General features: G+C 39.8%; 1 protein-coding gene, 1 long non-coding RNA gene and 1 other non-coding gene across 3 annotated transcripts; 1 reads left to right on the top strand and 2 right to left on the bottom strand.

Annotated features, from left to right (window-relative positions):
• Window positions 1-29,668: 29,668 nt before the first annotated feature.
• LOC122030719 lies at window positions 29,669-29,775 on the bottom strand. The gene has a single exon (XR_006125570.1). It is a non-coding gene; the product is annotated as a small nucleolar RNA R71 (small nucleolar RNA).
• Window positions 29,776-31,094: 1,319 nt separating this feature from the next.
• Window positions 31,095-31,541, top strand: LOC122029098. Its single transcript, XM_042588052.1, has one exon. The coding sequence runs from the start codon at window positions 31,095-31,097 to the stop codon at window positions 31,539-31,541; it is 447 nt and encodes a 148-aa protein (XP_042443986.1).
• Window positions 31,542-65,955: 34,414 nt separating this feature from the next.
• Window positions 65,956-66,753, bottom strand: LOC122030316. The gene is made up of 3 exons (XR_006125391.1): window positions 66,656-66,753; window positions 66,483-66,573; window positions 65,956-66,017 (listed from the first exon to the last, which is right to left on the bottom strand). It is a non-coding gene; the product is annotated as an uncharacterized LOC122030316 (long non-coding RNA).
• Between the last annotated feature and the right edge of the window lie 5,336 nt (window positions 66,754-72,089).

Raw genomic sequence — 72,089 nt, 5'->3', positions numbered from 1 at the left:
TATAGACTTATGGTTTCTTCGAGTTTGCTACTGCACCAATATTATTACAATAAATTGTAATAATCTTTGGACAAACTAGAAATCATATCTAAGTCTATCTTGAGGTTATTGAGTCATTCAGCTTTTTTGGCTACCTCAGAGGCTTGCCATATACTAAGCTTCTATGGTGTAGGCCAGAAAAACACCTATGCTTATCACTCTTCCATAGTTATAAACCCCAAGGTTGACTTATTATTGTCCTTATCCGATTGGAAGTCAAAATCCATGCAACCCACAGGGACCAAAATAGCTGCCTTGTAAGCTAGCATATAATCTCTAGTGCCTCTAAGGTACTTCAATATATGCTTTACTGCAGACTAATGTCCTTGTCTAGGGTTACTTTGATATCTGCTAACCATGCCCACGGCAAAACAGATATCCTGTCTCATACACAGCATTGCATACATTAGGCTTCCCAGAGCCGAAGCATAAGGAACTGCCTTCATGTCCTTTATCTCCTTTAATGTCTTCGGAGACATCTCTTTAGATAAAGCTACTCTATGCCTAAAAGGTAAGAAACCTTTCTTAGAGTTCTGCATGCTTAAAATGAGCAAGGATTTTTCCGATATATGAAGCTTGGGATAAGTAAAATATTCTTTTCTTGTGATCCCTTATTACTTTGATCTCAAGAATATATACATTCTCCCAAGTCCTTTATATCGAATTGTTTGGACAACCATACCCTTACTTCTGACAACATTTTGATATTATTTCCAACTACCAAAAATGTTATCTACGTATAGTACAAGAAATACCACCACGTTTCCATCACACTTTTTGTATACACAAGACTTATCCGGTTACTTAATAAATCCATAGGTCTGGATTACTTTGATAAACCAGATGTTTCAAGACCTTGAAGCTTTGCCTCAGTCCATAAACTAATTGAGCTTGCATACAAGATGCTCTTTGCCCTTTGCAATGAACCCTTCTGGTTGCTTTATATGGATGCTTTCTTCAAGACTTCCATTTAAGGAATGCTGTCTTGACATCCACTAGATAAAAGAATCCGGATAGACTTAAGCATGGCTACCAGTGAAAAAGTTTCCTTTTTCATCAAGCCTTGCTTTGAAAGTTTCTACCTTTCTGTCTATCCATCTTTTCCTATTGTAGACTTATTTTCACTGAATGGCTTTTACACCATCTGGTGATTCTACAAGCTTCCAGATTTTATTATATTCTAATTCTGTATTCATTGCTCTTTGCCAAGATGCTGCATCTTTATCTTAGAGTGCTTCATCATATGTCCGAGATTAGGATCATGTTCATTTGGAATCAAGTCCAAAAGACTCTCCCAAAACATGAATTTGTTTGACAACCCTCCCACTACAATGATGCACTATCTATAATTGTGTATCAATTGTGATACGTGTTGCAGTTTCTTGTGATATTTCATCTTGTACAGTTGGTACTAGATTAGACGTGTCTTTTATTAAGAACAAATTACTTATGGGCTTATGGTTCATTATATAGTCCTCTAAAAATCAGTCATTGATGCTAACAATGACCTTCTGATTTTTAAGACTATAAACCTACTTTCGTTTCTCTAGGATAACCCATAAATAAGTGAATTCCTATCCAGCTTATCATTGTCTCTCTTCAGCATATGTGCTGGACTACCCGAATCCGAATATGCTTCAAAATAGGCTTATGCCTATTCAGCAATTCTATATGAGTAGAGAGTTCTGACTTTGGAAGGTACTTTGTTCACTTTCTTTTCCAGAGTATATCCTTAAAACGAACTTGGTAATTTTCTGAATAACTCATCATCAATCTAATTATTTCCATAAGAGTCCTATACCTTCTTTCTACTACACCATTCTGTTGGGGTGTACCAGGTGCAGTTAGTTGGGAGTGAATCTCTACTTCTGATAAGTAACTCCTAAATTGTCCTAAGAGGTACTTGCCACTACGATCTTACCATAGTGACTTGATACTTTTACTTTAACGTTCCTCTGCATCAGCCTTGTACTCTTTGAACTAATCAAAGCACTTAGTCTTGCGACACATTAAGTAAATGTATTTGTATCTTGAATAGTTTTCTATAAAATAGACGAATATTCGATACTACCTCTTGACTGGATAGTCATAGGATCACACAAATCAGAATGAACCAATTCAATATATCTTTGGCTCCATACCCCTTAGACTTAAAAGCTTCTTGGTTATTTTTCCTTCCAAGTAAGACTCGCAGGTTGGAAAGATTTTCACTACTAATGAACCCAAAAGTTTATCAGCTACCAATGAATCCTACTCAAGTTAATATAACCTAGCCTTAGATACCAAAGATATAATTGGTTCTTTTCCGAAGGTTGCTTTCTCTTAAAGTTAGAAGATGTGTTACTAATTTCCATTTGTTGCATCGTGGGAGTTATTGAATTATAATTTATCAACAAACATACCAGAATAGATAACTTCCCTATTTTTCTTGATAACAACTTTGTTATCAAAATAGACACAATATCTATTCTATAATAGTTTAGAAACTGAAATCAGGTTCTTTCTAAACTTAGTATGTAAAGACAATCTCTAATAATCCATATTTTATTCCCATTAGAGAATAAACCTCTCCCACTACAACAGCTGCTACTTTTGCAGTAGTGCCCATGTAGACGGTGTTTTAATTTTCATTTAGTTGTCGGGTTTCCTGGAACCCTACAATGAATTGCAGACATGATTAATGGCATTTGTATCTACACTCCAGGTTCTGGTAGATAACACCACTAGACATGTTTCAATTAATAAATTAAATATACCTATATTGTTCTTAGTTCTAAGAAAACAGTCTACCTTAATGTCCAAGTCCTATTTCCAATCATTACAATTGGAACTACTAAGTCTTTTCTATAGTATAACAACTAGGGGATTGACAAACATTTTAAATCACAAAAATATTTGGTCAAGATCAATTCTTTAAAAAATCCCTATGAATTTTGTATGCTACGATAGTGTGGGCGTATACAAAATCAAAGAGGAGATTTTATCCATTAATTTTATTATCTCGTCAACTTTACTTTATGACGAATAAAATTAATAGTTGATCTATCTTTGATCAAATATTTGGTCAAACTTTTTAAATTTAAAATAACATTGATTCCTCAAACAATATTATTTAAATTCCCCAACACCTCAAACACTGTGAATTTTGCATGCCACGATAGTGTGGACGTATACAAAATTTAAACATTTGTAAGAGAAGGGTTTTACCCATTAATTATCTTGTCAATAAATCTTTATGACAAAATAAAATTATCTCAAACACCGTGAGTTTTGTATGTCATGATAGTGTGGGCGTATACAAAATCAAACATTTGTAAGAGGAGTTTTTAATTTTATTATCTTGTCAACCTATTTATTTGACAAATTAATAGTTGGTTTTCTTTGGTCACACAAATAATAGCAGTGGCTCCGATAGGGAGGATGTAACACCCCAAATTTCATGATTTGGAGTCCTAAAAGTTCTTATAAAAATCTAGAAATGCTATAGAAATATTCTAGAGATTTTTAGAAATTTTTAGAGTATTTTTATGGAATTTTTGGAGGTCGTTTGGTATTTTTACTAAGCGAAGTAAGTTTCGACAAAAATATATATGTTGAAGCCGGGTTTTGAACCCAAGAGCTCGGACCCGAACAAGGTTGTAACCGGACACAGCCGACCAGACGAGCTACGCTCGTTTTGTTAAACTTATATGGAGCGAATTGTATATATGCAGTAGATGGAATGTTTAAAATAAATCGGAGAAAAAGGGGTATGGCCAAGAATCGAAGCCCAAACCTATGACTTCAAGCAAAGCCCAACGGACCAACTGGGATAGCGATCGTTGCTAATTAAATAGGCCGCGACAAATATTTAAGGTATAATTGATAACAGAAATAACCCTAGGTTATAAAAAGGGATAAGTTAAGAGAGAAATTAAGTTTTTTTCTCAAAATTCCTCTTCTCCCTCACGAACGGCGTCGGCGCCGATTCTGCCCGAGCGAAGGAAAACGAAGCTAGGGCTTCGTCTCCGGTGGCCGATGAGCACTTCTCTCCGTCGATTCTTCACAGATTCGAGGTCTCCTCGTCGAAGAGAGCTCGTGGGCACGAGGAAGGGTTGAAATTTGAAGTTTCTCCGCGAACCCTAGAGGTTTCCTCTTTCGGTTTGAATTCAAGAATCATTGTGAGTTGCTTCTCACCTGCAGTAGGAGTTGTTCCGAGCTTCGATTTGTTTTCATGGCTTTCGGATTTTACGTTGTAGAGTTTAGATCTTGTTTCTTTAGAAGATTGCTGCCATGTATGGAGATTTCGGATTCTTGATTTCTTCAAGATAACTTATAGTTTTGGGGACAGGTTCAGGTTTTCTTTGAAGATGTGTTCCCTTTCTGCTTTGTTGTTTCTTGTGAGCAAATTTTGGATCGGATTCGAGGTTGTTTATGTTCCTTAGTAGACTTATTCTTTTGTAGCTTAATTAAACATGCCAATTTGATTTCCTTTATAGCTTACTGGACCAGCATGTGTTTATTAGGCATTTTAGCTTCAGTTTCGAAGTATATACAAATATATGCACATTGTGTATTATGAGTTAGTTTAAATTGTTGGTTCCTTTAGTTTTCTGCCGTGAGTCTTAAAGGAAGAATATGCATGATTAAGTTTGGTTTTTGGATGCCCTAACTAATGTTTCGAGCATGAACAGTTTTAAGCTTAAGGTTGAGTTTTAGTTCCTTCCTTTGTATTCGGATTTTTCCTATGGCTTCCAGATCATGCTTTATAGAATAGGGTAGCTAGGGACCTATTTGCTTGATGCTTATGTTCTGTTATAGCATGCTTAAAGGTATTTATTTGCTTGATGCTTGTGTTCTGTTATAGCATGCATGTCCTGAATTTAGTCTTGTACATGTGCAGATTGATATTTCATTTATATCATTGAAACAAGCATTATAAAGGTTTTAATTCCAGCATGTATTAGTTTTGTTTTGTGCTATTTGCTGGATATGAATAAGCATGCTTTTATTAGCAAATGCAGAACTTAGTTGAGTTCCTTTCATTGCTGTTTAGTATTTCCTGATGAAGCATGATATACTGTTAATTCCATGCAGCAATGATTCCTTTATTTTCTAGATTCTATTACATGCCTAGTAGTTGAATTGGTTTTACTTTCACAGCATGCTTAAGTTGTTCTAGTTTCCTATTTGCTATTGGAATAACATGAGCAGTTCTATTTTTATAGCATGTAAATTTTTATAAATAAAGTATGCAGATTTTGATAGGCTTAATATGCAGATTTTTGTTAAGCTTTGCATGCAGATTTATGTTAAGCTTTGTATACAGATTTTCAGTACGTAGGGTGTGTTCTAGTGCACACCAGGTGCTTGATAAAATGCTTAGCTCAATATAATGCTACAGTAGGCATTTTAATAGCTCAGTTAATGCAATAGAAGCATTTAAAATAACTTATTTTGTCTTACTACAGCTTATATGGGACTACGGTCCAATGGGTGGGCTCCCACCATCGCCTCTAGGTTTAGATAACCTAGTTCTAGATTCAGATAACCTAGTAAAAGCAAGATAAGAAAATTAGCTATGAAATCAGTATTTTATTTTCAGCAGTGGCACTGTACTGGATTAGATATCCATTGGGTTGGGCTCCCACAGTCGTCCCTAGGTTTAGATAACCTAGTAAACCCTACTAGACTCGGAACTTGCAATCCCGGGTTTAGTTAGGGATGCGCGCACAGCAAGTACAGTTACCGGGCCCATCAGCAGCATGATTATTATTTTAATCTATTATGTAAATAGTTTTCAAAACTTCACAAATTAGTTATGTGAATACAAGTTAGACTCAGTTTAGCATTAATTAGTTTAGCTTAGGTATCAATTCAGTTTCTTATTGATACACATGATAGTTCTATGATTAGCTATACATGTTTAGTATTTCAGTTAGTATGATTCCTTTATTGGTTTATGAGCATGATTAGCTATACATGTTTAGTATTTCAGTTAGCATGATATGGTTTCTTTGCTATTCATGAGCATGAGTAGCTATACATGTTAGTTTTCCAGTTAGTTGATTTCTTGGCTATTTATGAGCATGAGGAGCTTTACATGTTAGCATTCAGTTTTAGCATGTTTTTATTTATATACATGCATATCGAGTTTTTGTGAGTAGGATAGCGCTCACTAAGCTTTTAGCTTATAGATACTATTTTCCTCCTACTGCAGATAAAGGAAAAAGCTAAAGTATAAGGAAGAAGGCGACAAGGAGGTGCTGTGACGGTGTGTGATGTGTGGACTATGGAGAGATCCAGAATTAGCTGGCAAAATTGTCAAGACTTTTCTTTTAGTTCTCTTCTAATGTTATATTGAAATATAGGTTATTTCCGTATTTGTACTTTGATACCTCCTATTGTTGGAGTGATATGGTTGTTTGCCATTGCTAGAGTAGTTTCATATTTTTATTGTGCTATTATACTGCGTGGTTGTGAAATTATATTTCCAGCCGCCTGTGGCTGAGTATACATGTTATGTATCCCAGTTTAGGGTCACCGGTACAGGGGAGACTCTGCCGAAATTTTTCGGTAGAGTTTCTATGTGATTTTTAATCATACCAGTTAAGTAGAGTTAGTAGTCAAGTAGCGGTCATCCTTAGAGTGTAGTAGTAGTAAGAAGGGTGGTCGTTACAGTTGGTATCAGAGCAGTTCCCATTCTCCAGCATCACACACATCAGCATCAGCCTTACCGTCTTCCAAGTAAAAATACCTCTTCTCTTATCTATGTTTTATGCTTTCATGTTTATAGATATCTAAAGCATGTTAATATTTGATAGCATTTGACATGATAATAGTAGTTACCTATAACATGATTAACATGATAGTATTAGTTATGCATGTTCTCTACCCATTTAGAAAATGGTACGAGGACGCCCAGCTAGAAGGGCACCAGCTACTGAGCCCCAGCATGAGGCAGGCAGTTCAGTGCCTCCCCCAGACCTTATGACATTAGTGGGTCAGTTACAGCAGCAACTAGTAGAACAGCAACAGGAGATATCCACCTTTAAGGCTAATCAGCAGAATACTCCCACCGTCACCCTGGAACCAAACATAGCAACCCTAGCATTTATAGAGGTTCCACCAGTCCATCCTACAGTACCAGTAGTACCAGCAACAGAGGCAAAGAGAGAAGCTTATCTGATCCTGTGGCAGAGAATTAAGCCAGAGAACTTCTCAGGCACCAGCGAACCCTGGGATGCTCAGGCTTGGTTCAAAACACTGGAAAGCACGATGGAGCTTCTGGACTGGCCAGAACAGGAGAAGGTGAAGTGAGTCTCCTTCTGCTTGACAGGAGATGCACGTATATGGTGGGAGAGAATCAGAACGAAGTGCCCAGTGAATTAGATGATATGGGCCGACTTCGAGAAGGAATTCTTCGAGGAGTTCTTTCACGTGCGGGTCACAAACCGCCACTACGACGAGTTCACGGAGTTTCGTCAGGGCAACCTTTCAGTTGAGGAAGCCGTGAAGAAATTCAACAGGTTGACTCGTCTATGTCCAGAATTAATCAGCACAGAGAAAGAACGAGTTCGGTTGATGCTTAAAATGCTCAGGCCGGAAATAGCAATGAACGTGGCTAGCGGTGTTCATAGGCCGCAAACCACAGAAGAACTAGTGAGTAGTGCTCTGATCACCGAGCACTACCAGAACAGTATCAAGCAGCAGAAGCAAGCCTCCTCAGAGTCCAGAGGTCACAGCTCAAATGGGAAAGGGAACTCCAGCAACAAACGCAAATCAGGGAGTTACCCGAAAGGAGGGCCAGCTAGCAAACAGCCTCGTTATCCCAAGTGTGCTACTTGTGAGAAATTCCACCCAGGAATTTATCGCAAGGGTACACGCGGATGCTTCAAATGTGGACAGGAAGGGCACATGGCTAAGCAGTGCCCGAACAAGACCAGCCTTCCTCCACCACAGCAGATTCAGTACGAGGTCAAGCCAGCACAGTTACACCAGATGCAGGCCGCTCTAGATAGTCCACACATCAGTCAGGGCAGACTAGAAGCCCCCTCAGCTATGACGAACGCGAGGATCTACTCACTCACTAGAGAGGACGTAGCAAATGTCTCGACAGTTGTCACGGGTCATATTAGTATTTTACAGTAAAGTACAACTGTCTTATTCGATACTGGAGCAACCCATTCTTATATAGCTAGGGCGTTCGTCGTAAAGTCAGCAATAGCTCCAGAGGTACTCAATGGTCAGTTTCTGATGACACTACCTTCGGGAGAAGTTATGGCATCCACGCACTGGTTCAGAACAGTGTCAGTCATGATAGCAGACAGAGAACTCTTTTGTGATCTGATGGTGCTAGACATGACTGACTACGATGTCATATTTGGAATGAACTTCCTGATCAGATACGGTGCCTCCATAGAATGCCGTAAACAGAAAGTCGTATTCCAACCTGAAGCAGAAGCACAGTTTGAGTATATCGGAGAACCCAAGAGAAAAAGAGCAGGTTAAATCCTCGATACGTAGGACCCTACCCCGATCACAGAGGGAATTGGGAAGGTAGCTTACAAGCTAGACTTACCTCAAGATATGTCAGTAATACACAATGTATTTCATGTCTCCATGCTAAAGAAGTGTATTCACGACCTTAGCCAAGTGATTCAGCCTCAGACAGTGCAGATCCAAGAGGATCTTAGCTATGAGAGCAGACACAGATAGTGGACAGAGCAGACAAGAGACTAGGAAACAGAGAAGTGTCATTAGTGAAAGTCATTTAGAACCAGAAGCACGGGGAAGTTACTCGGGAGCGTGGAGACAGCATGAGACAGAAATGTCCAGAATTAGTCTAAGTTCGAGGATGAACTTTTTATAAGGTAGAGAGAATTGTAACACCCCAAATTTCATGATTTGGAGTCCTAAAAGTTCTTATAAAAATCTAGAAATGCTATAGAAATATTCTAGAGATTTTTAGAAATTTTTAGAGTACTTTTATGGAATTTTTGGAGGTCGTTTGGTATTTTTACTAAGCGAAGTAAGTTTCGACAAAAATATATATGTTGAAGCCGGGTTTTGAACCCAAGAGCTCGGACCCGAACAAGGTTGTAACCGGAGACAGCCGACCAGACGAGCTACGCTCGTTTTGTTAAACTTATATGGAGCGAATTGTATATATGCAGTAGATGGAATGTTTAAAATAAATCGGAGAAAAAGGGGTGTGGCCAAGAATCGAAGCCCAAACCTATGACTTCAAGCAAAGCCCAACGGACCAACTGGGATAGCGATCGTTGCTAATTAAATAGGCAGCGACAAATATTTAAGGTATAATTGATAACAGAAATAACCCTAGGTTATAAAAAGGGATAAGTTAAGAGAGAAATTAAGTTTTTCTCAAAATTCCTCTTCTCCCTCACGAACGGCGTCGGCGCCGATTCTGCCCGAGCGAAGGAAAACGAAGCTAGGGCTTCGTCTCCGGCGGCCGATGAGCACTTCTCTCCGTCGATTCTTCACAGATTCGAGGTCTCCTCGTCGAAGAGAGCTCGTGGGCACGAGGAAGGGTTGAAATTTGAAGTTTCTCCGCGAACCCTAGAGGTTTCCTCTTTCGGTTTGAATTCAAGAATCATTGTGAGTTGCTTCTCACCTGCAGTAGGAGTTGTTCCGAGCTTCGATTTGTTTTCATGGCTTTCGGATTTTACGTTGTAGAGTTTAGATCTTGTTGCTTTAGAAGCTTGCTGCCGTGTATGGAGATTTCGGATTCTTGATTTCTTCAAGATAACTTATAGTTTTGGGGACAGGTTCAGGTTTTCTTTGAAGATGTGTTCCCTTTCTGCTTTGTTGTTTCTTGTGAGCAAATTTTGGATCGGATTCGAGGTTGTTTATGTTCCTTAGTAGACTTATTCTTTTGTAGCTTAATTAAACATGCCAATTTGATTTCCTTTATAGCTTACTGGACCAGCATGTGTTTATTAGGCATTTTAGCTTCAGTTTCGAAGTATATACAAATATATGCACATTGTGTATTATGAGTTAGTTTAAATTGTTGGTTCCTTTAGTTTTCTACCGTGAGTCTTAAAGGAAGAATATGCATGATTAAGTTTGGTTTTTGGATGCCCTAACTAATGTTTCGAGCATGAACAGTTTTAAGCTTAAGGTTGAGTTTTAGTTCCTTCCTTTGTATTCAGATTTTTCCTATGGCTTCCAGATCATGCTTTATAGAATAGGGTAGCTAGGGACCTATTTGCTTGATGCTTATGTTCTGTTATAGCATGCTTAAAGGTATTTATTTGCTTGATGCTTGTGTTCTGTTATAGCATGCATGTCCTGAATTTAGTCTTGTACATGTGCAGATTGATATTTCATTTATATCATTGAAACAAGCATTATAAAGGTTTTAATTCCAGCATGTATTAGTTTTGTTTTGTGCTATTTGCTGGATATGAATAAGCATGCTTTTATTAGCAAATGCAGAACTTAGTTGAGTTCCTTTCATTGTTGTTTAGTATTTCCTGATGAAGCATGATATACTGTTAATTCCATGCGGCAATGATTCCTTTATTTTCTAGATTCTATTGCATGCCTAGTAGTTGAATTGGTTTTACTTTCACAGCATGCTTAAGTTGTTCTAGTTTCCTATTTGCTATTGGAATAACATGAGCAGTTCTATTTTTATAGCATGCAGATTTTTATAAGTAAAGTATGCAGATTTTGATAGGCTTAATATGCAGATTTTTGTTAAGCTTTGCATGCAGATTTATGTTAAGCTTTGTATACAGATTTTCAGTACTTAGGGTGTGTTCTAGTGCACACCAGGTGCTTGATAAAATGCTTAGCTCAATATAATGCTACAGTAGGCATTTTAATAGCTCAGTTAATGCAATAGAAGCATTTAAAATAACTTATTTTGTCTTACTACAGCTTATATGGGACTACGGTCCAATGGGTGGGCTCCCACAGTCGCCTCTAAGTTCAGATAACCTAGTTCTAGGTTCAGATAACCTAGTAAAAGCAAGATAAGAAAATTAGCTATGAAATCAGTATTTTATTTTCAGCAGTGGCATTGTACTGGATTAGATATCCATTGGGTTGGGCTCCCACAGTAGTCCCTAGGTTTATATAACCTAGTAAACCCTACTAGACTCGGAACTTGCAATCCCGGGTTTAGTTAGGGATGCGCGCACAGCAAGTACAGTTGCCGGGCCCATCAGCAGCATGATTATTATTTTAATCTATTATGTAAATAGTTTTCAAAACTTCATAAATTAGTTATGTGAATACAAGTTAGACTCAGTTTAGCATTAATTAGTTTAGCTTAGGTATCAATTCAGTTTCTTAGTGATACACATGATAGTTCTATGATTAGCTATACATGTTTAGTATTTCAGTTAGTATGATTCCTTTATTGGTTTATGAGCATGATTAGCTATACATGTTTAGTATTTCAGTTAGCATGATATGGTTTCTTTGCTATTCATGAGCATGAGTAGCTATACATGTTAGTTTTCCAGTTAGTTGATTTCTTGGCTATTTATGAGCATGAGTAGCTTTACATGTTAGCATTCAGTTTTAGCATGTTTTTATTTATATACATGCATATCGAGTTTTTGTGAGTAGGATAGCGCTCACTAAGCTTTTAGCTTATAGATACTATTTTCCTCCTACTGCAGATAAAGGAAAAAGCTAAAGTATAAGGAAGAAGGCGACAAGGAGGTGCTGTGACGGTGTGTGATGTGTGGACTATGGAGAGATCCAGAATTAGCTGGCAAAATTGTCAAGACTTTTCTTTTAGTTCTCTTTTAATGTTATATTGAAATTGAGGTTATTTCCGTATTTGTACTTTGATACCTCCTATTGTTGGAGTGATATGGTTGTTTGCCATTGCTAGAGTAGTTTCATATTTTTATTGTGCTATTATACTGCGTGGTTGTGAAATTATATGTTCCAGCCGCCTGTGGCTGAGTATACATGCTATGTATCCCAGTTTGGGGTCACCGGTACAGGGGAGACTCTGCCGAAATTTTTCGGTAGAGTTTCTATGTGATTTTTAATCATACCGGTTAAGTAGATTTAGTAGTCAAGTAGCGGTCATCCTTAGAGTGTAGTAGTAGTAAGAAGGGTGGTCGTTACAGAGGATACTATTAGACGTGCCTAAGTGTATACCATTACTTGACACTAAGTCCGTCAATAAGATTATGCCCCTTCCGATGGGGAAGATCACATGCTCTTAATTAACTTCCTATAGTCATCCAAAATGGAAGTTTAATCTAGTGATCCGCAAACAAGCTCATCCGATATGGAGGAAGGCACTCAGAGCCAACGCGCAAGCTTGTTGCATCACTTATAAACCAGTAATGGAGACCGTGGAATTTATTTAAAAATAAATTCCTCTCCCACTTAGTTATTTAAAGTGAGGAATTTTGACTATGCTAGTCTACTTAACATGCATACTAACAAGCACACACAGTCACAGCATAAAAAGCAATAAACAGAAAAACTAATTTTTAACTATTATGGCTTTTATCTATTGTTGTCCTCCGTGTGTCACCAACCCTAGCTGCTGCCATCTTTGGCCACTGCTACCGGGTCTAGTTGTCGCATCCATCTTGCTCCTTGTTCCGCTGTACCTCTGGTCCTCAAAAGGTTCCACGCCTTGCAAGATTCGATCCGCGACATAAATAGAATTTTACATTTTTCGATCCTATATTCCTCAAAGGAATGTACATGTAAACTAGATCGAACATAAAATAAAATTTATATCCATCGATCCTATATTCCATAAAAGGAATGTACATGTAAGTAGATCAAAAATAAAATCCTAATAAAACTAAATACAGCTCCTGCTGTATTTTATAATATAATCATGCACACACAATAAATGCCCTTGACATGTCCAAGGGTCCAATCACACAAATAATAACTATAAGTCATAATAGTTGAATCTGACATCCACAAAGTTAGCACATCCTACTATTATCCTGCCTAAATTATGTATGACATGTGCATAATTAAACTAATACCAAATACACAGAGGCAAAACCCTAGCTCTGATACCAATTGATGGTTGCTACTCGGAAAACCTAGAGGTTCCACTGTACAAAAATTTTGTACAAAGGTCTGAACCTTTTCCTAGCTACCATGTGTTCTTTTAAATTAAATTTTGGATCGCCTGCGGAACTTAACACGTTTGATCCAAAACTTAATCTATTTGTTCTTTTAGGTTTTGACTTGGATCTCCTGCGGAACTTAACACGTTTGATCCAAATCACCTAAGTTATTAATTCTATTAAATATTAATTTCCAAAATTGGTTCCCAGTACTGACGTGGCGAGGCACATGACCTTCTTGGATATGGGAGCAACCACCACCGACTAGACAAATCCTTTTAAGGAAAGCTAATATTTAATTTCCTAAAATAACTTTAGGTTATCCGAAAGGAACAATCAAATCACAAGGAAAAGAAAAAAAACAAAGAACACAACATCGAAAATAAATTCGAAATACTAGAATCGCATGCCTCTTGTATTTGGTATTATTTCCAAAAATAACTAGTATAATGCGGAAAGGAAAAATACTAATTATACCTTTTAGAAAGACCTCTTGATCTTCTACCGTATTCCTCTTCTAATCTCAGACATTGTGTGGGCAACGATCTTCCGAGATGAGAACCACCAAGCACCTTCTTCTTCCTTACAAGTTTCGGCCATCAAAACTTCTCCTAGGATGAAGAGGTTCGGCCACCACCACCATGCTCCAAGGGATGCTAGAAAAGAGGCTTCTTTTCTCTCCTTCTTCTCCTTCTTAGTTCCGGCCACCAAAGCTATCTCCACCATGAGAAGGTTTCGGCCACACAAAGGAGAGGAGAGGAAAGAAAGGGCCAGCCACACCCAAGGAAGAAAAGAGGGAGAAAAATAATAGAGTTCTTTTTATGAAGCCTCCTCTACCCCCTTTTTTATAATCCTTGGTCTTTGGCAAATAAGGAAAATTTAATAAAAACTTCCTTAATTCTTTTGCCATTGAAAAGGAAAATTTATTTAATTAAAAATAATTTTCTTTTCATCATGATAATGGCCGGCCACCTTTAATCCCTTGATCAAGGAAATTTTAATTCACACAAGAATTAAAACTTCCTAATTTGCTTCCAGAAATTTATAAAAATTTCTCAAATAATTTTTCCCTTCATGGTGGTTAATAAAAAAGAAATTTTATAAATTAAAATCTTTCTTTTAAACATGTGGATAAAAAGAAAGTTATCTCTAAAAATTAAAATCTTTTTCAATCTACAAATAAGGAAAGATATCAAATCTTTTTTTAATCTTTTGTAGAAACTTATAAAAAAGAATATTTAATTTTTAAACTCTCTTTTAAATAATGAACATGTTTAAAAAGTAAAGTTTTCTTAAAATTTAAAATCACCCTTTTAATCAATAAATAAGGAAAGATTTCAAATTTTTAAACTCTCTTTTAAACATGTGGATGATTTACAAATAAGAAAAGTTTTTAATAAAAATTAAAATCATCCTCTTAATCTACAAATAAGGAAAGAGATTAATCTCTTCTCTTAATCTTTTGTAGAAAGCTATAAAAGGAAATTTTAATTTTTAAACTCTCTTTTAAATCATGATATCCACATAAGAAATAATTTTAATAAAAAAACCCTTTTAATATTCTAGTGGCCGGCCACCTAAGCTTGGGACCCAAGCTTTGGCCGGCCACCTACATGGCTCATCCACTTGGTCTTGGCCAGCCCTAGCTTGGGTTCCAAGCTAGCTTGGCCGGCCCCATTGGATGGGTAAGAAGGTGGGTATGCGGTGGGTATAAATCTCTATATACTAGAGGCTACGATAGGGACCGAGAGGAGGAATTGGTTTTGGTCTCTCGATAAAATTAAGCATCCCGTGCTCGCCCCGAACACACAACTTAATTTTATCAATAATAATTCATTCCACTAGAGAACTATTATTGAACTACCGCACCAATTCCAAATTACATTTTGGGCTCCTTCTTATCATGAGTGTGTTAGTCTCCCTGTTTAAGATAACAATGTCCACTAATTAAGTAAGTTACGACAACTCACTTAATTAATATCTAGCTCCAAGAGTAGTACCACTCAACTTCATCGTCATGTAAGTCCAGCAGGGTTTAACATGACAATCCTTATGAGCTCCTCTTGGGGACATTATCAACCTAGATTACTAAGACACAGTTTCCTTCTATAATCAACAACACACACTATAAGTGATATCATTTCCTAACTTATCGGGCTTATTGATTCATCGAACTAAATCTCACCCATTGATAAATTAAAGAAATAAATATCAAATATATGTGCTTGTTATTATATTAGGATTAAGAGCACACACTTCCATAATAACTAAGGTCTTTGTTCCTTTATAAAGTCAGTATAAAATAAACGACCTCTAATGGTCCTACTCAATACACTCTTAGTGTACTAGTGTAATTATATAGTTAAGATAAACTAACACCTAATTACACTATGACCTTCCAATGGTTTGTTCCTTTCCATCATGGTCGTGAGCTACTGTTTATAATTTATAAGGTACTGATAACATGATCTTCTGTGTGTGACACCACACACCATGTTATCTACAATATAAATTAATTGAACAACTACATTTATCACAAATGTAGACATTTGACCAATGTGATTCTTATTTCTAGATAAATATTTTATACCAAAAGCTAGGCTTTTAGTATACATTCTAACATCTCCACCCACAAGGAGCTACGCGAGCTAGCCAGAAGTTCTCCGGGGAATCATCCACCGACGGATCGGGATCATCCACCTTACGAACAGCCGTGGAGTAGGAGCTGTATCTCCGAACCACATTAAATCAACGTGTTATGTTTGCTTTTTATTGTTAGTATTTATTTTTATATTCCATTGTGCATACTAACCATTGTAGGAAGTGACGTTTTAAGTGAGACGCTATTTACCCCCCACCCCTTCTAGTGGACGTCAAGGTCCCAACAAGTGGTATCAAAGCTACGTGAGCTCTTGTTGGACTAATCGCCAAGAGAGCGGCTAGAGGAAGAAGATGGAGTCGAAGGGACCTCTCGGATGGGACATCCGAATCCCACCTCCATACGAGCGTGTGGACTTTGACTATTGAAGGAAGCGCTTGGAGATGTGGTTCCAAATGACTTGAAACCAATGGATTACATTGGAGGAATCGTTTAAATCTCTAACGGATAAGAAGGGAAAGCGTCTCCGACCTCGATATTGGAATGAGGAGCAAAGGGAGCAATCGGAGATGGACAAGGAGGTAACTAGAATTTTAATTAATTTATCACCTCCTAATGCGACATTGAATGTCGGTGAATACGAGAATGCAAGTGAACTTTGGAAAAAAGGTAATTACACTTCATGAGAGTCCTACACAAATCCAAGAAGAGGAGGAGCCCTAGGAGAAGGACTCATTGGTCCAAGAAGAGAAGAATCAATCAGATGTTGACACGAGTTCAACATCCAAGGAGGAGAAGGAAGATGAGGAGGTATCATCCACATCTTCAAGGGAGGAAGAAGTGGAACCGTCCATATCTTCAAGTGAAGAGAAAGAAGAGCAATCCAAGGAAGAGGAGATTTTGCAAGCTCAACCCTCTACCTCAACTACCAAGAAGAGCACAAAGGACCACATCAAATGCTTTGAGTGTGGTAAGATGGGACACTACAAGAGTAGGTCTCCAATGTCCAAAAGGTAAGGGAGGTAAAGCCTAAACTCAACAAGGTTGATTTAACTAATGTGAGTTGAAGGAAGGAGAAGAAGCACATTAGGTGTTTCTGTTATGATGTATACTAAAAGCCTAGCTTTTATATAAACATTTATTTTGAAATGAGAATCACATTGGTCAAATGTCTGTATTTAGTTAGATGCAGTTGTCCATTTAATTTATATTGTAGATAACATGGTGTGTGGTGTCACACAGAAGATCATGTTATCAGTTCCTTATAAATTATAAATAGAATCTCACAACCAAGATGGATTGGGACAAACCATTGGAATGATTGTAGTGTAATTTGGTATTAGTTTATCTTGACTATAAAATTACACTAGTACACTATGTGTGTATAAAACAGGATCATTTGAGATTGTTCCTTTTATACTGACTATATAAAAGAACAGAACCTCTATTATTATGGATGTGTGTACTCTTAATTCCGATATAATAACAAGCACATGTACTTAGTATTTATTTATTTAATTTATCAAAGGGTGAAATTTATTCGTTAAATCAATAGGCCCGATAAGTTGGAAAATAATATTATTTATATGGTGTATTGTTGATTATAGAAGGAAACTGTGTCTTATTTATTAGGATGATGATGTCCCCTTGAGGAGCTTATAAGGATTGTCATGTAAACCCTGCAGGTGGACTTAGTTCTGACATGACAATAAAGATGAGTGGTACTACTCTTGGAGTTAGATGTTAATTAAGTGAGTTGTTAGTAACTCATTTAATTAATAGACATTCAATATCTTAAACACAAGGAGATTAACGTACTCATGATAAGAAGGAGCCCAAAATATAATATGAGATTGGTGCGGTAGTTCAATAATAACTCTTTAGTGGTATGAGTTATTATTGATGAACTTGAGTTGGGTGTTCGGGTCGAACACAGGAAGCTCAAGCTCATCAGGAGACCAAAACCAATTCCTCCTCTAGGTCCCTGTTGTAGTCTTTATGTATAAAGTCTCGCATCCACCCAAGTCATCCTTATGGTCGGCCACATCCTTGCTTGGTGCCCAAGCAAGGGGTCGGCCACCCCTTCCTTGGTGCCCAAGCAAGGGGCTAGCCAAGATGGGTTTAAAAGTGGGTCTTTAATTTTTTAAATCTTTCTTTTTGTAGCCATCTACAATGTTTTAAAAGAGAGATTTTAAATTTTAAAAACTTTCCTTTTTTGAAGTCATCCACATGGTTTTAAAAAGGAGTTTTAAAAATCTTTGATTTTGTAGCCATCTACAATGGTTTAAAAGAGAGATTTTATTTTTGTTAAAACTTTCCTTTTTTGTAACCATGATTTAAAAGAGATATTTTAATTTTAAAAATCTTTCCTTTTTGTAGCCATCTACAATGTTTAAAAGATGAATTTTTAATTTTAAAACTTTCCTTTTGTAGCCATCCACAATAGGAAATTTAAAAGAGAGATTTTAATTGTTGTTAAAATCTTTCCTTTTTAGCCATTATCAAGGATTATAAAAGAGGATAGATGGTGCCTTAGAGAAAATAATCATCTACACAATTTCTATTCCTCTTCTATTCTCCTTGTGGCCGACCCCCCTCATATTCTTATTCTCCCCTTGCTTTCTCACCTAAGGTCGGCAGCATCAAGAGGCTTCAACCATCTTGTGGCCGGTGGGTTACAAGGAAGAAAGAAGAACAAGAGGTGGTGTTCCTAGCTTTGATCCCTTGGTGGCCGAAAGTCTTGGAAGAAAGAAGGACTTGGGTGGTTTTTGCATCTTGGTAGATCATCATCCACACGATGTCCAAGAGGAGGAGAGAAATACAGCAGAAGATCAAGAGGTATTTAAGCTACAAAGAAAGATATAACTAGTTAATTATTTTCATTGTGTACTAGTTTATTTTTCCTTTGTATGGATCCTGAAATACCAACACAAAATGCTAGCGATCTTGTGCTTTGATTGAGGTCTCTATAGTTTAACCTAGGGTTTACTATAAGGAGTTTAAATATTCAATTTCTTTGAAAGGCTTTGACTAGGAAATGGTGGATGATCCCATACCCAAGAAGGCCGAGTACCTTGCCAACGACCTGAAAGCCAATCCTTGAAATAGATATTTAATCAACTTCTATAATATGGTTTAACTTCTGATAAACACATGGGTTGAACTTGGATTAATAATGTTAAGTTTGATTTGCAATCGAAGTTTAACTTCTGAAAAGCACATGGGTTGCTAGGAAAAGTTATGTGCTTGTACAAATTTTTTTACAGGGAAACAAAATGGAATTCCAAGTAGCTCCAACAATTTGTATCAGAGCTAGTTTTATGCCTATATATGTTTGGTTTTTAGTTAAATTATGTACTTTTCATACATAAATTTAGGAAGGATAATAGTAGGATGTGCAAATAGATTAACTCTGTGGTTGTAGGCATCCTAGTTCCAACTATTATGTCCCTATTGTGTTTGTGTGTGATTTGGACCCTCGGGCATGTCGAGGGTATTTTATGTGTATGCATGATTGTAATTATTAAATACAGCAGGAGCTGTATTAGTTTTAGGATTTTACATTCTGTTCAATATAGATTACATGCACATTCCCTTGCGGAATATAGGATCAATAAATATAAAATTTTATTTTTGTCACGGATCGTATCCTTGCGAGGCGTGGTGCTATTTGAGGACTAAAGGTGCAGCAAAAAAGGAAGCAAGATAGACGGGACGACATGACCCGTTGGCGGCGGCTAGGGTTGGCGGCACTCAGAGGACAGCTATGGATGAGACCATAATAGTTGGAAAATTATTTTTCATATTTATTGTCTTTTATGCTGTTTATATGTGTTTTGTGTGTGTGCACGTTAATATTCCTCATTTTAAATAACTAAGTGGGAGAGGAATTATTTAAATTCCACAGTCTCCATTACTGGTTTATAAGTGATGCATTCAAACTTGCGCGTTGGCTTTGAGTGCCTTCCTCCACATCGGATGAGTTTGTTTAGGAGGATTGTTAACTCAAATAGATTTGGTGTTAGGGTGTGATTTAAGTGAATTAGAAATGATTGATAATTCTTGTAAATTAGACTTGAATTCATGTTTAACAACAAAAATGATAAGGCGTGAAGAACATGGATATAGTCTTCTTATTAAGAACAATTTCCCTTTAAGATTGCCCAATCATGATCTCACTACCATTCATATTAAGGAAAATTGGTGATTAAAATTAGCAAATCAACATTCTAAATTGTTGTCAACTGTTGTTTCAAGAAATGTTCCTTTGGTTAATAATGATGTTCATAGTTTTAATTTCAAAGAACTTCAGGTTGTTTTGGACAATATTCATAATGATTTAGACTCGACTAGCAATTTTCTTGCAAGTAAAAAACACATGGAAGAGGAACAATTTAAAACATTGCAAGAATGTTTTAAAAGTGAGATAGAATTATATGAAAAGATTTCTAGAATAATGAATTCTTATAAAGCTCAAATGGAATTTAATGAAGATTTTAGAGGCTTTATGAAATTTTTGCAGGATGATATAGACAAATTGTTTGAATATCATAAGTTTTTAGAGATGAAGTAAGATGGTTTATTAATGTCTTCCCTTTTCCACTTCCTGAATTTCCTGATTTACCACCTCCTCCACCATATTGATTCCATCGGGACGATGAAAAGTTTAAGTCTGGGGGGGGCGGTTTGAAAACCTGAAAATTTTTGTATTTTCTATTTTGTTTTGCAGCTTATTCTGTTTTGCATTTGTTCTTGTTTTGCTTGGATTGTTTTGATAGTCACTTAACTGTCTTTTGAGAAACCTTGTGGCATACATCTTAAGAACATCAAACTTCACTTATATGCTTTCTTGTCTTTTAGTAAAAATGTTAGCATGTTTATTATCTTGATTCATGATGTTGTAAATGATGCTAGTAGTATGCTTAGTGTTTTTCTTTTCTCTATCTTAGGTAGCATGAAATAAGCTAAGTATCATATGGAGATAAGTTTGAAATTTGCCTTGACCTTAAGGATCTTACCTTCACTATACTTGAGCTTGGATAGTTGATATCATTGAAATAGTCATGATTCATCTTGTTTGTTTAGTACTTGGTTTCCATGGTGATTTCTCAAACTTCATTTTGGTTACTGGATGATGCTCAAATCATGTAAGTTCATTTGGAAAAATCAAAATATCCTAACATTTGTGCTAAAAGTATATTTGTATGTAAATAAGTTTTGCACAATGCAAGTACTTATATAAAAAAAAGTGAATAAGGGATATAAAAAATAGTTGTCGTGAGTGGAATCTAGTAAGTCACCCTTTGAGACCAAGTTAGGTTACTGGGGAAATGACTGCTTAGCTTCACTTGAGATTGAGCACGCCTTTGAGACCTTGGGTTGATTGAGCAATATGAATCATGTGTGTGGCCGGGAGGTGCCTATCACCGGAAACGTTAGGAACTCATCTAGATGATGACTTGACTAGGACATAGATTGAAACTTGAAAAGGTTGGGTCACTTTTTGCACTGTATACAAGAGACTTATGCTTGAGCCATACTTGACTTGTTTCCATGATCATTCTTGTTAATGAAATTTTTTGATAGAGTTAGGAAAGTACATTAGGGATTATGAAGGCGTTGTAGAGCATATGAATTAAGATTGCGGCATTTTTGCTTGAGGACAAGCAAAAGTTTAAGTCTAGGGGTGTGATGTGCATAGATTGTATACACTTGTTTAGTATGTTTTGACGCACATTTACATATTTTGCGCATGCTTTATCTGTGCATTTTCGTACTTCCAACTTTGCTTTTAGCATATTTACTCTTTTTGTTCGGAGATTTACTTTTGTGCATTTTCTGTATGCAGGAGTCATATTTGGAGAAAAATTTATGATCGAGACTAAATCTACTAGTTAATGAAAGGAGGAAGACACCATTTTGGAGTGCCACATAGCCATGTCTAGGAGAGTGACCTAGGTCGTGTGGTGATACTCACCCATGCAGCATTGGCAGAGTAGGGTAATGTCCAGGCCGTGTGGTGATGATCACCCGTGTAGCCTCTGCAGAAAAGGAAGAGGTCACGGCCATGTGTGCATCACACGGTCCTGTCAACTTTGAAGCCTTCCAGAGCCAAAGAAGTACACGGTCGTGTACATCTACATGGTCGTGTAATTTTTCTAGAAGTCAAACAAGCCTTGGTCGTGTCCCAAACACGGCCGTGCATGAGTTCCAGAGCTGGAGGCAGCACAGGCCGTGTAGATCTACACTGCCGTGCAAGGAGGGCAGTGGCAGAGCATGTAACGGCCCTGTGCTCCACATGGCCATGTGAGATGGGAAGCGAGGAGAATGAACTAGGTAGTGTCTCACACACGGCCAGGTCTCGGGGCTATGTGGCGCCCAAAGTTTCTGCCCTATATAAGGGTTTCTTTCACCATTTGAAAGGGGAGTTCTCCCTTTTGGGAGAGGATGAGATTTGGGTGATTCCTCACCTTCTTGGAGGGATTTTCCGATGATCTAAGGGCAGATCTTCAACGAATTGACTCCGGGAACGAGGATTGGATCCGAAAACCGTTCTTCATCGTAGATAAGCTTTTCTTCCCTTCCTTTTCTTAGATTTTGGAATCAAGATGCTTGTAATCTTCTTGTCTTTGGGTTTCTTTTCTTGTTCTATGAATTAGATCTCCTTGTTCTAGGATGGAGGGAGTATTTGTAATGTGATTTGATGTAAACTCTTGTGGATTTGTCAATTTCCTATTTCTATGATGTTGTCTTATTTTGTATCTATTTGATCTTGTGTGGATTGTTATGATTGGACTTAATTACCATACTTGATTGAATGTTTGAGTTTCTTGTGGATCTTGTAGAGGTAATCCCTCATTCGATTATCTAAGGGACGTACGTGACAGACAAGCTCATGTAAAGATGATTGAGGGATAATCTTAAAGGGGAAATAAGGACATTCAAGAGGATAGGATAGATTGTATGCATTAATCTTTTAGATCTTGATATGGTTGAGAAGTAGTGAATTTCTATGTTGATTATCCGAGGGGCGCACATGACAGGCAAGCTCGTGTAAGGAGATCATAGGAATTATTTCTTATTGATCACATTAGATATAGATTTTGGTCCTAGGCTGATTTTCTATTGCAAGAGAGAATCGGCAATCTTCTACAAATGAAGGACAATTGAGGAATAAAATTTGGTAGATCATTTCCATTGAATAATATTACAAAGAAACCAAAACTCCTAGAACATCCTTTTATCATAGCCCTTATCCCTGTTTTTATGCTTTTACTTCTATGTTTTACTTTATATAGCTGCACTTAGTTGTGATAAATCAATTGATTTGTTGTTTCACTAATTCGTGTTGAGATATCTTTAGTGGTTATATCCAGTCCCTGTGGATACGATATCTTTCTTTATTGCTGACGACGTATCTGTACACTTGCGGATCGTTAACAAGTTTTTGGCGTCGTTGCCAGGGACTGCGCTATAACATTAGAGATTATCAATTGAGTTAGACTAAACATAACTTTTATTTTCGTTAGCATAGTTGTAACTAATCTTTAGAATTCTATTTTCATCACTTGCATATCTTTCTACTTCTTGATAATTCATTTTGTTGCAATTCTAATTCTAATTCTAACTTTGTGATGTGCGCAAATATTATGATCATTTACCATGTTTTAGCGCACATTCATGGACGTTATGCTTATATATTCGTTGCATGATTGCCTCTTTTGTCTTGTATTCATTATATATATTTTTTTTTGTTCGGATATCTGCTCTTTTTTTTATTTTGTGTTGACAGGGATGACTTTCGAAGCAAAAATGGTGATTATCTACGCATCGAAACAAGCCGAAGAACACAGCCATGCACATGGTCGTGTGACCACACAGGAGGGAGCAGTGCACGGTCATGCACCCTTGCACGGCCGTGCGACCATGGCAGAGGTGAAGCAGTACACGGTCGTGCACCCTTGCACGATCGTGCAGCCATGGCAGAGGTAGAGCAGCACACGGTCGTGCATCATTGCACGGCCGTGCCACCCCCAGGCCGAGATGAAGGAATGCTCGGTCGTGCATCCTTGCACGGCCGTGCCTCAGGGAACAGGTGTAACGCCCGCCCTCCCTGCTACCCTAAGGGACGGGGCTACGATACTCTACGTATAAATTTTTCTTTTTAAAACAGCGGAAGACTTAAAATAATTTTCATAGTTTTAATAAAACTTTTCTTTTAAATTTCTTTTGAACTATACTATCACATGGCATCAAAATCATAACATCAAATCTAGTGGAATCATAATGTCAAGCCACACATGTTTAGGTATCACAAGTCATAAAATACCAATGCATAGTTCTTTAAAGAAACTTTAAGCAGGTTCTTATTTATTTGGTTGCCTAGCCACTGCCACACACATCTTCATTGCCCCTCCTGCTGCTCCTCTAACTCATCCAGCTTTTTCCTTTATCTGTGGTACAAGGAAAGTAAGCTATGAGCACTCATGGCTTAGTAAGTTCCTTTCCTACTCACTAAAACCAACAATCAGCACATAATCAAGAATGCATCAACAAGTCATAATCTCAACTAATCATGGCATAACATAGCATTCTATTCAAGCATATCATGCATCATAATATAATCACAACTAGTCATAGCATATCAAGCATCACCATGGCCGAAACATATACATAGTGCATTGCATAAAACATAGCTAGTCATGGCATAACAAACAAGTATTATGGTATATCAAGGCATGGCCGAAACATGTATATCAAAGCATCATTCCATGGCCAAAACATGTACATCAAGGCATCATTATATCTATGGCCGAAATCTATATATCAAGCATCAACAATTCCAAGGCCGAACATGTCTATAAGGTATAGCATGAACATAACATAATCATACCTTATCATGGCATATCATAATCAAGAGCATAACATGAAACATAGCATAATCATAAGGTGTATGCAATATGATTTTGGAAAACATGTATCCGAAAAACATGTGTATGTCTCATGATCTTTAAAACCATTTTCTTTTACATATATACTTGAAAATAATCTCAACATAAGGGGGATCCCGGCTATGTACCACTTACATATTGCGCGCAACCTTGTAGGTCCAAGGTAGCAAGTCTTGAACCCTACGAGGCAAACATACTAGGCCCTTAGTCCTAGGGGCACTTAGGAGCCCATCCCTAACGAGGTCCTTAGTCCCCGGGGCGCTTATGGAGCCCACCCTTGGTACAAGCCACTCACACATAAAGTAAAGTACATGTCATACATATCATGTATCATAAAAGCATGCATCACTTAGGCACACATCATAAAAGTATGCATCACTTAGGCATACATCATGTCATAAAGGTATGCATCACTTAGGCATACATCATATCATAAAGGTATGCATCACTTAGGCATACATCATGTCATAAAGGCATCACTTAGGCATACATCATATCATAAAGGTATGCATCACTTAGGCATACATCATGTCATAACAATATGCATCACTTAGGCATAGATCATAAAAACATGCATATTTTAAGCATAAAGCATATCATCAAGCATGCATATTTTATCCACATAGCTTATCATAAAAGCATGCATATTTTATCCACATAGCTTATCATAAAAGCATGCATATTTTAAGCACTCAACATAGCATTAAAGCATGCATAATTTAACCACATATCATAACATAAGCATGCATATTTTTAGCACAAAGCACATCATATCATAAAAGCATGCATATCATATCATAAGTCATAAATCACAAGCATACATATTAAGCATAAGGGTGTATCTTGTGATTATCCTATCATAGGAAACATGATATCATATTTATCTTGGTTTTAAGCTTCCTAAACCCTTGTGGCCGAAACCCTTTAGGGCTCAATTTAGGTTAAACACAACATCCAAGCATGTGGCACCTAAATTATCATCATAACATTTTCATAGGAAGCATTATAAACATGATTAACTTAGTTTCTAAGTTCCTCAAGTCCCTAATTTCATATGGCCAAAACCTTAAGGTGTAAAACAAGGTTCCATATGACATAAAAGCATGGACAACTTTAAATCATATTTATAACATTTTTACCAAGGAACAAGGTAAACACATTTGACACATTTGAATTAGTTCCTAAGTTCTTCAAGCCCTTAACATATGTCATGGCCGAAATTTAACAAGTTCTCATTAGGGCTTCAAACAAGCATACAAGCATGTGAACATGGACTAACATTATGTATAAATTCATACAAGGCATCATACAATAGTTATGGCCGAAACATACCCTAGCATCATTTTAGGTCATAAAACAACATATAGCAATTGAACCTTGGCTTTCTACTTATCATATTTCATGTAGAGTGACATGAGCATATTTAATTTAAGTCATAGGGTTTCTAGGGCATCTATTCCTTCATGACCGAAGCATTCAAGGGTTCATTTAGGTCATGGAAAAATTATACAAGCATGTGAAACAATCAACACATTATCCTATTTTCATAATAAGTACTTTTAACACATTTGGTTTAATTTCTAAGGCCTCTAGGTTTTTTAAACCCTATTTGGCCAAAACTCACAGAATATGAACTTGCTTCAAATAGGCTAAAAGCATGAGAATTTATACAAGTTTCATAGCATGTATAAGGACAAGCATAATGAGTATACATATGAATTGTGTCTTAGGCTTTCTAGGTTTCTTTTCCTCTTTTTTTCTTATTTTTTTTTTCTCGTGGCCGAAACCTACCATTCCTTAGCTAGGTTTTTAAGTGTCCTAAAGCATGAAAAACCTAAGTAAGTTTCATGGCAAAAGTTACTAAGAAACATGTATACAAATTGGTTCATGAATAAGCTAGGACCCCTTGTGGTCGTACATGTTATATGTCATGCAACTAATTTTTCTACACCCTAATTAAGCATGAGGGCATTAACCAACTTTCATATCTAAATAGCACAGAGGTCTTGAGCATATTAAAATTTTGTTTAAGCTTTTCTAAGCCATCCATCTCATCATGGCCGAAAAACCCTAAGAAGGAGTTCATGAAATTCTAGCAATATTCAAGCATACAAGTCCTTTAAGATCTTTGTATTCTATCACATGAGCATGGTTATTTAAATTTCAAGGTCTTCCTAACCCTAAACCCTTTCTTGACTGAATCATATGAGTGGTTTTCTCTTAGTTTCAAATATCTTCTAAGGAAGGAAAACTAATACATGATCCTTAATATTTCATAGGGAGAACCTTGTACTAGTTGGGTAAAACAATAGATTTTCCCTAGCCTCTTAAGAATATTTTTGGCCGAAATTCTAGGGTTCAGTACTCCTCTGATCAAGCATCATATAGGTATAAAAGTATGAAGAAGAACCCCTTTACATAGTATAGAAAAATCCATCATGTAGTGAAGACTAGTTTAAACACCATTAGATTTTGAAAGCTCTTCTTGGCCGAATTTTCTCAAACTTGTTTCTAGGTTTTAAAATCTTCTTAAAATCCGAAAAGCACATAAAAGCCTTGTACCATAGGTGAGGAGAAAGCTTACATCCTTTTCGCTTGTGGATCTAAGGTATGGTGAAGAAGAAGTAGCCTCTTCTTCTTGTTCCTTTCCCTTGATTCCCTTGCTAAGTCCTCCTTGTATCTTAGGTTTTCTTAGGAGAAACCCTTGGCTTGGGGCCGAAAATGGAGGAGAGGGGAACTGAGGTTTCGGTGAGGGAGAGGAGAGAATGAGAAAAATGAGAGAAAATAAAATTTTCCCTTTACATATTCTCTTTTATGTTAAGGGGGAAGAGGTAGCAAACTTAGTTTTTGCTTTCCTTCTCCCTTAGCCTTTTTTTTTATATTTTATTTTTATTTTTATTTATTTATTTATCCTCATCATTCATGGTGAAATAAGGGGGAATGAATCCCCTTAATTCCTCTTTAAACATTTCGGCAAAATCAAAGAGGAAGAGGGAGAGGAAGGGAGGAAGGCAAGTTGCCTTTCTCTTGCTCTTTTCTTGTTTCCTTTTGGCTAGCTTTTACTCTCATCTTTATCATAAGTTTCCCTCCTTTGTTATCAACATATTATTCCTATCCCAACTGGTTATTACCCATTAATTCTATGAAATATAATATAAGAGGTTCAAGGTTAAATCCTTGACCTCTCCCTATTTTTATTTCTTTTTATTTCCTTTTTTTGGTTCAACTCATTTCCTATTATTTTCTAAGGTTAAATCCCACATTCATATATTTATCTTACAAGCTTAGTGGGTATTACAACAAGAGCCAGAGACCACACGGCTGTGCATCCTTGCACGGTCGTGCAGCCCCGCTAGAGGGAGAGAAGAACAAGGCCGTGCCATCTTGGCACAACCGTGTCGCCGCGGCCAACCCTAGTGTATATAAAGGGGTTTTAACCCTTTTACCAAGGGAGGCGAGCCGTCAGGGGAGAATTCATTTTGGAGCCATTCTGCATTGTCTCGGAGCCCCGTCCCACGATCTTCCACCACCACATCAACTCCAGAAGTAGGAGAATCGGATTCGAAGGCCACTCGTCGTCATCGGAATAAGCATACTCTCTCTTCCTCACTCTATCTGAAGATTGTATGTTTATTTACATTATGTCTTCGAGTGTTTTTCTGATACTTATGGAATAGATCCTCTGTTCTAGGAGTAGGGAGTAGTTGAGGGTTGGTTTGATGTAAAACTCGCAGTTTGTCTATTCACGTTGGATGATCTTTCATGTCTTGTTTCAACTGCTTATCGCTTGATTGTGTAGAACTTGTCGACCCCGTATAGGAATTGTTTCTAGATTGTACACCCGAGGGGCCCTAGTGACAGGGGTAACCCGTTCATGAACATTTAGGGCACTTCCCTAAAAGGAGAGGCCAATTCTCCTCAAGGAAACGAGGGACCGCACTCATCTCTTAACCAATATTCTTAACCTACCAATTAGAGTCGTTTCCCTTAGATTCGTTGAGGTGCCCTAGTGACAAGGGTAAACCGTAACATGCTTTCTTAGGAATCTTATTCCTCTTAGTGTTTAAGTGTAGCCGCTTTAGTTTCCAGCAACTGCATGGTAAAGGACAACGAGGATAGGATAAATTATGACACATCAATACCACCACAACGAAACCGACCTCCTAGAATACCTCGTAACCAAGTGAATACTTCGACTTTCCAGCTCTCGATTATTTTTCCCAACCTCTCTCTTTAGATTATTCGAAGTCATTGGTAACTTAGCTAAACCTAAGTGAACAACTATTAGTGCTTATAACCAGTCCCTGTGGGATTGATAATTTTATTACTGATGATAAATTCGTGCACTTGCGGAATCGTAACATGTTTTTGGCGCCGTTGCCGGGGACTGCGTCTATAACATTAGCATATTCATATTGGATTAGACTAGGTTTTATTTTCTTTATTTACTGCATTTTTATTCTTTCCCCTATCATTCTTTATTTCGTATTGTCATATTCTATATCTTGCTTTTGCATGCGTAAAGCTAACATTTCAGGATAGTTTCTACCATTTGATCCAGATATTGGCAGGACCTTTCTGAGGAGAAGGAATTTACAGAAAGCTTTCCAAGCAGCAAAAGAATCCTTAGGAATGGCTGATAAACCGCTGAAAGATTATGTGGCACCATGTGCACGAGGAGTCCGATCCAGTATCACCCGACCAACCATCGATGCTGACAACTTTGAGATCAAGCCCACAGTAAATCACATGGTCAAGAAAAATCAATTCGGAGGAGGACCACACGAGGACCCGAATCATCATCTAGAGCTATTTTATGAAATCTGTGGCACGATGAAGGTGAATGAGGTTCCTCCAGAATCGGTGAGACTGCTTCTTTTCGGATTTTCTCTGAAAGACAGGGCCAAGCAGTGGCTGAATTCTCTACCGACAGATAGCATATCGTCTTGGGACAATGTGAGCAGAAATTCTTAGACAAGTTCTACCCTCCAAGCAAGTCTGCCCACATGAGAAACTTGATCGCCAGCTTCAAGAAGATAGACTCAGAATCCCTATTTGAAGCCTGGGACCGATTCAAGAGCATGCTGAGATAGTGTCCCCATCATGGGCTTGAGAAGTGGCTAGTTTTACACACCTTCTACAATTGAATAAATTATCATACGAAGGTATCATTGGACTCTGCGGTAGGAGGGGCGTTAATGAACAAGAGCCTTGATGAAGCAGAAGAAATAATAGAGAATGTGGCACAGAACCACCATCAGTGGGCATCTGAAAGATCAGGTGGTGCGTTCTGAGGACATCAGCCGAAGGTATCAGGGAAATTCGAGGTGGATGCATTTATTCTCATGTCTGCAAAGCTGGACGCTCTGACTAAGAAATTTGAAGCAATGGGGAGCAACACAACTAATGTCATAGTTTGTATTTGCAACATCTGTGGGAGCATGGACCACGCTCAAGACACTTGCCCCCTTGGGTCAATACAAGCACAGATAAACCAACTTGAGTAGTGTGATGCAATAACTAGCTACAATCAGAGGTAAAATAATCCGTACTCCAATACCTACAACCCTGGACGGAGAAATCATCCCAATTTCTCGTACAGGAATAATCAGGATCAAGGACCAGCACATCAGAATTATCAGCCTGGGCAACAACCACCTTCACAACTATCGAGGATTGAAAAGATGCTTCGGGGAGCCCTCTCAAAGCAAAAGGAGATGAAAAGTGAGATCAAACAACTGATCCAGAGGCTAGAAAACTTTGAGAAGCATCAAAAGATGCAAGACAGCCAAATAGCCTAGATAACTCAGTCCATCTCAAGAACACAGGGTACATTTCCTGATAAACCAGATTTAAATCTGGTAGAACATTGCAATCGCATTGAGTTGAGGAGCGGACGTACCGTGGTGGTCCCTAAATCATTATTCAGAAGGAGCTCGAACCGGAGAAGGAGACCTCTCCTCTAATGCCCAATCATACTCCAAATAGGGATGGAGAGGAAGCTACTAAAAAGGTTGAAGAAACTCTTCAAGCTTCCCCATAGAATCTGAAGATCCCTTTTCCTCAGAAGCTTATAGCATCCCATAGAGACGAAGAGTTCAACCGTTTCCTAAAGAAGATCAAAGAAATCTGCATAGAAGTACCACTGATAGATGTGCTGCACTAAATGCTGAAGTTCGCTAAATTTTTAAAGGGGATTTTATCTAACAGAAGACAGAAGAGCGACTTCGAGACTGTAGCACTAACAGCAGCGCCCTCCTTATGGCGAATCCTCCCCCTAAACTTCAAGATCCAGGAAGTTTCTCCATACCGTGTAAAATTGGTTCTGAACTCATACCAAGAGCTTTCTGTGACTTGGGAGCCAGTGTCAGCCTACTCCCGTACTCCTTATACAAGACTTTGGGGTTCCAGAACATTAAATTAACCACGATGGCACTGCAACTAGCTGACCATTCATGCAGATACCCAATGGGAATAGTGGAAGATGTGTCAGTTGAAGTGGGTAGATGTATAGTTCCTACAGATTTCATTGTCTTGGACATGGAGGAAGATCCCAAGATACCGATCATCCTTGGAAGGTCATTCCTTGCCACGGCTGGAGCCATCATCGATGTGAAAAGCCATAAGCTATCCCTGGAGACCGGCAAGGAAAAGATTGAATTTGACCTGTCCAATTCTTCCATCTGCAACCCCTCCTCTCAGGGAAATTCTCACAAAATCAGCACACACAGGGAAGGAGAGTGCAGTTTCCATGAGAGTTCCCCTCCAGCAAGCAGCAAGAAATACATCTGTCCTGCACGAGCAAAACTGAAGGGGCAGGCTGAAGCATCAAGTCCAGAAGGAGAACCGTTCTCCCATGGGCTCAGCCCACACTAACTGAAACAAGGGTCGAGCTAAAGACCTAAAACAAGCGCTTCTTGGGAGGCAACGCAAGGGTTTTTTATTTTTGTTTGTCGTTCTGTTATGTGTTTTGTTTCTTTGATAAGTTTCATCTAGTGCTTTGCTTTTGATTGTCCATTTTCAGGATGTGCATTGTCCTCCACGAGTTGGCCATGAGTAGTTCATGGGCGTGGGGGTGTCGGAGGAACCGAAACCAAGAAGGACGAGTCATATCGAGCTACAAGCCATGGGTTGTGCAACCCTGCACGGCCGTGTGGCTAGTGCAGAGAAGAGAAGGGGAGTGGCCGTGCAAGCCTGGCCGAGAGGAAGAAGTCCTAGGTCGTGCCATTCGACATGGCCGTGCAAGCCTGGTCGAGGGGAGAAAAGGAGAGGTCATGCCATTCGGTACGGCCGTGCAGCACGTGACCCACCCAGGCCGTGTTTATAAGACACGGCCGTGTGGCGCCGCCTGCTCTCTTCAAGAAACCCTAGCTTCTACTTTCTTCTCTCCCAAAACACTTCCCATCCCCATTACAACTCATCTAACCCTAATTTCTCCCTCTAGAGTTCACCTTTCCTTAGATCTATATCTAGATCTAACTCATTCCCAAGCCACAACTTTGTAAAGAGAAGCTAACCCCCTATTCCTCCTCTCCCTTCGCTCCTGTCCTCAAGGACTCACCCCATGAAATTATAAGCTAACCATGTCACAAATCTTGAAGAGACTTCATTGAGGAAATGGTGGATCTGGAGAGGGAGATGCACCGAGAGGTGACAAAGGCAAGGGGAAGGCTTCATCATCAAAAGGCAAAGGAAAGAGGGTGGCACGCGACAAAGGTAACGAAAATGTGTTTAATAACTTTTTTAGAAATCATGATCAAAAAGCTAGATATGATAACCTTGTCGCTAGAAAAATTGTTTACACTAAGTATATGGATCCTGTCACTATGGAGGTGCTAGGAATTAAGGATGATATTGATTGGATGATTAGCTCCTTAGATTGGAACGACATTATGTACTATCATGCACTGACTTACCCTCGTCTAGTCCTTGAGTTCTTAAGTTCGATTGATGTTAAATATTCATCTGAGGAGGACTACATAGGGATAATAACTTTTAGGATGATGAACAAAGAAGTTCGGTGGACTTTTAATGATTTCAATGATTGTTTTGGTTTACCTAGTGGTAGTCCCCAAGGATTTGATGGTGGGATTAGATAGAATGAATTTTGGAGGTCGATAACCAGATCAAATGGCCCTTATGAACCTTTTAGAGCCAAGGCATCCCGCATACAAAACCCGACCTTTAGATACATGCACCGAGTGATGAGCAAAACGATCTTCGGTCGAGGAGATAGTGATGGGGTGGTTAGGAAAATAGAACTCTTTTCTCTTTGGGCAATGTTGAAGAAAGTTGATTTTAATTCCGGTTTCCATTTCTTGCAAACTCTGGTAAGGGCAGCAAAGGCATCTTCAGGAACGATAGTGTTTGGCGGTTTGATCACTCTAATAGCATTCAATTTAGATTGTGAGCTTGATGGATTAGAGGTTATTCATGGTAATGACAAGATCGACATCGATTCTTGTCTTGCGATGAAAATGATTTGTTGGGATGAGAATGGGTTTGCCTTTCCTAGAAATGTTAGTTTTCCATTACCCCTTCCTTGTCTCGGGCGCACTTCAGTTCGCAACCCCGCGAATTGGGTGGTCAGTGAGCAAACCCTTGAGATTTGTCTCCCTTCTGCAGAGACCGAGTACCACCAGGAACCTTCTCCATCAGGTGTCCCGCAACCTTCCGGACATCTGGATCTCCCTAGGCACTCTTTTTCTTACGGTTCGGGACCCTCTAGTTTCGATTTTTCTGACTTCCGCACCTCTTTAGAATCCCTTCATGAGAAGCATAATACCCAATGACAATTGTTAGAGGGTCACTTCAAGCTATTTGACGACCAGTTTAGGGAGGTGTGAGACCATTTTCAGTTCACTAGAGACTTTCACAGTCAGGTGATGGGGTTCGTTCAGGATTATGAGGTTGACCAAGAAAGAATTAGGAACTTTATGGATGATATGGATATCACTCGACAATAAGTAGACGCTTTGTATCAATATCATCAGCACATAGGTCATCTCCCTGGTTTCCCTAGATTTCCCCCAGGCCCACACCAGGGACCTCCTTATCCTCCACCCCCTCCACCATATTGATTTCATCTGGACGATGAAAGATTTAAGTCTGGGGGGGTGTTGTTGCACAACTTGAGAGTTGAGTTTTCATTTTTAGTTTCAGTTTTTCTTTTTCTTCTTGCATAGCTTATTTAGCTTGCTCTATTTTACTTAGTCATATTATGTTCATTCACATTTTATTTGTATTTTTTTTAGACATATTTGAGAACACCAAACCTATTACTTTTTCCCGACTTGTCCGATAGCAAAATTGCTAGTATTTTCTTAGTTCATGGGTTATCTGATAGTGTTAGTATGTTTGATGTATCTCCTTTCTCTATCTTTAGTAGCATGAAATAAGCTAAGTATTGTACGGAGTCCGGTACAAGTTTTTGGACTAACCTTAAGGACCTTATTTTTCACTACACTTAAGTGCTTAATCTTGGAGTAGAAATATTTCTAAAATAGTTTTGATTCATCCAAATTATTTAGTACTTTTGTTCCCATGGTGATTCCTTAATTACATTTTGGTTACTGGACAACCTTGGATCATGGAAGCTCATTTTGAAAAATCTAAATCCCAACATATGTATCATGCATATGTGTTTCAAAATATATATATATATGAATGAATAAGGGATAAAAAACAGTTATCGTGAGTGGAAACTAACAATTCACCCCTTTGAGACCGAGTTAGGTTACTGGGGAAATGAATGTTATATTTCTCTTGATTCCGAGTAGTATCCTTTGAGACCTTGTGTGATTCAAGGAAAACGAACCAAGTGTGTGGCAGGTAAGTGTCTATCACCGGGAACATTAGGAACTCAATTGTATGACGACTTAACTAGGCCAGAAAATTGAAACTTGAAGAGTTTGAGTTACTTACTACACTAAGCACAAAGGACTTATGCTTAGGCCATACTTAGGGTACTCCACAGTCATTCTTATCAATGAAACTAGTTGATAGAGTCAGAAGAATGCACTAAGGATTATGAATCACTGCAGGAGTTTATGAACATAGTTTGCAATGTTTTGCTTGAGGACAAACAAAGGTTCAAGTCTGGGGGTGTGATGTGCACAAATATTATGATCATTTACGCATGTTTTAGCGCACATTCACGGGCGTTATGCTTATATATTCGTTGCATGATTGTCTCTTTTGTCTTGTATTTATTATATATATTCTTTTGTTCGGATATCTGCTCTTTGTTTAGTTTCGTGTTGACAGGGACGACTTTCGGAGCAAAAATAGCGATTATCTACGCACCGAAACAAGTCGAAGAACACGACCATGTACACGGTCGTGTGACCACACAGGAGGGAGCAGTGCATGGTCGTGCACCCTTGCATGACCGTGCGACAATGGTAGAGGTGAAGCAATACGCGGCCGTGCACCCTTGCACAGCCGTGCAGCCATGGCAGAGTCAGAGCAGCACACGGCCGTGCATCATTACACGGCTGTGCCACCCCCAGGCCGAGATGAAGGAATGCCCGGTCGTGCATCCTTGCACGGCCGTGCCTCAGGGAACAGGAGCCAGAGACCACACGGTGTGCATCCTTACACGACCGTGCAGCCCCGCTAGAGGGAGAGAAGAACAAGGTCGTGACATCTTGGCACGGCCGTGTCGCCGCGGCCAACCCTAGTGTATATAAAGGGTTTTAAACCCTTTTACCAAGGGAGGTAAGCCGTCAGGGGAAAATTTATTTTGGAGCCATTCTACATTGTCTCGGAGCCTCGTCCCATGATCTTCCACCACCACATTAACTCCAGAAGTAGAGAATCAGATTCGGAGGCCACTCGTCGTCATCGGAATAAGCATACTCTCTCTTCCTTGCTCTATCTGAAGATTGTATGTTTATTTACATTATGTCTTCGAGCCTTTCTCTGATACTTATGGAGTAGATCCTCTGTTATAGGAGTAGGGAGTAGTTGAGGGTTGGTTTGATGTAAAACTCACAGTTTGTCTATTCACATTGGATGATCTTTCATGTCTTGTTTCAACTGCTTATCGCTTGATTGTGTAGAACTTGTCAACCCCGCATAGGAATTGTTTCTAGATTGTACACCCGAGGGGCCCTAGTCACAGGGGTAATCCGTTCAGGAATATTTAGGGCACTTCCCTGAAAGGAGAGGCAAATTCTCCTCAAGGAAAAGAGGGACCGCACTCATCTCTTAACCGCTATTCTTAACCTACAAATTAGAGTCATTTCCCTTAGATTCGCTAAGGCGCCCTAGAGACAGGGGTAAACTGTAACGAGCTTTCTTAGGAATCTTATTCCTCTTGGTGTTTAAGTGTAGCCGCTTTAGTTTCCAGCAACTGCATGGTAAAGGACAATGAGGATAGGATAAATTGCAACACATCAATACCACCACAACGAAACCGACCTCCTAGAATACCTCGTAATCAAGTGAATACTTCGACTTTCCAACTCTCGATTCTTTTTCCCAACCTCTCTCTTTAGATTATTCGAAGTCATTGGTAACTTAGCTAAACCTAAGTGAACAACTACTAGTGCTTATAACCAGTCCCTGTGGGATCGATAATTTTATTACTGACGACGAATCCATGCACTTGCGGAATCGTAACACTTTGCATTCTTGATTTCTAGCATTCTAGTCTAGCTTTTCTCTATTTTTCTTTTGATCTAACTTTCTCTTTTTTTCTTCTTTTCTTTTGAACAAATATATCTTGCAATCTTGTTCTTGTGTATGCAAAGATCTAACTTTGCAGGAGAACTTCTTCCTCTAGACCCCGAAATAGACAGAACATTTCATAGAAGAAGAACTTCACAAAGACATCAAGGAGAACAAGAACAGTCTAGCATAGCAAATAGACCATTAAAGGATTATGCAACACCTTATGCTAGAGGGTTTCGATCTAGCATTTCAAGACCTTCTGTTGAAGCAAATAATTTTGAGATTAAACCGGCTATTATATCCATGGTGCAATAGAATCAGTTTGGTGGAGGATCGCATGAGGACCCAAATCAACACTTGGAGGTCTTCTATGAGATATGCGGTACAATGAAAATGAATGGTGTTCCTTCTGAAGCAATGCAATTATTATTATTTGGATTTTCTTTAAGGGATAGAGCTAAGCAATGGTTAAACTCTTTAGCTCCAAATAGCATCACTACATGGGAACAGTGCGAGCAATAATTTTTGGACAAATTCTATCCACCTAGTAAAATGGCTCATATGAGGAATCTTATTGCAAGTTTCAAATAAGCTGACTCAGAATCTTTATTTGAAGCTTGGGATAGATATAATAATATGCTCAGACAATGCCCACATCATGGCTTAGAGAAGTGGTTAGTGTTGTACACATTCTATAATGGCATTAATTATCATACTAAGGTGTCCTTAGATTCAGCTGCTGGAGGGGCACTCATGAATAAAAGCCTAGATGAAGCTGAGAAAATAATTGAAAGTGTAGCATAAAATCATCATCAATGGGCAAATGAAAGAAGTGGTGGCTATTCTTGTGTAAACCAAACAAAAGCATCAGGAAAGTTTGATGTTGATGCAGTTACTTTAATGGTTGCAAAATTGGATGCTCTTACAAAGAGATTAGAAAGCATGGGAACTAATTCCAATACAGTCAATGCCATTGTATCTACTTGTGAAGTATGTGGGAGTACTGATCATTCTAGTGACTCATGTCCTTTGGGAGCTATCTCTATGCAAATCAATCAATTGGAACAATGTGATGCAATCATGGGTCTTAATCAGAGACAGAACAACCCGTACTCAAATACATACAATCCTGGGTGGAAAAGTCATCCTAATTTTTCTTATAGAAATAATCAAGAGCAAGGACCATCTATGGGGGCAAGACATAATTTTCAGTCTGGGCAGCAGAATTTTCAATAACAACAATCTTTTCAAGGTTATCCTATGTCTAAAATTGAAAAGATATTTGAAGAAATTATCTCAAATCAGAATGAAATGAAGCAAGATATTTTGAAGCTTACTCAGAGAATGGATAATTCTGAAAAACATCAAAAGATTCAGGATAGTCAAATTGCCCAGTTAGCTTCTTCATCTTCCAAAGCACCAGGTCAACTTCCTGGAAAACCTGATGTTAATCCTATGGAGCACTGCAATCGAATTGAACTTAGGAGTGGACGAACCTTGGGAGATCCCTAAGTGACTGCTCAAAAAGGGATGAAATCTGAAGAAGAGTTCTCTCCTTCAACATAAGAACCTATTCAGGTTTGAGAAGAAGAGGAGAGTACCGCTAAGGTTGAAAAGACTCTTCCACTTTGCTCACAAAGTCAAGTAGTCCCTTTTCCTCAAAAACTTGTTATGCTTAAGAATGATGAAGAGTTTGGCAAATTCTTGGAGAAAGTCAAAGAGATATGTGTTGAAGTTCCTCTCATTGATGCAATCTTACAAATGCCCAAGTTTGCCAAATTCTTGAAAGACATCATGTCAAGTAAGAGAAGAAGAGGAATAGAGACCATAGTACTTACGGAGGAATGTAGTGTTGTAAGATATCGAAAAATTTAATTAATAAAGTTATTTGGGAAATAGCCTTATAGAATTTTTTTCGAAATTTTTAGAAGTTTTCTAGGAACTTTTTGAAGCTCGTACGACGGGTTTTGAGAGGACGAATTTACGGATCCGGATAAAGCCTATTTGGGATACCGGTTTAAGAGAGGAAATGTTTTATATATAAATTCATTTCCTTTTCTTATTCTTTCTCTCTAACGTTGATCAATCCCGACCTAATTTCCTCTTCCCCGACCCTTCTTCCCGACTCTTCTCTCATTCTCTCTCTTGGACGGAACTGTGGCGATTGTCGACATCGCCGGAGGAGCTCGTTGCTGGAGTTTGCTGGAGATCTAACCAAGAGGCTCGGATCATCCTGATCTACTATTCTCAAGTCTTCCCCGAGCTTTCCTCCCAGTTCTGCCGATCCTTTCTTCCCTGATCTGACGCCATTGGATCGAACCAGATCCACCAATCACCGGTGTGGAGAGGCAGTTAGGGGCTTCGAAGGTAAGCGATTGATTCCTTCTTTTCTCTCTCTGGTTGTTGCCGATCTTGGAGGTTAGGGCTCTGTTTCTATGTTGATCCTTCTTGCTGGAATAGTGATCGGCTTCCGATTTTGGACTAGGAGGAAAGCATCGGATCTGTGGACCTCCTCTTCCTTGCTGCTGACTGAGGTCCCGGTTGGAGGTGAGTTCTGGTTGGAATTAGATATTCCTGGATTAGAGTTCTCCATATCTTGTTGATTTCTCGTATTCCAATCTTGATCACATCAATTAATTCCTGCTAGTGTTATTGTGATCCGATTGATTCTAGTGGGGTGAGGTTTTGTGATTGTGAGGTGAATCCAGCAGAGAGGTTACGTTGCTGTGGGGTTTTCTGGTTCCGGCAGCAAACCCATCAAGCAGCCATAGTAGCTGTGCTTTGAGGTAAGGTGTAGGAATTAGGGATAATTGGATTACTAGATGGTTAGTTGAATTTAGAATAGCACATGTGTAGATCATAGTGTGATTTGATTATTTTAGATGGATGAGTATGTGTTGAATTAGGTATGATTTGGATTATGATTAGTTAGGGTTAATGACTAGATTGAATTAAGTTTAGATTTTTAATCTAATTGGTGATTAGGGATTAGATAACTAACTCTAATTAACCATTAGATTTAATTAGGTAGATTGAGGTTGTGTTGATTAAGGTTTTTCCCTAATTTAATTTTAGAGATTTTATTTAGCTATTCATTTGGATTTAGCTAAATAAAATATATATATTGTTTGACGTAGGACTCTGATTCGAGACGGGTGTCTCGACTTTGGATTGCTTGATAGTACCTTCTATTTGAGGTGGGTACCCTTTGACTTATCTTTTGATATTGTCTTATGATATGTGTAGTATATATATAACTAGTGGTAATTGATAGATTTATCACTTCCCTAGTTTTAGCTTATTTGATACCTGATACATGCTTCTATTGTTATCTGCTATACATTAAATTTGTATGCTCTTATCTTCTGCCATGCATATCTATGTTCATAGAGATAGATTTATTTAGTGCTTCTTTATATTGGATTAGTTGCTAGACATAATTGTTATGTGTTTTTAGATTTATGTTGTTTATATCATGATTTTATATATGTGTTCATCTTTTTGGCGCATATATATGGAGGAGGCTATGTTCAGGTATGACATACTGTAGCATCATGCACCATCCCGCATGATTGCATGCTGGGCGATTGATGACTCCATTATTATTGAGCTCGTCGGCCTGCTACATGGGCCTGTACATAACGTGACCATTACATGGGTAGTGGCATAGCACCCAGGGTGTGTATGACAGTTGCTTTGTTAGGCTCCGCTGGTCAGCTCATGGGTAGTGTGACTGCAGTGTGGTAGCCAGCAGGGATCCCTCCCCATCATCGCGTACCGGGAGATGAGAGCATTGCGCTCCCTCACTATGTTTGAGGTAGGAGGATAGGTGTACTCCAACAACATCTCGTCTACTCGGTCACTCTTCAGGAGTAGTGATGACAGAGTGCACGGTTGTCATAGCCCTACCCACTCGGTCTCACCATCGCGTGTGAGATGGTTGACTGGCGTCAGGGGTGACCATGTCATATTGCATCATATGCACAGATTGCATTTATTTTGATTGTTGCATATTGGATGATGCATTTTGGTGACTACATATGATTGACATACATATAGGATACATGCTTATTTGCTCTGACTATTTTTATCTGTGTATGTTCACAGTCATATGGTCAAACCTCATAGGTGAGTACAGTTTATTTCAGTTATGCATTTCTTATTATTCTTGCTGTAGATTGTATTACATGTTTTTTGTTAGTTACTATAGTTTATTCAGTTATGCGTACCTGTTATACTGTTAGGAGACTTTACTATAGGTTATTGCTGGTAGTTATATGTTACTGTACATATCTATTGGTTACCTACTAAATTCTTTGGACTCACACCGTTACATTATTACCTTTCAGATTGAGGCCGTCGGGAGATTCCAGTCGCTAGCCCCCTTTGTTGCGACGATTTTCGGTTGTAGACTTTGGTATTCATTTCTATGTCGATATATACTTGTGATATGGGTTCTTGTACTTTGGACTTTGTGTTGAACATTCGGGTTTGCTACTCTTGTTTTTTGCTGTGGATATTTCATTACTTCGTGGATTTCATTTCCTTTATTGTAGTGGAGTAGAACTTACATATATCTGTAATGATTTTTATATCGCCCTTTTCTTTTAGTTATATTTGTTGTCAGCCGGAGGCTACATTATAAACTACATGGATTGATTATAAATTGCATGGATTGGTTTATTTGTGTATTATATTGTTCTGGTCGTGTGGGTCAAGGTATGGATATATGTATCTCAGGATTCGTATTGTCACCCGTGCAGGGGAGATACTGCCAAAATTTTATCGGTAAGGACTACCTGGGGCATGACAATATTTTTGGTATCAGAGCCAGGCTCTGATTTCAGATTTTTGTGTTCTCGAGTTTGCGAGTTTATCTGGGTATTTTCGGATTGTACGGATTTCTGTCGATTATCTCATTTCAAAATTTCGAGGTATATTTTGATGAGGTTCTATTTGGGGGACTAAGCAGCGATAGGACATCTCCTGACGGCAAATAGGTAAATTAAGTAATTTTATTGTTCTTATATCTGTAGTGATATCTGGGTAACATTTTGTTTACAGATATGGCACATACACGTATTCCAGTACCGAAACGTGGCTGACCACATAAGAGGGTGATAGATTCTCCAGAGACAGAGTCTCTAGAGAGATCTGCTGGGGGCAGGCCTGTCTGTCAGGGATAGACTTCTCAGGGTATTGTGAGCACGTCAGGTTATCAGACCTCGACGGTTTTGACTTCAGAGGTACCTACCTCGACAATACCACCAATGGTACCACCGTCAGCATATCCGGTGCCTTCCCCATCAGCAGTATCTGCAGCATACCCGGCACCTCCTCTAGCCGTGTCTGCTACTGCGTACTTGGTACCACAGATACCTATGCCAGTTACTACATACTTGGCACCCGTACCAGCAATACCAGTTGTTTCTTATCCGGTACCGCCTACCGTATCTTCAATCACCCCTACTTATGTCTATTCTGTAGTTCCACCAGCAGTACCTACCCTGGTTTATGCAGCAGAATCAGGGATACCTCTTCTGACCTATCCAGCAGTACCACCCATAGGATCAGCTCCAGTGGTTCTGCCCAGTTCCGCAACGATCCCCACTGATATGGTTGTGGCACGAGCACGGATTCCAACCTTGGTAGAGTCAGTGAAAATCTGATTCACATTGTTCCGTGGGGAGACCGATCCGAGCGTGGCTCAGTCTTGGATAGAGACTATGTAGCGGGCATTCTTTTACATGGATTGCTCCGAGTGGGAGAAGGCAAAGCTGACTGCTTTTCACTTATGAGATGAGGCAGAAATCTGGTGGGACACGCAGCGCTCGATTATATACGAGCAGCATATTACATGAGCGAGATTTAGGGAGGCATTTGAGAGTCATTATTTTCCCCGGGAGTATCAGATGACACGTCGGCAGGATTTTTTGAGTCTTCGATAGAATAACCGCTCAGTTATGGAATATAATGCTGAATTTAATCGACTAGCTAGATTCTGTCCTGAGTTAGTTACCGAGGATAGATCTCATATGCTTTAGTTTATTCAGGGACTGGACGGGCATCTTCAAGTGAAGATTGCCAGTTTTGGTACTTCATCATACACAGAGGCACTGGATAGAGCTCTTATGATTGAGATAGCTCACCAGAGAGTGAATGCAGATAATAAGAAAAAATAGAATGATCAGACTTCCGAACAGATCCAACAGCCACAAGCTATCGGACAACAGCAGAGCAGTCGCACTCAGTCGGGTCAGGGTACTTCTGGGTCATCTGGACGACCCCAGAAGTTAGGACAATCTTCATCTGGACGTTCCCGATCTGCTCAGCAGAACCGGAAACAGTCCACCGGTGACCCTCACTGCACCAGATGTGGATCCCGAGATCACATTACCTCGGCATGCACCATGGGACAATTAGTTTGCTATTATTGCAACCTATCTAGGCACATGAGTCGAGACTGTTCGTTGAAGGCTCAGCATGTAGCTTCTGGGGTTTCTGTTTCGGGAGGTCAGTTTAGTCAGTCCGGGACTCAACGAGGAGGGTCGAAAGCCCAATCTTCGCATCGTCAGCAGAGGACAACTCCTCCTGCAGTAGCTGCTTATGGCATGCACGGTCAAGAGCATTTCGGTGTCCTTATAGAGTCCTAGAGTTCTATTTTGGGACCTCAATATCTGACACATGGGTAGTATCAGTTGCAGCCTCAGCCATTGGTACAGTATCAGTTGCAACCCCAACCACCGGTTCAGTACTTACTGCAACCCATCTCTGGCTCAGTATCCAGTACCGACTCAGTGGCAGGCTCAATCTCAAACTCAGTAGCCTTTGGCAGTGCTACCACCTCTACCTCCGCCAGATATTGGACGAGTTAAGCTCCTTATAGTATGGCACCGAAAGAGTTGGATGAACTAAAGGTTCAACTCCAGGAGTTATTAGATAGGGGATTCATTCATCCTAGTGTATCTCCGTGGGGTTCTCCAGTATTATTCATCGAGAAAAAGGATGGTACTCTGAGGTTGTGCATCGATTATAGGTAGCTGAATGCAGTGACTATCAGAAATAAGTACCCCTTGCCATGAATTGATGATTTGTTTGATCAGCTCAGAGATACATCAGTGTATTCTAAGATTGATCTACGGTCCGGATCCATTAGCTAAGAGTCAAAGATTCTGAAATTCAGAAAACAGCATTTCGCACCAGATATGGACATTACGAGTTTTTGGTAATGTCATTTAGGCTTACCAATGCTCCCGCGGTGTTTATGGATTTAATGAACCGTATTTTTCTGGAGTATCTAGATTAGTTTATTATTGTGTTTATCGATGACATATTGATTTATTCGCGTTCCGAAGAGGAACATGCATAGCATCTTCGCATAGTCTTGGAGACTCTTCGACGACATCATCTGTATTCGAAGTTCAGCATGTGTGCTTTTTGGTTATCCTCAGTTGGTTTTCTGGGACACGTGGTGTCAAGCTGAGGTATTTCAGTAGATCCTCAGAAGATCAAGGCTATCACTAGCTGGGAGCAGCCGAAGTCAGTTCAGGAGATCCGCAGTTTCTTGGGACTGGCTGGATATTACAGATGATTCGTTGAGAGTTTCTCCAGCATTGCTATGCCATTGACACATCTGACCTGAAAGGCATGAAGTTCACTTGGTCAGAGGCCTGTGAGACTAGCTTTCAGGAGCTGAAGCAGAGATTAGTATCGACACCAGTTTTAGTTGTACCTTCTGGAGAGGACGGATTCGTACTTTACACAAACACATCTCTACAGGGCTTGGGCACTGTTCTGATGCAGCATGGCAGGGTAGTCTCCTATGCTTCTCATCAATTGAAGGAGCATGAGAAGAACTACCCGGTACATGATCTAGAATTAGCAGCCATTATCTTTGCTTTGAAGATTTGGCGACATTATCTTTATGGTATTACTTTTGAGATTCTTACTGATCATAAGAGTCTCAAATATTTTTTGACACAGAAGGAACTCAATCTCCAATAGAGGAGATGGATGGAGTTTCTGAAGGATTATGATTGTACTATTAGCTATCATCTGGGGAAAGCTAATGTGGTTGCTGATGCACTTAGCAGGAAGTCCAGAGGGACTTTAGCTTGCCACTGAGTTATAGTCACGGACTTGATTCAGGGTTTCTCCGAGTTGGGCCTTGAGGAGTAGGGACGGACAAAGCAGGGTATTCTTGTTACCATGGTTACTCAGTCGTCTATTAGGATGAGGATTTGAGAGGCCCAGGCCGGAGATCAGCATTTACAGTTCATTGGTAGCCAGATAGCTTCCAAATAGCAGACTAAGTTTACATGAGATGACGAGGGTATTGTTTATTTCCGAGGCAGATTATGTGTACCTCAGTCTCACCCGGTCATGGAGGTGTTACTTCAGGAGGCTCATCGCTCTAGATTTGCTATCCACCCAGGTGGAACCTGTATGTATCGCGATTTAAGGTGTTCCTATTGGTGAAACGGTATGAAGAAAGACATCACAGAGTTTGTAGCTAGATGTCTTGTTTGTCAGCAGGTAAAGGTTGAGCACCAGAGACCTGCTGGATTACTTCAGAGGATCCCTATTCCAAAGTAGAAATGGGAGCATATTACTATGGATTTTGTGGCAGGATTGCCTAGGACCTGACGAGGCTAAGATGCGATTTGGGTAATCGTTGACCGATTAACCAAATCCGCACACTTTTTAGTGATCCGGAAGACTGATTCTTTGGATCGATTAGCAGAGTTATATTGTCGAGAGGTTATCAAATTGCATGGTGTTCCTTTGAGCATTATATCGGATAGAGACCCACGATTCACATCTCGATTCTGGCAGAGTCTGCAGCAGGCTTTAGGTACGCAGCTTCATTTCAGTACGGCATTCCATCCGCAGACAGATGGACAGTCAGAGCGGTCCATTCAGACTTTGGAGGACTTGCTGAGGTCTTACGTTATGGATTTCGGAGGCAGTTGGGAGGATCACCTGCCATTGATGGAGTTCGCCTACAACAACAGCTATCATTCGGCTATCCAAATGGCACCGTTTGAGGTGTTGTATGGCAGACCTTGTTGGACACCCATCCTTTGGGAGGAGGTTGGGGAGGCCTAGCTATTAGGACCTCAAAGAGCTCAACAAGAGGTAGAGTTAGTTTGCACTATCAGACAGAGGATGCCAGAGGCGCAAGACCGCCAGAAGAGTTATGCTGATCGGAGTCGGAGACCCTTGGAATTCTCTATTTACGGATCCGGATAAAGCCTGTTTGGGATACCAGTTTAAGAGAAGAAATGTTTTATATATAAATTCATTTCCCTTTCTTATTCTTTCTCCCTAAAGTCGATCGATCCTGACCTGATTTCCTCTTCCGCGACACTTCTTCCTGACTCTCCTCTCGTTCTCTCTCGTGGACGGATCTGTGGCGATTGTCGGCATCGCTGGAGGAGCTCGTTGTCGGAGTTTGCCGGAGTTCGAACCAGGAGGCTCGGATCATCCTGATCTACTATTCTCAAGTCTTCCCGAGCTTTCCTCCCGGTTCTGCCGATCCTTTCTTCCCTGATCCAACGCCATTGGATCGAGCCAGATCCACCAATCGCCGGTGTGGAGAGGCAGTTAGGGCTTCGAAGGTAAGCGACTGATTCCTTCTTTTCTCTCTCTGGTTGTTGCCGATCTTGGAGGTTAGGGCTCTGTTTCTATGTTGATCCTTCTTGCTGGAATAGTGTGTTGGTTGCTACTCGGAAAACCTAGAGGTTCCACTGTACAAAAATTTTGTACAGAGGTCTGAACCTTTTCCTAGCTACCATGTGTTCTTTTAAATTAAATTTTGGATCGCCTGCGGAACTTAACACGTTTGATCCAAAACTTAATCTATTCGTTCTTTTAGGTTTTGACTTGGGTCTCCTGCGGAACTTAACACGTTCGACCCAAATCACCTTAAGTTATTAATTCCTTTAAATATTAATTTCCATAATCGGTTCTCAGTACTGACGTGGCGAGGCACATGGCCTTCTTGGATATGGGAGCAACCACCACCGACTAGACAAAACTTTTTATAGAAAGCTAATATTTAATTTCCTAAAATAACTTTAGGTTAACCGAAAAGAACAATCAAATCACAAGGAAAAGAAAAAACAAAAGAACACAACATCGAAAAACATATTCGAAATTCTAGAATCATAAGCCTCTTGTATTTGGTATTTTTCCAAAAATAACTAGTATGATGCGGAAAGAAAAATTACTAGTTATACCTTTTAGAAAGACCTCTTGATCTTCTACCGTATTCCTCTTCTAACCTCGGACGTTGTGTGGGCAACGATCTTCCGAGATGAGAAACCACCAACCACCTTCTTCTCCTCCTAGCTAGGTTCGGCCACAAAGAAGCTTTACCAAGGATGAAGAACAAAACACCAACCAAGCTCCAAGAGATGCAAGCTTTCTCTCCTTCTTCTTCTTCTTCTCCAAGTAGTATCCGGCCTCCACAAGAGCTCCAAGCAATAGAGAGTTTCGGCCACCACAAAGAGGAAGAGGAGAAGAGATGATGGCCGGCCACAACACCAAGGAAAAGAGGGAGAAAAAATAATAGAGGTTGTGTCTCATGAAGGCACCCTCACCCCTTCTTTTATATTCCTTGGCCTAGGCAAATTAGGAAATTTATTTATAATAAAATTTCCTCAATTTCCTTGACATGATTTAATTGAGAAAAATAAAATAAAATTTCCCCAATTGAAATCTTATGGTCGGCCACATCAATGAAATCAAATTGGACAAGTTTTAATCAACAATTAAAACTTCCTAATTTGTTTCCGGAAATTTTAAAAAATAAAATTTCTCTTCAAAATCTCTTCATGGTTGATAAAAGGAAATTTCTATAATTTTAATTTTTCAACATGTGAATAATTTTTAAAGAGAAAATAAAATATCTCACCAATCTACAAATAAGGAAAGAGATCTAATCTCTTTCTTTAATCTTTTGTAGATCTTTTACAAGAGAGATATTTTAATTTTAATTCTCTTTAATAAATTATATCTCCCAAAAAATTAAAATTAAAATCTCTTTTTAAATTAATTTGGTCGGCCCCCACTAGCTTGGGTTCAAGCTAGGGCGGCCACCCAATTTTATACCTAGGTCGGCCCTAGCTTGGTTCCCAAGCTAGCTTGGCCGGCCCCCTATTGGTGGGTATAGAAGGTGGGTATAAGTGGGTATAGTACTCTATAAATAAGAGGCTATGATAGGGACCGAGAGGAGGAATTGGTTTTGGTCTCCCGATAAAATTAAGCATCCCGTGTTCGCCCCGAACACACAACTTAATTTTATCAATAATAATTCATTCCACTAGAGAACTATTATTGAACTACCGCACCAATCCCAAATTACATTTTTGGGCTCCTTCTTATTATGAGTGTGTTAGTCTCCCTGTGTTTAAGATATCGAATGTCCACTAATTAAGTGAGTTACTGACAACTCATTTAATTAATATCTTAGTCCAAGAGTAGTACCACTCAACCTTATCGTCATGTCGGACTAAGTCCACCTGCAGGGTTTAACATGACAATCCTTATGAGCTCCTCTTGAGGACATTATCAACCTAGTATCTCTAGGACACAGTTTCCTTCTATAATCAACAACACACACTATAAGTGATACCATTTCCCAACTTATCGGGCTTATTGATTCATCGAACTAAATCTCACCCATTGATAAATTAAAGAAATAAATATCAAATATATGTGCTTGTTATTATATTAGGATTAAGAGCACACACTTCCATAATAACTGAGGTCTTTGTTGCTTTATAAAGTCAGTATAAAAGAAATGACCTCAAATGGTCCTACTCAATACACTCTAAGTGTACTAGTGTAATTATATAGTCAAGATAAACTAATTCCTAATTACACTATGACCTCCCAATGGTTTGTTCCTTTCCATTTTGGTCGTGAGCTACTGTTTATAATTTATAAGGTACTGATAACATCATCTTCTATATGTGACACCACATACTATGTTATCTACAATATAAATTAATTGAACAACTACAAACAAAAGTAAATAAATTGACCAAATGTGATTCTTTATTTAACATAAATGTTTACAAAAGCTTAGGCTTTCAGTATACACTCCAACAATCTCCCACTTATACTAATGACTAAGCTGTCATATCTTCTACCATACATCTGATTCCCATTCCCTCCACATGCCGATCAAAAGCTTTCGCCGGAAGGGCCTTAGTGAAAGGATCTTCCAGGTTATCCGCTGATGCAATCTTGGCGATGACAACTTCTCCTCGCTTCACGATATCTCGTATCAGGTGGTACTTGCGCTCTATATGTTTACTTGCCTTATGAGCTCGTGGTTCCTTCGAGTTTGCAACTGCACCGCTATTATCACAATAAATTGTGATAATTTTGGGCAAACCAGGAATCACATCTAAGTCCATTAGAAAGTTCCTGAGCCATACTGCTTCTTTAGCTGCCTCAGAGGCTGCTACATACTCAGCTTCCATGGTTGAGTCCGATACGCATTTCTGCTTAACACTCCTCCATGAAATGGCTCCAAAGTAAACACATACGATATAGACTTACTATTGTCCCTATCTCATTGGAAATCCGTGTAACCCACAGGGAGCAAATCGTCTGCTTGGTAAATTAGCATATAATCTCTAGTTCTTCTCAGGTACTATAATATATGCTTTACCGCAGTCCAATGTCCTTGTCCAGGGTTACTCTGATATCTGCTGACCATGCCCACGGCAAAACAAATATCAGGTCTCGTACATAGCATTGCATACATAAGGCTTCTTATAGCTGAGGCATAAGGAACTGCTTTCATGTCTTCTATCTCCTTTGATGTCTTAGGAGACATCTCTTTAGATAGAGTTATTCCATGCCTAAAAGGTAAGAAACCTTTCTTGGAATCCTGCATACTAAAACGAGCAAGGATTGTATCTATATATGAAGCTTGGGACAGACACAACATTCTTTTCTTGCGATCCCTTATCACTTTGATCCCAAGAATGTGTGCACACTCTCCTAAGTCCTTTATATCAAATTGTTTGGACAACCATACCCTTACGTCTGATAATACCTTGACATTGTTGCCAATTAACAAAATATCATCTACGTATAGTACAAGAAATACCACCACGTTTCCGTTACACTTCTTGTATACACAAGACTCATCCGGACACTGAATAAATCCATACGACTGGATTACTTCATTAAACCGGATGTTCCAAGACCTTGAAGCTTGCTTCAGTCCATTAATTGACCGATTGAGCTTGCACACTAGATGCTCTTTGCCTTTTTCAATGAACCCTTCTAGTTGCTTCATATGAATGTTCTCTTCAAGACTTCCATTAAGGAAAGTTGTCTTGACATCCATTTGCCAAATCTCATAATCCATATGAGCAGCAATGGATAAGAGTATCCGGATAGACTTAAGCATGGCTACCGGTGAAAAGGTTTCCTCATAATCGATTCCCTCTTTCTGAGTGTACCCTTTCGCAACAAGCCTAGCTTTGAAGGTTTCTACCTTCCCGTCTGTCCCTCTTTTCCTTTTGTAGATCCACTTGCATCCAACGGCTTTTACACCATCAAGTGGTTCTACAAGCTCCCAGACCTTATTAGAGTACATAGACTCTATTTCAGAATTCATTGCCTTTTGCCAAGATGCTGCATCTATATCTTGGAGTGCTTCGTCATATGTCCGGGGATCAAGTTCATGTTTACTCGGGATCAAATCCGAAGACTCTCCCAAAAACATGAATCTTTCAGGTTGCCTTACAACCCTCCCACTACGACAAGGCACTGTCTGTGGTTGTGTATCATGTGTGACACGTGTTGCAGTCTCTTGTGGTACTTCATCTTGTACTGCTGGTACTGAAGTAGACGTGTCCTCTCTAAGTTCTTCTAAAATAACTTTGCTACTAGGCTTGTGATCCATTATATAGTCTTCTTCTAAAAACTAGGCATTGGTGCTAACAATGACCTTCTGGTCTTTAGGACTATAAAATAAACCACCTTTCGTTCCTTTGGGATATCCTACAAACACGCAAACTTCTGTACGGGATTCTAACTTATCAGCATCTGGTATCAGCACCTGTGCTAGACTACCCCAAATCTGAATATGTCTTAGACTGGATTTTCGCCCATTCCACAATTCTATGGGAGTAGAAGAAACTGATTTAGAAGGTACTAAGTTCAAAACATACACTGTTGTTTCCAGAGCATATCCCCAAAATGAATTTGGTAATTCTGAATAACTCATCATTGATCTACCCATCTCCATAAGAGTCCTATTCCTTCGTTCTGCCACACCATTCTGTTGGGGTGTACCAGGTGCGGACAGTTGGGATTGAATCCCAGCCTCTGATAAGTAATTCCTAAACTCTCCTAATAGGTATTTGCCACCACGATCTAACCGTAGTGTCTTGATACTTTTACCTAGTCGTTTCTCCACATCAACCTTGTATTCTTTGAACTTATCAAAGCACTCGAACTTGCGGCGCATTAGGTAAATGTATCCATATCTTGAATAATCGTCTATGAAAGAGACAAAATATTCAAAACCTCCTCTTGCCTGGACAGACATAGGACCACACAAATCAGAGTGAACCAACTCTAACACTTCTTTGGCTCTATACCCCTTGGCCTTGAACGGTCTCTTGGTCATTTTTCCCTCTACGCAAGATTCACAAGTTGGAAAATTTTCCAACTCTAATGAACTCAAAAGTCCATCGGCTATAAGCCTCTGAATCCTACTTAAGTTAATATGACCAAGCCTTAGATGCCAAAGATATGCTTGGTTCATTTCCGAAGGTTCTTTTCTCTTATTAGAGTTAGAAGATGAGTTATAAATTTCCATGTTTTGCTTTGTGGAAGAAATTGGATTTAAAGTATACAAATTGTCAACTAATGCACCAGAACAGATAATCACTTTATTTCTTTTAATAACTACATCGTTACTGAAAGAAACAGAATATCCATCTAAAAACAGTTTAGAAACTGAAATTAAATTCTTTCTAAAGCTGGGTATATAAAGACAATTTCTTAAAACCAAATTCCTATTTCTACTAAAAGATAAGTAGACGTCTCCCACTACAACAGCTGCCACCTTAGTAGCATTGCCCATGTAGACGGTAATTTCTCCTTCAAATAGTCGTCGGGTTTCCTGGAACCCCTGCAAGGAATTGCAGACATGATCAATGGCTCCCGTATCTACACACCAGGTGCTGGTAGATAACACCGCTAAACATGTTTCAACAACTAGAGCATGAGATATACCTTTGTTTTGGTTCCTACGAGGACAGTCCGCCTTCCAATGTCCTTCCTGCTTGCAGATGAAGCACTTGCCCTTCGGCTTCTTCACTCCAGCTTTAAATCCTGTACTCTGAGTCTTATTCACTTTCTTTGCTGAACTAGCTTGTTTCTTCTTCTTCTTTCCTCTCGGTTTAGAAGTAGAACCATTTTCAGCATAGTGAATTTGAGCATTGTGACGAAATAATCCTTCTGCTGCCTGAAGTTCTGTCAGTAGTTCCGCCAATGAATATACCCTTTTGTTCATATTGTAATTCAGGCGGAATTGCTCAAAACTTCTAGGTAGTGTTTGGAGGATCATATCGATCTGGGTTTCCCCATCAATTTCTCCTTCAAGGATCTGTATCTCGTTCAGATAAGCCATCATCTTTAGGATATGATCCCTCACAGGAGTACCCTCTTGCATGGTGGCTGTCATTATCTTTCTCATGGCTTCTTGCCTAGAAGCCCTATCCTGATGACCAAAGAGTTCCTTGAGATTGTTCATAATATCATAGGTTGTTGGTAAATCTTGATACTGATGTTGCAATACATTTGACATTGAAGCCAAAATGTAACACCGCGCCATCTCATCTGCTTTTACCCATTTCCTATGATATTCAATCTCCTCTTGGGTAGATTCACCAGTAGGTGTATCAGGACAACGTTCAATAAGTACAAATTTATAGCATTCAGGTTTCTTTTCCAATCTATGTAATTAGGTCCAGTAAGTCTATTCTGTTGAAGTATGATGGACAGTGGGTTGAAAGTCATCCTAAGAATCACAAATAACTTTTGGTCAGAACTCTAAATTTAGAATAATATTGATTCCTCAAACAATACTATTTTAAATTAACCAACACCTCATAACACCGTGAATTTTGTATGTCACGTTAGTGTGGACGTATACAAATTCAACATTTGTAAAAGGAGGGTTTTAACCCATTAATTTTATTATCTTGTCAACCTAACTTTTTGACAAATAAAATTAATAGTTGGTATCATTTGGTCACACAAATAATAGCAGTGACTCCGATGGGGAGGATACTATTAGATGTGTCTAAGTGTATACCATTACTTGACACTAAGTCCATTAATAAGATTATGCCCCTTCCGTTGGGGAAGATCACACGCTCTTAATTAACTTCCTATAGTCATCCAAAAATGGAAGTTTGTTCTAGTGATCCACAAACAAGCTCATCCGTTATGGAGGAAGGCACTCAGAGCCAACGCACAAGCTTGTTTGCATCACTTACAAACCAGTAATGGAGACCATGGGATTTACTTAAAAATCCCTCTCCCACTTAGTTATTTATACATGAGGAATTTTAACTATGCTAGCCTACTAAACATGTAAACTAACATGCACACACAGCTAAATATAAAAGCAATAAATAGAAAATCTAATTTTCAACTATTATGGCTTTTATCTATAGTTGTCCTCCGTGTGTAGTCATCCCAAGCTGCTGCCATATTTGGCCACCGCCACCGGGTCTAGCTGTCGCATCCATCTTGCTCCTAGTTCCGCTGCGCCTCTGATCCTTAGAAGGTTCCACGCTTTGCAAGATTCGATCCGCGACATAAATAGAATTTTACATTTTTGATCCTATATTCCATAAAAGGAATGTACATGTATCTATATCAAAAATAAAATCCTAATAAAACTAAATACAGCTCCTGCTGTATTTTTAATACAATTATGCACACACATATAAATGCCCTTGACATGTCCAAGGGTCCAATCACACACATAATAACTAAAAGCCAAAATTGTTAGATCCTGCATCCACAAAGTTAGCACATCCTACTATTAACCTGCCTAAATTATGTATGACATGTGCATAATTAAACTAATACCAAATACACAGAGGCAAAACCCTAGCTCTGATACCAATTGTTGGTTGCTACTCGGAAAAGCTAGAGGTTCCACTGTACAAAAATTTTGTACAAAGGTCTGAACCTTTTCCTAGCTACCATGTGTTCTTTTAAATTAAATTTTGGATCGCCTGCGGAACTTAACACGTTTGATCCAAAACTTAATCTATTCGTTCTTTTAGGTTTTGACTTGGGTCTCCTGCGGAACTTAACACGTTCGACCCAAATCACCCTAAGTTATTAATTCCATTAAATATTAATTTCCATAATCGGTTCCCAGTACTGACGTGGCGAGGCACATGGCCTTCTTGGATATGGGAGCAACCACCACCGACTAGACAAAACCTTTTATAGAAAGCTAATATTTAATTTTCTAAAATAACTTTAGGTTAACCGAAAAGAACAATCAAATCACAAGGAAAAGAAAAAACAAAAGAACACAAAATCGAAAAACATATTCGAAATTTTAGAATCATAAGCCTCTTGAATTTGGTACTTTTCCAAAAATAACTAGTATGATGCGGAAAGAAAAATTACTAGTTATACCTTTTAGAAAGACCTCTTGATCTTCTACCGTATTCCTCTTCTAACCTCGGATGTTGTGTGGGCAACGATCTTCCGAGATGAGAAACCACCAACCACCTTCTTCTCCTCCTAGCTAGGTTCGGCCACAAAGAAGCTTTACCAAGGATGAAGAACAAAACACCAACCAAGCTCCAAGAGATGCAAGCTTTCTCTCCTTCTTCTTCTTCTTCTCCAAGTAGTATCCAGCCTCCACAAGAGCTCCAAGCAATAGAGAGTTTCAGCCACCACAAAGAGGAAGAGGAGAAGAGATGATGGTCGGCCACAACACCAAGGAAAAGAGGAAGAGAAAATAATAGAGTTTGTGTCTCATGAAGGCACCCTCACCCCTTCTTTTATATTCCTTGGCCTAGGCAAATTAGGAAATTTATTTACAATAAAATTTCCTCAATTTCCTTGACATGATTTAATTGAGAAAAATAAAATAAAATTTCCCCAATTGAAATCTTATGGCCGGCCACATCAATGAAATCAAATTGGACAAGTTTTAATCAACAATTAAAACTTCCTAATTTGTTTCCGGAAATTTTAAAAAATAAAATTTCTCTTCAAAATCTCTTCATGGTTGATAAAAGGAAATTTCTATAATTTTAATTTTTCAACATGTGAATAATTTTTAAAGAGAAAATAAAATATCTCACCAATCTACAAATAAAGAAAGAGATCTAATCTCTTTCTTTAATCTTTTGTAGATCTTTTATAAGAGAGATATTTTAATTTTAATTCTCTTTAATAAATTATATCTCCCAAAAAATTAAAATTAAAATCCCTTTTTAAATTAATTTGGCCGGCCCCCACTAGCTTGGGTTCAAGCTAGGGTCGGCCACCCAATTTTATACCTAGGCCGGCCCTAGCTTGGTTCCCAAGCTAGCTTGGCCGGCCCCCTATTGGTGGGTATAGAAGGTGGGTATAAGTGGGTATAGTACTCTATAAATAAGAGGCTACGATAGGGACCGAGAGGAGGAATTGGTTTTGGTCTCCCGATAAAATTAAGCATCCCATGTTCGCCCCGAACACACAACTTAATTTTATCAATAATAATTCATTCCACTAGAGAACTATTATTGAACTACCGCACCAATCCCAAATTACATTTTTGGGCTCCTTCTTATTATGAGTGTGTTAGTCTCCCTGTGTTTAAGATATCGAATGTCCACTAATTAAGTGAGTTACTAACAACTCATTTAATTAATATCTTAGTCCAAGAGTAGTACCACTCAACCTTATCGTCATGTCGGACTAAGTCCACCTGCAGGGTTTAACATGACAATCCTTATGAGCTCCTCTTGAGGACATTATCAACCTAGTATCTCTAGGACACAGTTTCCTTCTATAATCAACAACACACACTATAAGTGATACTTCCCAACTTATCAGGCTTATTGATTCATCGAACTAAATTTCACCCATTGATAAATTAAAGAAATAAATATCAAATATATGTGCTTGTTATTATATTAGGATTAAGAGCACACACTTCCATAATAACCGAGGTCTTTGTTTCTTTATAAAGTCAGTATAAAAGAAACGACCTCAAATGGTCCTACTCAATACACTCTAAGTGTACTAGTGTAATTATATAGTCAAGATAAACTAATTCCTAATTACACTACGACCTCCCAATGGTTTGTTCCTTTCCATTTTGGTTGTGAGCTACTGTTTATAATTTATAAGGTACTGATAACATCATCTTCTATATGTGACACCACATACTATGTTATCTACAATATAAATTAATTGAACAACTACAAACAAATGTAGATAAATTGACCAAATGTGATTCTTTATTTAACATAAATGTTTACAAAAGCTTAGGCTTTCAGTATACACTCCAACATAGTGATCGTCTTCCGATTTTGGACTAGGAGGAAAGCATCGGATCTGTGGACCTCCTCTTCCTTGTTGCTGACTGAGGTCCCGGTTGGAGGTGAGTTCTAGTTGGAATTGGGTATTGCTGGATTAGAGTTCTCCATATCTTGTTGATTTCTCGTATTCCAATCTTGATCACATCAATTAATACCTGCTGGTGTTATTGTGATCCGATTGATTCTAGTGGGGTGAGGTTTTGTGATCGTGAGGAGAATCCATCAGAGAGGTTACGTTGTTGTGGGGTTTTCTGGTTCTGGCAGCAAACCCATCAAGCAGCCACAGTAGCTGTGATTTGAGGTAAGGTGTAGGAATTAGGGATAATTGGATTACTAGATGGTTAGTTGAATTTAGAATAGCACATGTGTAGATCATAGTGTGATTTGATTATTTTAGATGGATGACTATGTGTTGAATTAGGTATGATTTGGATTATGATTAGGTAGGGTTAATTACTATATTTAATTAAGTTTAGATTTCTAATCTAATTAGTGATTAGGGATTAGATAACTAACCCTAATTAACCATTAGATTTAATTAGGTAGATTGAGGTTGTGTTTATAAGGGTTTTTCCCTTAATTAATTTTAGAGATTTTATTTAGCTATTCATTTGAATTTAGCTAAATAAAATATATATATTGTTTGACGCAGGACTCTGATTCGAGACGGGCGTCTTGACTTTGGATTGCTTGATAGTACCTTATATTTGAGGCGGGTACCCTTTGACTTATCTTTTGATATTGTCTTATGATATGTGTAGTATATATATAACTAGGGGTAATTGGTAGATTTATCACTTCCCTAGTTTTAGCTTATTTGATACCTGATACATACTTCTACTGTTATCTGCTATACATTAAACTTGTATGCTCTTATCTTCTGCCATGCGTATCTATGTTCATAGAGATAGATTTATTTAGTGCTTCTTTATACTGGATTAGTTGCTAGACATACTTGTTATGTGGTTTTAGATTTATGTTGTTTATATCACGGTTTTATATATGTGTTCATCTTTCTGGCACATATATATTGAGGAGATTATGTTCAGGTATGACATACTATAGCATCATGCACCATCCCGCATGATTGCATGCTGGGTGATTGACGACTCCATTATTGTTGAGCTCGTCAGCCTGCTACATGGGCCTGCACACAATGTGACCATTACATGGGTAGTGGCATAACACCCAGGGTGTGTATGGCAGTTGTTTTGTTAGGCTCCGCTGGTTTGCTCATGAGTAGTGTGACTGCAGCGTGGTAGCCAGCAGGGATCCCTCCCCATCATCGCGTACTGGGAGATGATAGCATTGCGCTCCCTCACTATGTTTGAGGTAGGAGGATAGGTGTACTCTGACAGCATCCCGTCCACTCGGTCACTCTTCAGGAGTAGTGATGGCAGAGTGCACAGTTGTCATAGCCCTACCCACTCGGTCTCACCATCGCGTGTGAGATGGTTGACTGGCGTCAGGGGTGACCATGTTATATTGCATCATATGCACAGATTTCATTTATTGTGATTGTTGCATATTGGATGATGCATTTTGGTGACTGCATATGATTTACATGCATACAGGATACATGCTTATTTGCTCTGACTATTTTTATCTGTGTATGTTCACAGTCATATGGTTAAGCCTCGCAGGTGAGTATAGTTTATTTCAATTATGCATTTCTTATTATTCTTTTTGTAGACTGTATTACATGTTTATTGTTAGTTACTATAGTTTATTCAGCTATACGTACCTGTTATACTATTAGAAGACTGTACTATAGGTTATTGATGATAGTTATATGTTACTGTACATATCTATTGGTTACCTGCTGAGTTCTTTGGACTCACGTCGTTACATTACTACCTTTCAGGTTGAGGCCATCGGGAGATTCCAGTTGCTAGCCCCCTTTGTCGCGACGATTTTCGGTTGTAGACTTTGGTATTCGTTTCTTTGTCGATATATACCTGTGATGTGGGTTCTTCTACTATGGACTTTGTGTTGAACATTCGGGTTTGCTACTCTTGTTTTCCGCTATGGATATTTCATTACTTCGTGGATTTCATTTCCTTCGTTGTAGTGGAGTAGGATTTACATATATCTGTAATGATTTTTATATCATCCTTTTCTTTTAGTTATATTTGTTGTCAGCCAGAGGCTGCATTATAAACTGCGTGGATTGATTATAAATTGCATGGATTGGTTTATTTCTGTATTGTATTGTTCCGACCGTGTGGGTCGAGGTATGGATATATGTATCTCAGGATTCATATTGTCACCCGTGCAGGAGAGATACTGCCGAAATTTTATCGACAGGGACTACCTAGGGCATGACAAGTGCTCTTTTTGAAAGGAACATTTCCTCAAAGCTAAAGGATCTAGGGAGCTTTTATATTCCTTACAACATAGGAGCTGAATTTATTGTGAAAGTTTTTTGTGATTTAGGGGCAAGTGTTAGCCTCATTCCTTATTCTGTTTGTAATAAATTAGGTCTCAAAAACTTTAAACTTACTACTATGGCACTGCAACTAGCTAACCATTCCTGCAGGTCCCTATGGGTATCGTTGAAGATGTGCCAGTAGAGGTAGGTGGGAGTATAATGTTGGGTTTTTCGGGCCGCGAAAACCGCTTTTTCGCGTCGCAGAAACCCCGAAACCCCCTAGCCATTGGATTCGTGCGAAGAAAACTTTCGAAAATACGAGTACGAGTTTCAAACGATGATCTACAGTAGATCTACAAAGGAAAAACATTTTATACCTTTGAAGCATGCCCTCGCAAATCCCACTCGTCCAACGGTACGCCGGATCTCGAAGTTGTCAACGTAGACAACTCTCTAGTGATATCCACACGAACAAGAAGTGTCTCTAACACTCAAGGATGGAGAAGAGAGCGCCACAAGTGTGCTAGCACTCTCTAGGGCTCTCGGGTAGGATTGGAAGAAGAAGAAAGGAAAAGAAGAGAACACACTCCTCTAAAATCTCTATGTGACTTTCACTAACCTTTCTTCTTGGATTAGATTCACTCTCCTTTCTTCTCCCTTGCTTGTAACCCACGACCAAGAGAAGAGAAGGAGCAAGAAGAGAGCTTAGGAGGAGGAAGATCACTTGAATGAGAGTTACACTTTCAAAATGAAACTCTTTTCATCTAATTAAGTGGTTTGTAACCTCCATGGGATACCAAGAGTCACAACTCTTGGTAACTCCCATGAGGTGGCACTTCACTTAAGTAACCATGATGATGTGGAGCATCATCATTGGTCCACTTAATGCTAACTCACCAATGAGGTGGCATAAAGTCAAGTCAAACTTGACTCTTCATCTTCCTCTCAAGTCAAGTCAAACTTGACTTAATCTCTCTTATGGTTGATCGAATTCAACCATTTAATTCAAGGTAATTTAATATAATGAATCTAATTCATTTAATTAAATTGATTCAATGAGTCATAATCTAAATTAGACTCATTGAACACATGAATCAACTTGAGTCCAACTCAATTAGCCCAATTAGGATTACTCTTAATCCAATTTGATTCATCAAATGAATCAAATCCTCTTGGTTGATTATATGAACCTAATCTCCATCCACTTGTTCTTTGTGTGTGACCCAATAGGTTCTTGTAACGTTGGTAATGCCCCTAAACTCATTTAGAAACATAAGTAATGAGCGGTATCTAGCAATACATCATTACTACCCAAGTTACAAGAATGTTGAGATCCAACATCACCTTGTGACTACTAATTGTGACTCCTCACAATATATGACAAGTGTCCTTCTATCCTAGACATCTAGATTGATCAATGTGAGGCATAGACCGTGTCATCCTCTAATCAATCTAAATCTTGAACTCCAAGTAGACTCACTCAATCAAATGAGGTCAATATCCTATATTGACTCATTTGGGCATGGCCATGCACTTCGTGGTCTCACTCTATCAAGAATACCGATGTCTCTCCCGTCATATAGGAGGGATAGATCCCATCTACATCACTCACATCCCTCCGCATAATTTGTTACATACCCAGTAATCGTCTTTATGGTCCACCCAGTTACGGGTGACGTTTGACGAAACCAAAGTACATAACTCCTTATGTAGGGAACCATGGTGACTTCAAGTCTAAGGACTAGTAGTCATACTAATAGCCACATGAGAAAGTATATGACACTCATATAACGATCCATGATACTTTCTCATGGCGGGCCATTCAGTATACATTCTCTAATGCATACCCATGTGTCAACTTGATATCTCTATATCCATAACTTGTGAGATCAAGTCATCGAGTTGACCTACATGCAAGTCTTATTGCATTAACATTGTCCTTGAATGTTAATACTCGACTATGAATGATTAAGAGTAGTGTTCCCTATATCATCTCACTATTGGTTCAACTAACCGATTGATATAGGTGAGAACCGTCTACTCAAGGACGTTATTATATTTAGTTTATTTGGCACCAATACAAGTAAGTATAATAACCAACAACTAAATGCCTTTATTTATATAGAATATGATATAACAAGTCCAAAATACAATCATCAAATGATTGGCTCTAGGGCTCTAGCTAACAATCTCCCACTAGCACTAGTGCCAATCAGTGTAGGCTCTAAGCCCAAATGACCTAGTGTGACCATCATGCTTCCTCTGTGCCAAAGCCTTGGTCAAAGGATCTGTGATGTTAGCCTCTGTAGGTACTCTGCAAATCTTCACATCTCCTCTCTCGATGATCTCTCGAATGAGATGGAAGCACCGTAGTATGTGTTTGGTCCGCTGGTGTGAGCGAGGTTCCTTCGCCTGTGCTATAGCTCCATTGTTGTCACAATATAGATCAATAGGGTCAGTAATGCTAGGAACCACCCCAAGTTCAGTGATGAACTTGCGAATCCAAACTGCCTCCTTTGCTACCTCTGATGCAGCAATATACTCGGCCTCTGTCGTAGAATCAGCTACTGTGTCCTGCTTCGAACTCTTCCAGCTCACAACACCACCATTAATGCAAAACACGAACCCCGACTGTGATCTATAGTCATCTTGGTCGGTCTGGAAGCTAGCATCACTGTAACCCTTTACAGCTAGTGTTGGTGCAGGAAGCATCCGACGATCGAACCTAAGTTTTGATAATGGCAAAGGGATTCAAAGTTAAGATTCCTTGTTATCTAACATGTTGAATGAGTATTTCAGGAAAGTCCTAACTGCGGTTAGGCAGGTGAAAACCCTAGGGGGTGGTAACCCTAGGTCCTAGGGGGTGGTAACCCTAGGTGGAGAAAAGTCCTAGCTGCGGTTAGGCAAAGGGAAAACCCTAGGGGGTGGTAACCCTAGGTCATAGGGGGTGGTAACCCTATGCGTAAAGTCTTGGCAGGTCGATGGCTTCAGGCAAAACTCCTAGGGGGTGGTAACCCTAGGTGAAAAGTTCTGGTGTCGCGAACCAGGTGAAAGACTGGACTAGCCGGGGAAGCGGATGTCCAGCAGAAAGTCCGGAAGCATCGAGTGCTGAGCAAAAGTCCAGTCGATCTGGAGGATCGACTGGCAACAGGTAAATCTCCTGAGTGGAGTAGGTGAGGACGCGTTCCCCGCAGAGGGAACAGTAGGCGTCGGGTCGACCTAGGGCTTCCGGCTGGAAATCCAAAGTCAGACTCGGACAGTCCGAAGACTGTCAATTATTACTTGCTGCGTTTTATCAGATTCTAACATTGTCTTGCAGGGTATTTTTCTCGGACTAGCCTTTATTTGCAAGTGAGGAACCTGCTGGAAAAAGGTTGTCCGGGCGCCCAGGATGGATCCGAGCACCCGGGACCAAATTCTATCCCCTGCGCGACTTCGCCACGTGGAGCATCCTGGTTGGTTGGCCACGTCACACTCCAGGCGCCCGGAAGAGATCCAAGCGCCCGGAACCGCATATAAAAGGAGGGTTGAGGTGCAGCTTCAAGGACAACAATCTTCTAAGCAATCTCTCTGCAACAAGCTGCTAATGACTCGATCCAGAAAGTGCTGCAACGACACCCCGACAACCCGGAGCTTCAGATTTAGTTTTTGTTGTCGGTATAATCTGTTTACTGCTTTGAATTGTAATTAGTCTGTAATATTTTTATCGTGCTTATAGTTGTTGCCCACGGAAAGCGATCAAGGATCGCGGGCCTTCGAGTAGGAGTCGCCTTAGGCTCCGAACGAAGTAAAATCGACCTGTATCTTTGTGTTGTCTCTTTATTTTTATTTCCGCTTATTCCGCTGCACGTTTTAACTCCGATAATTTTCCGATAATCGAAAGAAATAGCCACGAACGCTATTCACCCCCCCTCTAGCGTGGTCTCGATCCAACAATTGGTATCAGAGCGGGGTCGCTTTGAACTGGTGCAACCACCATTCAAGCTTTTTTTTGTGGCTTTGTCGTGTTTATAGGGTAAAAATAAAACCTTACGCCTTTCGTTTTTTCCCTCCAAAATTATTTTCGAAAAATACATTTTCATCCTTTCACGATTTATTAGTATTGATAAAATATTGAATTTGACAAAATTTGAAATAATATTTTTAAATATTTTTTTAATAATATTTTATTATTATTTTATTATTTTTTCTTGAAACTCGTAAATTTCTTTTTCTATCCTTCTACCACACTACTAATCCAGGATTAAGTCCTGGGACAAGTTTTTTGCTCATTTTTTCGTGCAAGATTCAATGGCTCTCCAAGAAGGCTATGGCACCACTCGACCACCGCTCTTCTCCGGCGAAGACTTCGGCTACTGGAAAGGCCGAATGGAGTCGTACCTACAAACCGAGTTCGATGTCTGGATGATCACCAAGACCGGGCTCGAAATACCAACTGACGGCGCCGGCATGCCACTACCGCTCGAGAACTGGGACGTGAACCTTATCAAAAGGTAGAAGCAACGTATACACTTCAGTGTGGCTTAACGAATAAGGAGCTGAATCGCGCCGGCCCATTCTCAAGCGCCAGGGAGCTGTGGGAGAATCTGATTCAGTTACACGAAGGTACCGAAGTAAGTAAGCATAATTTAATAGACGATTTATTTGAATTAGATGAACAGTATGATACTACTTCGGTCGAGGAAGGTATTACATTGGTTGCAGGTACAAGCAAGACAGAGGAAGCTAGAAAGAAAAAGACGAAGAAAGTGTTAAAGGCAACATGGTCCGAGTCATCAGACGAATCTGAATCCGATGAAGAAGAACAAGCAAGCCTCCTCGCTCTACCAGTACTAGCACATGTTGTTGAAACAGAGTCCGAGTTCGAGTCCGATTCAGAGACCGAGAGCGAATCAGACACCGAGTCCGAGCGAAGCCACGGATCCGTATCCGTTTCCGAAGGACCAAAACCCACAGTAAGTGCTTTAATGTCTAGTATTAACTTAGATGACTCACAAAATTTAATTCCATACTTGCTTAAAAAATTGGCTAAATCCAACGTCCGGGTTAAGTCGCTCCAAAAGGAGGTAACAACCCTTAAGGAAGCGACTGACTCGAGTTCTTTAACTGAGTCAGTTCAAATTGGAAGTTCAACTCAAGTCCAACAACTTGAGGAAGAAAATTCCAATCTGAAAGCTCAAATTAAAGAACTCAAGAACACGTTGGAACGGTTCACCTTGGGTTCCAAGAATCTGGATCTGATTCTTGGAAAACAGCGAGCCGTTTACAACAAAGCCGGACTTGGATTTAAGACCAAAACGAAATACAAATCGTATTTATCATTAGTTAATAGAAATAATATAAAGGTAGTCCAAGCATGGGTCCCCAAGTCCAAATTGATCAATCAAGTTGGACTTGGCCAATACTGGGTTCCGAAGGATCAAATACACTACCTCGATAGACCATATCGAGGTCATGATCCAGGGGGAGCAAAAAGAAAAACGATATTAATCAAACCAAATTAGATTCAAAATTCAAATTATAAATTCTAAATTCGAAATTAAATTAAAATTTAAAATTCAAAAATCAAATTACAAATTCTAAATTCGAAATTAAATTAAACTTCAAAAATTCAAAATTCAAAATTCAAAATTCAAATTACAAATTCAAAATTTAAAGTTAAATTAAAATTCAAAAATTCAAAAGTCAATAGAAGAAGGATCCAGAATAGCTGGCACCCCCAACTAAATTACCTGACTGGGTAACCGAACTTAATCTACCCGGAATGGGTAAACAAGAGTAGACTACCCGGCAGGGTAATTAAGGTTAGATAAATGGGCGAGGTTTAACTTGACCCACGGTACTGGTGAAGTTTTTGGATGATAGTACGTTAGGGAAGCTTGGGCATCGTATGTCTAGGAAGATATGGCTTCGACCTGGTGCATTTGGCCAAGTGGAACTGACCGAAGCTACCCTTAAATGGATCCTAACTAGTTAGACCAAGGTTTAGTATTAAGTTCAGTGGGTATGTCACGCCCCGGGGAAGTACCTCCCAAAAAATTTCGGCAGCATCTCCCCTGTACCAGTGACAATCGGAAACATCCGTACAAACAAAATACGTCAGCCACATGCGGCTGGAATATTTATGCACAAAAGAAACACAACCACGCAGTTAAATATCTAGCCCACACGGCTATATCGAAAACACAGCGGAAGAGCGAATAAGAAACCCACGAATGCGAAAGTCCACAAAATACCACAGGTATAAGTCCACAATACATGTATCGAACATAGTTCGTTTTCACAACTCTAAATCCAACAAAGTCGAAGTGTAGGAAAAGAGAAACAAAACCAAAAAAGGGTCTCCGGATATGACATGGGAAGGGGGACCGGCCAGCAGCATACTCCAAGCATGTCCATATCATCTACCTACTGCCTGAAACCGACATAATATAAACGGGGTAGTGAGTACAGGGAACTCAGCGGGTACAGACAGGATAAAGCATGGTCTACATAATGAGATAGGAATCAAAGAATACAGTCTCCATAAGTAAAGAATAAGAATATGCTATCATAACATAACTCATCTATCTATATCTGATAAAATAACTGTGCATGAACATACCTGACATAATAAATGCATATAACGTAAATGTACATACCCGAAAAGAACCAACACCCTGATACCATGATCCGTAAACCCACCGAGTCAATAACAAACTCCCGACACCTGTGCAATACATATACGACTGCAAATATATGTAAAGTAAATGACATGTATGCAGCATGGCATCCATATGCAGCATACATAGCTCAGACAAATGCAACAATACACAATCACATGCAACTAATATCTAGTAAGCATGTATGCAAAAGTATCCCCACAGATGCACCGTGCATCATATGCAAAAGTGCATGCATGCTCCATGGTCACCCCCGCCACCTCTCTAGACACCACGACCCCTGTATGGCCGAGAGGCTTGGGTCTGTGACGACTGTACTACCCTCCAGCCCACAATAGAGTGGTCGAGGCGGACAGTCCGCTAGTAGCAATCTAACTACATAGCATCAGGGTCCCTGACTGCTCACAACGCCGGATCTCACTAAACCTCGTGACCGGGTGGCACAACAGGACAAGCGGCGACTGCTCCAGCTACCACTACCCATGAGTGGCCGAAGGTGCGCGCTAAACCAAACCAACTGATGACTCTCTCAACCACAAGGGAGACAACGGTCATCATATGCAATGAATGATGAACATGATATATATATATATAATCATCATCCATGCCACAACCTCAAACCTCATAAACACCTCCAATACCCATAATAGATGTAACTACGCATACCACTACGCAAATGGAATGTTAATTATGTACACCCCATAACACGTACCAATCACAACCTAGACAGGTATAGATCACAAATATCCAATACGGTCATCCCTACAACACTCTACATGTGTATAACCAATTGAGTCACAGATAACTAGAATAGAGACTGTAAAGAATCAATCCAGATCATATCATAGATCAAGCAAAAGTGACAAGCAGGAAAGCAACCAATAATCTGATTTAAGGAATGCAACCTACTTATCCAAATATAACCATGCTTTTAAAGTTCAAAGAACTAAATAGAAATTAAGGAAGAAATACCCGCCTCGATATATCCCGCAATCAACAGAACCACCACGTCACGCAACTCGTCCAGATCAAGGTCCTGTGTCACACATACAGTTTATGTAACATACATTTACATACACTACACATAAATGAATCACCTATAAATAAATAGCCAATTCTAGAGTAATAGCTAACCATGATTTCTACTCCTTCCCATTACCTTCCAATAAGAAACTAACCTCAACATCATGATCCTGACTTCAGATTTAGGTTTATCTACATCTACAACCTCTAATTAACCAGCATAACAACTTTCACATCACTGTTAACCAATTCCGATTAGCAACCCACAACATTCCTAGCAAAACAGTACGCCCAACAACTTCAACAACTGAACCAACCAACTTACAACCTTTGTTGATTCCAACATTGATCTAAATCAAGGAATACACAAAAATCCACTAGATAACACCCTCTACAACCATAGACCGATCAAGAGAACAGAACAGTGAGAATTCACTAAGAATATGTGAACAACACAATAACCAATCGATCTCCTTACCTCTGCTTCTTCTATCACCGGAGATGATCACAACTCTAGTGGAGGAATCAATCCAATCCAGCTGTGGTGGCCGGAATCACCACAAAAACCTCTGTTCTCAGAAACAAAACCACTCGAATCAATACCAGAAGAAGGATCGGAACCCAAATTTATGACAGAAACCTACCCCTTACCTCCAATATCCCGATTAGGGCTCGATCTTGTTCTTGCTAACGAACAGAGAAGAGATCGGAACCCTAATTCACAACCAAAACCTCACAGTAAACAAAACTCACCTCACGGATTGGATCAAGAGAGGAGATCAACAATTCATTCTCTGTTCCTCCTCAATCATAGCTGGTGGATTGCAGAACACCACAGCAAGACCCCCCTGCTGGAAATTCATCCCACTCGACCGCGGCCTTAATCAGCAACCACGAAGAAGGGATCCAAGATCTGACCTAGGATCGCCGACCAATAGAGAGAAAGAGAGCCGAATCAGGGAAGAAACTCGAAGCTAAGGCACAAATCCAAGAAATAGAGGGAATAAGGTTCGGATTACTTACCCTTGAAACCCTAATTGCCCCTTCACGCCGACGATCGGTGGATCGACCCGATCCAATGGCGTCGATCGGAGAAGAAAAGTCGACAGAATCGGCTGAGGAAGAAAGAAATCGGAGAATGAAGGAGACCGAAGGCTCGACAAGTTTCCCTCCTCCTCGCTCCAAGACCGATCTGTGCCGGCGACGATCGACACAAGAAACTCCCGAATCCGAGACCCCTCGGTCGAAGAAGACCCGGAGTCCACCGGTTCCGTCGTGCTCCAGCAAGCTCCGGCGACGAGCTCCTCCGGCGACGAGCTCCTCCGGCGATGTCGACGATCGCTACAGGTCCGTCCGCGAGAGAGAGACAGCGAGAGGAGTCGGGGAGATCGATGAAGAAGGCTCGGGTGATCGGTGTTGGGTTTGGGGGAAACGGCGTTTTGGGAAGGGAATAAAAGGAAAAGAAAAGGATTTATAATTAAAAATATTTCCTCACTTAAACGGGTATCCCAAACAGGCTTGGTCCGAACCCGCCGATCGATCCCCTCAAAACCTTCCGTACGAGCTCCGAAAAATTCCCAGAAAATTTCCAAAAATTCCGGAAAAATTCTATAAGACTATTTCCTAAATAACCTTATTATTTATTTATTTATTATTATTTATATTTTTTTTTCCGATATCTCACATTCTCCCCTACTAATAAAATTTGGTCCCCAAATTTCGCTATAACCAACAGCAACCACTAGAATATAACCCAACAGTATAAATGCTGATAGAACTCTAGCCCACATACCTCAAGTAAACAGATGAGGGTATCGAGCTCGGATCGTATCCTCCAGCTCCCAAGTAGCCTTCTCGTCAGAATGATGCTGCCATCCGACTTTAACCAGTCGGACTGTCTTGTTCCGCAACTGACGCTCCCTATGGTCCAGAATCCGTACCGGAACCTCCTCGTAAGTAACGTCAGGCTAAATAGGAACGGATATATCTGACAGAACATGTGTCGGATTGGATACGTATCTCCTCAGCATAGATACATGGAATACATCGTGAATGCCAGCTAGAGATGGTGGTAGCGCCAGCCGGTAAGCTACTGCTCCAATCCTCTCAAGAATCTGGAAGGGTCCGATATAGCGAGGTGCTAACTTACCATTCAATCCAAACCTTTTTACTCCTTTAGTAGGGGATACCCGTAAGAATACATGATCACCAACAGCAAACTCTAACGGTCTCCGTCTACGATCTGCATAACTCTTCTGCCGATCCTGAGCCTCTGACAACCTGCGCCTGATAGTACGAACCATTTCTGCATCACGCTGAAGGCTCTGTGGCCCCAAAATCTGGGATTCCCCAACTTCTACCCATAGGGTGGGAGATCTACAGGCTCTGCCATACAACGCCTCATAAGGTGCCATCTGTATCGCTGAATGATAACTGTTGTTGTAGGCAAATTCTGCTAAATGTAAATGATCTTCCCAACTACCTCCGAAGTCTATGACACATGATCTCAATAAGTCCTCTAATGTCTACTCTGTACCCATGGCCTGCTGTAAACTCTGCCAGAATCGCGAAGTAAATCGCGGATCTCTATCTGAAATAATACTGAGAGGTACACCGTGAAGTCTGATAATCTCTCTACAATACAACTCTGCCAATCGATCTAATGAGTCCGTCCTACGGATCGGAAGGAAATGAGCAGATTTGGTTAATCGATCAACGATCACCTAAATCATATCATGTGCTCGCAGGGTTCTAGGCAGCCCCACGATGAAATCCATTGTGATATACTCCCATTTCCATTTCGATATCTGAATCTTTTGGAGCAAACCAGCTGGCCTCTGATGTTCATCATTCACTTGCTGACATACAAGACATCGTGCAACAAAATCCACAATGTCTTTCTTCATACCAGTCCACCAATAAGAATGTCTCAGATCCCTATACATGCGTGTACCACCAGGATGAATCACAAATCTGGACCGGTGTACCTCCTGAAGTAGGTCTTCCTTCACAGAAGGTGATTTAGGAACACACAATATTCCCTGGAAATATAGAATTCCATTTCCATCACAAGAAAACCCTGTGTACTATCCTAGGATCATTCTGCTACATAAAAACTGCATATACTGATCAGTAGCCTGAGCTTCTTTAATCCTCTCTACAATGGGTGACTGGGCAACCATAGATAACAGAATACCCCGCTCAGTCTGACCCTGCTCTACTAATCCCAACTCAAAAAATTTCTGTACCAGTTCTGTAACCATCACGCGATGACAGGCAAGAACTCCTCGGGATTTCCTACTCAATGCATCAGCTACCACGTTAGCTTTCCCTGGGTGGTAGTTGATCGTACAGTCATAGTCCTTCAAGAATTCCATCCATCTTCTTTGTCTTAAGTTCAATTCTTTCTGAGTAGATAGATACTTAAGACTCTTATGGTCCGTGAATATCTCGAAGGTAACTCCATATAGATGGTGTCTCCAGATTTTCAGCGCATATATAATCGCTGCTAACTCTAGGTCATGCACCGGATAATTCTTCTCATGCTCTTTCAACTGACGTGAGGCATAAGAAACTACCCGTCCATGCTGCATGAGTACTGCGCCTAACCCCTGTAATGATGCATCTGTATAAAGCACGAATCCCTCATCTCCGGAAGGAAGTACTAATATAGGTGCAGAAATGAGTCTTCGCTTCAGTTCCTGAAAACTCGTCTCGCAAGACTCTGTCCAGCAAAACTTCACCCCTTTCCTGGTCAACTGAGTCAACGGCAGAGCTATGCTAGAGAAGCCCTCAACAAATCTGCGATAATACCCGGCCAGACCAAGAAAGCTACGAATTTCCTGTACAGACTTTGGCTGCTCCCAACTCGTAACAGCCTCTATCTTTTGTGGGTCTACGGATATACCACTGCTAGAAATAATATGTCCCAGAAAACCCACCGAAGATAACCAGAATGCACATTTGCTGAACTTTGCATAGAGACGTTCTCGCTGGAGCGTCTCCAATACTATACGAAGATGTCGCCCATGCTCTTCTTCGGATCGAGAATATATCAAAATGTCATCGATGAACACAATCACGAACTGATCCAAGAACTCAAGGAATACCCTATTCATCAGATCCATGAAAACTGCTGGAGCATTAGTAAGCCCAAATGACATTACCAAGAACTCATAGTGTCCATATCGAGTACGGAAGGCTGTCTTCTGTATATCTGAATCTCTCACACTGAGCTGATGATAGCCAGAGCGCAGATCAATCTTAGAATACACACAAGTATTCTTGAGCTGATCAAACAGATCCTCTATACGTGGCAGTGGATACTTATTCTTAATAGTCACTGCATTCAGCTGCCGATAGTCGATGCATAATCTCATCGATCCGTCCTTCTTCTTCACAAAGAGTACCGGAGCTCCCCACGGAGACACGCTAGGACGGATAAACCCTCTATCCAGCAGCTCCTGTAACTGTACTTTTAGCTCCTCCAACTCCTTAGGTGCCATGCGATAAGGAGCCTTGGACACCGGTGCTGTCCTCGGGATCAACTCAATCGTGAACTCCACTTGCCTTTTTGGGGGCAAGCCGGGTAATTCCTCTGGAAATACGTCGGGGTACTCCCGAACTATAGGAATGTCAGAAAGCAGTGGGGTATGATCCTGATCAGTCTTAATCATAGATAACAAATACCCCTGGCATCCTTGAGACAATAATCTCTGAGCTTGCATAGTTGAGATGATAGAAATCCCCTCATCCTTAGTACCCATGAATACCCAGGACGGTAGACCCGGAGGTCTAAATGTAACCACTCTCGCACTGCAATCCACGGTAGCATAATATCTGGCCAACCAGTCCATACCCAAAATGATGTCAAATTCTAGCATATCTAGAACCTGCAAGTCCACTACAAGGGTCTGACCCTCGAAATCCAACGGACAATCTCTAATCTCCTGACTGATATTTAGTATCTCTCCCGAGGGTAAAGATACCGCTAATATATGAGTCCGACGAACTGGTAATCTACAAATCTTACTCAGAAATACCCGAGAAATAAAAGAATGGGAACTACCAGTATCTATCAACAATAGCATAAACCCGTCCTGCCTCCGTGCCTGCCGGCGGCGTCTCAGTGCCAGTCTGAAACTGTGCTGATGGAGTAGTAGCTAACTGCTGAGACTGGATCATCGGACAAGAGCTAGGTGGCATCGGAAAATGCTGATGTGCCGGATGCATCTGATGTGACGGGACAGCCGAGGAATACTGCATAGCCAAGGTGGTATACTCTGCTGATGTGGAGTGCTCTGCATCTTCCGCGGTCCCTTCGGCCGTCGAGTCTGAGTATTATGACTTTCTTGAGGAGTAACCTTGACAGCCTGTAACTGAGCCTTCAGAGTACAATCGCGGCTCACATGCCCCGGAAGCTTGCAGTAGTAACATATATCTTGGCTCAATGGGCAGTTAGGTTTAGCGTGACCCTCAGCACCACATCTAAAACATCTGAGTTCCCCAGAGTAATCCTTCTGAGGAGGTCTAGAAGAACCAACAGATGATCGTCCTGTCTTCGATGATCGCTGGGACTCCCCCGAAGTAGCCCGGGATCCCTGCCATTTCTTCCGTTTCTTCTGACCTTGGTTCTGTTGTTTCTGAATCGAGGTCGTACCCTGAGCATTTTGCTTATCCTTTCCTTTTTCTAGGGAAATTTGCTGTTGTGTCATCTCAATCATCAAGGCTCTATCCAACGCCTCCCGGTACGTACTAGGAGTGAAGCCAGACATCCTGATACGGATATATACTGCAAGACCCTGAGTGAACTGATCTAACCGATCACTCTCCTGGGCAACTAAATGAGGGCAATACTCAGCCAATCGGTTAAATTCCGCATCATACTCCATCACAGACCGATCACCCTGCTTCAGATGTAAGAATTCCTGTCGACGTGCCATACTATAAGGAGCTGGGAAATACTATCTCTCGAATGCCTCTCGGAATAAAGTCCATGTGATGCTCTGGTCTCCAAAAAGTGTCTTCTGCATCTTCCACCATGTAACAGCCTGAACTCGAAGGTGGTACGCAGCTAATTCGGCTT

This window comes from Zingiber officinale, chromosome 10B (assembly GCF_018446385.1).
Source record: "Zingiber officinale cultivar Zhangliang chromosome 10B, Zo_v1.1, whole genome shotgun sequence".
In the NCBI taxonomy this organism is placed as follows: Eukaryota; Viridiplantae; Streptophyta; class Magnoliopsida; order Zingiberales; family Zingiberaceae; genus Zingiber; species Zingiber officinale.
This window is presented reverse-complemented; position numbering and strand designations above follow the sequence as displayed.

What these genes read in the sequence shown, in the direction of transcription:
- LOC122029098 (XM_042588052.1), top strand. Translation starts at nt 31,095, where the DNA reads ATGGCACTGCAACTAGCTGACCATTCATGCAGATACCCAATGGGAATA.